Source organism: Ursus arctos, chromosome Y (genome assembly GCF_023065955.2).
Source record: "Ursus arctos isolate Adak ecotype North America chromosome Y, UrsArc2.0, whole genome shotgun sequence".
Lineage (NCBI taxonomy): Eukaryota > Metazoa > Chordata > Mammalia > Carnivora > Ursidae > Ursus > Ursus arctos.
Window position 1 is genome coordinate 30,180,214 of NC_079874.1, and position 72,089 is coordinate 30,252,302.

Sequence of the window (72,089 nt, forward strand, 5' to 3'; positions counted from 1 at the left end):
GTGTGTAGGCAAAAGTGAGCTTGCTTTTTTGTCATGGTTGGTTTTTTTTTTTTAAACGAGAGTCATCGTTTTAAGTAAAGATTGACTCTGTTTCCCGTTGTCATTTCCTTGTTTCTGTTCCACTCTTTAAAACCAGGGTAAGCTCTGCACATGAGCCATGACGGCACGGCCCTTCTGCTCACCCTGTCGTGTGTCTGTGCCACCATGTGGACGGCGTGTCTGCCCTGGGCGCCTGCAGCCCTCTTCCTGCTGGCCGACGTGATCGTTTCCGAGGACTCGGCACCGGGTAAGCGATGTCAGTAGATGTGCCCACTTGTGTGGATAAAATGTTCTTTATTTCAACCTTCCTTCCTTCCTTCCTTCGTTCCTTCCTTCCTTCCTTCCTTCCTTCTTACGTTTCTGTGTTTCTCTGTTTCTCTTTTGCAACTGTATTATTTTTCATTTGCTCTTTTGTAACAGTAACAAAGAGTTAGCTCAGATTTCCAAGTCTCTGCAAACCTGAGCTCGCCTGTTCGCACAGGGCTTGTGATGGTTCGAGTTTGAATGCATTCGGTTCAAATGCATGAAAAATAAATGAGTGAACACAGGAGCCCAGCGTCTGCTGCGTTGAGACCCTGGGTGGTTTCACTCTCGTTTGTCCCGTGCAAGAGCTCAAAGGCGTTTTGTTTGACTATGGATCTGTCCATGACGAGCTCGTGTCCCCTCCGGGAAAGCTGAGGGCGTCGGTCCCCTCCTTCCGCCCCAGCTGTGGGCTTCAGAGCCGTCCATCTGTGGGGTCATCCTTGAAGCCCATGGTGGTGCCTCCTGGAAGTGATCCCAAGTTCCCACCTTGCTGTGTGTTCTCGGAGCCTGTTCCCGGGTTTTTTTCTTTCCAGAACATGACTGCCAGGCTGCATGGTCCTGGGATATACTTTGCTAACACGAGCCCCGCGAGAGAAGGCAGATGGGAACATGGGAGAGACTCAGCTGCAGCCGGGATGGTGGGGCAGGTCTCGCACCCCACGAGGAGGTCTGATTGGATTTCCCAGCGTGAGGGTGGCTCGGAGGGGAGCCGGGGATGGAGGCTCAGGGACTTCCCGTCAGTGAAGTGTCCCCTCACGTCACTGCACGTTCACCCTTGTGTTTCTGAGCTGGCTTCTTGCCTACGGGGTTTGCAAGGCTCCGTAGACCCCCACCCCATTTGCTAGAGTCTCATGATGGCGCATCGGGGTTCCAGCAGACACCCCCAGGAGTCTGGGGGAGTGCATGTGGGGGTCTCCCCAGGCGGGGGCCACACTGGCTGTAACCTGATTGATTCCCAAACTCCGTGCCACACCCATCAGCCCCTTGTCACAGGCTGAGAGCACAGCGTCCACGTGCCAGCCATCCAGGTGGACCCATGATGGATTGCACCTGTGTTGTACCTCCCGGGGACCCTGGTGATTTCCTGACATCCCTGCCTCCCTCCCTGACACCCCAGACTTGGAGATATATGCAGAAAAGCACGGTGTAGACCAGTTCTGGGTTCTGACCTGTGAGCAGGTGCGTGGATGGACCATGCACACACAGAGGTGCCCAACACACTCGAAGCCTTTCTAGTACCTTGTTCGGTTTTATTTTATTTTTTCTATGTGTCTAAATTCAAGGAGCCAACGTAGAGCATTCTAGTAACTTCTTAGAAAACACCAGGCCTTGTTCAGTTTGTGAACCGTGTCTGTGGTTTGCTTGCTTTTTCTTTCAATGGTGGTGTCTGCTGTTAATTGGCCTATGCTCCCCCCACACTCAGCAGACACTGGGTTAGAGTGGGAGGCAAGGAGGGGAGTGCAAGGCGAAGGTTATCTGACCTTCCTGGTGCCCCTGAATGCATTCCTGTGGGGCACATCTCCAGGTCCGTGGTCTGGGGGGCTGGGCGGCTGCAGAAGGTTTCCCTGTGCACCTGCCTCCTTCCGCGACGGGAGGGACACAGACCCGGCATCAGGCTGCCTCTGCTCCAAGGAGGTGGGAGGACCCTGGCTTTCATCCCCGCCTGCCATGTTGCTGAGTCTGCACGAGCCTCAGAGGGAGTCCTGAGTCCAAGTCCTCCACAAACACAAAGAGGCCCAGACACATGCGGGACCGCTGTGAACACACGTCTACCTGCGTTTGCACACCAAGCATGGGGTATCTCAGGAGCATGGGTGCTTGCGACTGCCATCCCTATATCCTACATGTCATGCACCCTCCTGTTGTGGGTTCAGCCGGGACCCCTCCGATCTTCAAGTCCGACCCCCTGGAACCTCCCCACGGGAACTTATTTGGAAATAGGGTCTTCGTGGATGTGCGCACAGCCAGTTGTCAGCAGCGTCCCCGTCATGGGGGGGAGAGATCTCTAAGCAGGGAGGTGTGTCTGTGTAATGCAGATGTGGGAACCCGGGTCCCAGCCGGAGTGGAGAACCAGAGGAAGAAGGGGAGCCCGAACGGGGTCGGGTGGCCGGGAAGGACGTGACCGACAGGCATGAGCTGGATTCCAGACGGGTCCAGGTGGGGATGGGCCAGGAGGGTGACACCCCACCGTGTCGCTGTCTTTGCATTTGAGTGGATCAGCATGTCAGCTGCATAGTAAAGAGAGAAGGAAAGAGGGAGAGAGAGAGACAGTCTCAAGGACACAATTAGTCATGCTCCTCTTTCCAGAATTATTGCACGGCTTCACCGGACGTCACTCTGCTACCCGGGGACCCTGTCGGCATGGGGCAGGGCTCGGCGATGGTGTAGTTTCGGCCAACTTCCTTCGAGCAGACAAGTCCCCTGGGAGGCGCGGGCATGGGGCTTCCCATCCCGTCAAGCACCTGCCTGTCTTTGGGGATCTTACTTCGCCCCTTCTCGAGCTCAGTGCCCTGGCATTTAGGACAGACAGGAATGATTCAGACCCTCTCACCTGACTCACGCCGCGGGTCCCTGTCGCCTTTATTCTTGTCTCCATGTTCTTGACCTCGAGGTGTGCAACCCCCAGAGAAATGGGAAGTGACCGAGGATTTTACACAACGCTGTCTAGCTTGGGCATTCCGTGGTTTCCCCCCGCCCCACGCAACCCGCTGCTTTGATCGGACCTTGCGTACCAACCCCAGAAATACCCAACACTATTTGGGTGCACAGTCCCCTGGTGACAGCCAAAGTCCCAGTAGCAAATTTGTGTGGGTCATAAATCATCTTTTCTGTCTGTCTCCGTGTGTAGTTAACGGAGATGTGGGTCTTGCGGCTGGGAAGGAAATTGTTGGTGCTTCAATCATGCAGCTGCAGGGGGAAGACCCCCTATGTGCCGATGCGCTGGGCTCCAGATTTTGTGCAGGTCTGGGAGGGTTACGGAATCAAAGGCAACTTTAGGAAACATCTGCTGGGTCCTTGACATTGGGGAGCTGCTGGTGACAACAGGTTCCCATTGCAAGACCTTTGTGGCGGGAGGGGGGGACCCTGCTTATCAGTGTTGGCGGAAAAGATCTCCGTCAAGGGAGAGAATCCACACCAGCCAGGGCAGGGCAAGAAAGTGAAACACGACATTTCGTTGTCGTTGTTTTTTGTGTCTTTTATTCATTAGTTTTTTTGTAAGCAGCTATATTGGGAAATAATTCATCCATTTAAGGCATTCAATGCTTTTTACTAGATTCGGAGAGCTATGCAACGAGTTTTAGAACATTTCCATCATCCCCACAGCAAACGCGATCCCCGCGAGTCCTGCCCTCCCCCCTCCCGATCCGTCCCCAGCCCCCGACAACCGCTAACCTGCTTTCTGTGTCTGTGAATTTCCCTCTTCTGCACGTTTCCTATCCATGGTGTCATCCCAGTACGTGGCCGTTTGTCTGCGGCGTCCGCCACTCGGCCGCGTGTTCTCATACTTGAGCCACGTTCTAGGACAAGTGGGTTCTTTATTTCTTCTCGTGGCTGAATGACACGCCGTCCTGTGGATGGACCACGGCGTGTCTGTCCAAAGACACAGCTTTTTAGAATCTGGAGCAGGGGCGCCAGGGTGGCTCACCCCGTTGAGCATCCCACTCTCGCTGATGGCTCAGGTCGTGATCTGAGGGTTCCAAGTCTACACCATGAGCAATGACTTTAAGAAATATGGTAAAATTACGTGGCCAGATACAATTTGTTTTTTCTCAAAATTAAGTTGCTTATTCTTTTTAAAAAGTGATGGTAGATACAATTTTTTGTAAAATTAAGTTGCTTATTGTTTTTAAAAAAATCATGATAAACTATAGAATGTTCCATCTTAATCTTTCTTAAGTGTGTAGGTCAGTGTGACATTAAGTACATTCACAGGGTTGGGCAACCATCCCTACCACCCGTTTCTAGAACCTTCTCATCTTCCCCAACTGAAACTCTGTCCCCATGAAACGCTGACTCCCATACCCTCCCCATCCCCTGGTCCCACCATGTAGTGCCTGTGGGGCTTTTCGCAAAAGTGGGGATTTTGAATACAAGTGAACTATTGATGAAGTCTGGTAATCAGTGTCCCGAGGATCTTTCTCTGCCTCCTTCTCTCTCCATACAGACCACTTCTATTACTAGGGCTGCCTGCGTTATGGGTTCTCTGGTACAATTTGCAGTTTTATGTCTTTGCCTCTCGACACGACCAAATAAATTCATCTTATCTCGTAAAATCAGCACGTGCTTTCTGAGCAACAACTGTGGGGAAGAGCAGTTCTCGTGTCCCTGCGTTCCTTTTGGTTAAAGAGTTGACATGCAAAGATGGGGCCCCTGAGATCCCAAGAATGAGATGGCTTTGCTTAGGAGAAACAGTGCCACCAAGATTACTAATAACAGATAGACCCGCAGCCTGGGAGCTAGGCCTGTTCCTGGAGAGATGCGGGTGCACCTGACCCTGTTGGGGAAATTTAACAAGAAACAAAATCGTTTGCTAACCCAGAAGTCTCATCCGAAGGTGGAAGAGCGAGAAAAACCACTGTATTATTAAATCAGCATTTAACCAGAATGCAATACTCATCGCGCATAATGCACCAAAGAGATCTGCAAAGACAAGAGATCTGCAAACACAGAAACCTTATTTTTAGAGCTCGTGGACACCACCCACCACAGGCATATTCTGGGGATTCACAATAACCAGTCCTCCAGTGGGAGACCCCTCAGCGCCGTTTGTCGCACGGAGTTCTCCCCAATTTCACCGGGTAATTGGAGTGACGGTCAGTGTCAGCTGATTGGTTTTATCCAATGGAAAAATCAACTCCTATCTTTACGACAAGACATTGTTTTATAACTTGGAGCCAGACTTACCCTCACACAGAGGTTGGGACCTGGAACATCACATTCCTTGGTATTTGCATTTCAGAGAGTTGGCTTCGGGGTCTGAGAAAGATATTCCTGGGTCCTAAATCTGGGGAAATAGATTATTAACTTTTAAAAGGATTGGGATGCATGTCAAAGAGATGGAGGAAGATCTTAGAAGTTTCCTCAAGTAAATTCTCCAAGAAAGGGAGGGGAAACATCTCTTCCTTTTTTATTTTATTTTATTTTATTTTATTTTATTTTATTTTATTTTATTTATGATTTTATTTATTTTCTTAATGATTTATTTATTTTAGAGAGAGAAAGCATGACCTGGAGGGGCAGAGGGGGAGGCAGAGAGAATCTCAAGCAGACTCTGTGCTCAATGTGGAGTTGACATGGGGCTCGATCTCATGACCCTGAGATCACGCCCTAGCCAAAATCAAGAGTCAGACGCTTAACCGACTGCTCCACACAGGCAACCCTTATTTTATTTTTTTAAAAGGTATTTTATTAATTTTTTAAAGTAATCTCAAGACCCAGTGTGCGGTCAGACTCACCACCCCAAGGTCAAGAGTCCCATACCATAGACTGAGCCAGGCAGGCACCCTTTTTATTTTTAACAGGAAGAAGTAAGTCTTTTATTTTTTAAAATATTTTTTACTGATTTATTTGAGAGAGAGAGGGAGTGAGAGAGTGAGAGCACGAGTGGGGGAAGAGGGGCAGAGGGAGAAGCAGGCTCCCTGATGAGTTGGGAGCCCAACTATGGGCTCCATCCTAGGACCTTGAGATCATGACCTCAGCGGAAGACAGACGCACAACCAACTGAGCCACCCAGATCCCCAGATGTTTTATTTTTAAATTTCGATTTGCCCTTACAAGGTACAGGGCAGGGCAGGGGTGAGGACCAAATGCGTAAGCAAAAGTTCCCTTTCTATTTTGCAAACCGCACCCAAGTCTTTACGAATGGCTTGCTAATCTTGGCCCTCCTTTCACGCCCGACTGAAGAATTCACTTCAAGAGAAATACTGTGCTACATGAAAACATTTTGTAGGATCAGCGGGACACCTTCCATGCTTTCCTTCGTCTCAGAGAAGTCTTGCCCACACCTCAGTGGCGAGAACCCCAAAACCGAGAACCCCCAGGTCCCTCACCTAGACTCGAGAGGAATGTCCGAATCCATTCTGAGCAGTTAGCAAAGACGCAACAGAAACATGGTGACTTCCTTTTCTCTCCCCTTTTCAAGTCTGACCAAGGTGCCTCTTGTCCCTGCAGCTGACTCAGCATGTGGGGGAGGAAGTGAAGCACAAGAACATTTCTCCTTTCCTGCTGGTGCCCTGGGGTGTCTGGCTTTATCCATTAGACATTTTCCACAGACAGAGGTCCAAAGATCTAACATAATGTTTGCTGAGGACTGAGCTGTACCCTTCCCTCCCTTTCAGAGCCTGGAAGGTACTCACCAAAGAGTTCCTCTTCTGAAGGTCAGGGATTCCCAGAAGCGAGGACGTCCTTCCCGACATCTCTTTTCTCTATTTCTGGAACCAGTGGGTCGAGGTTGAGATCATCTATTTGTGATCAGTTCCGTCAGGAACAATGGTCAGCACAGAACAGAAGTATTCCGTACACCTTGGGCATTAGAAAGTCTTCCTTAAAAGCTCAAAGAACATTTATATCCTTCAATCTACCTTTTTTTTTTCTTAAAGATTTTATTTATTTATTTGACAGAGATAGCCAGCAAGAGAGGGAACACAAGCAGGGGGAGCGGGAGAGGAAGAAGCAGGCTCATAGCAGAGGAGCCTGATGTGGGGCTCGATCCCATAACGCCGGGATCACGCCCTGAGCCGAAGGCAGGTGCTTAACCGCTGTGCCACCCAGGCGCCCCTTCCATCTACCTTTTATTTTCAGAAGTTGGGATAGAGCCTCAGTCCCATTATGTTTTTTTTTTTTAAGATTATATTTATTTATTTGAGAAAGAGAGAGAGAGAGAGGAGAGGAGCAGACGGATAGGAAGAAGCAGACTCCACGTTGAGCACAGAGGCTGACGTGGGACTCGATCTCATAACCCCAAGGTCACAACCTGAGCTGAAACCAAGAGCTCGATGCTCAACCGACTGAGCCACCCAGGCGCCCCACCAGAGTCCCATAATGGGATTATTCACAAAGAGTTCCACTTCTCTATTTGCTGCCAATTGAGCACACCTTTCCTGAATGTTTTTCTATGTGTTGAGCACAGGGCTGGGCATGATGGGTGACATGGGGGCATCAACCAGATTGGAAAAAGAAGAGACTAAACATAGCTGAGAACAGCACAGAGAGGACTCGTTGGGGTCTCAACGAATGGCAGTCAGATTGCCAAAATGCAGGAAACTGAGAGACAAAATATGCACATGGACAATGGCCAAAAAATCTAGGAAAACAGAACTCTGATTCACAACGTGTGGCAACCTGACCAGGAAACCTGCCCCTCCAGTTAATACCTGACAACTTCCCTAATTTTCATCCCACCTTTCAACTCTGAACCAACCACGAAAAACCAATTATGGTTTTTTCATCTAACCAATCCCGCCGGACACCCTGCTGCCAGTGAACCACCCACAGCTCCCCCTGTGCCAACAGCCCCCATCAGGACAAATCTGAGCCTCCTCCCACCCCCTCATTCCCCCATCCCACTATGGTGCTCTCTCACTCCTCTGTCTGCCTTTGAGTCTCAGCCAAATGCAAGCGATGGTCCTCAACTCCCGGGTACAGCAAGCTTTGGATAAATGTCTTCTGCTTGTGTTCATTTGGGTGGCCTTTGTTCATTTTCACAGTGTTGATAGTCATTGGCCAATTGCATGAAAATATTGGTTGGAGGTCTTGAGAAATATGTAAGGGCAATACAAGATTGGATTTGGATTGCTGAGAGGCCATGATGAGAGAGCGTGGTTAATTCCAGACCATGAAGTGGGATGTAACCCCATGAATGTTCAGCAGGCCAAACCATCCAGCCCAGAGACCCCACAGGAGAGCTGAGCAAACAGAGCTAAGGCCAGGACCTGTATTTACCTCCTGTTTAATGGGTTGGGGGGCTGAACCCAGCACTGAATGTGGAGTGTGAGTTCCTGACCTGGGGACTTCCAGACTCTCCTTCTCAGCATTTGTGGACATGTATCTGTTCACCTTCCTTTCACCCACAGCCTGCTGAGTGCTAGAAATATGTCCAGTGATCCATCCATCCATCCATCCATCCATCCATCCATCATCTATCTATCCATCATCTATCTATCTACCTACCTAATCCATCTATGTCTATTATCTCTCTCTCTCTCTCTCTCTCTCTCTCATCTATCTATCTATCTATCTATCTATCTATCTATCTATCTATCTATCATCTATCTATCTATCATCTATCAATCATCTATCTACCTATCCTGATACCTCCACTTCTAACCCAACACCACTGGGTTCATTCTAGCCTTCCATATTCCCAAAATTGTTACTCCCTTCTTGACAGTTGGAAACTTGCCTCTTGTTACCCACAGCATCACAGCATAGTTGCTCAATCCTACAATACACTCATCAACTACTTTCACAATGACTAACCGAGACATCTGTGAAAATCAAAAGTACCCAAGCCCCGGTCACTTGAAAAGCAAAGACCAGAGGACTCATTTGTCTGTGAGCTTTTTTCAACTTGTCATATGTGGTGTTCTGAGTGAGACAGTGAGCTTGGTGGATGGGGGACAGTATCTAATGCTCCCCCCATGTGTCCACAAAAGTTGATGTCATCAGACACACAGCCGATACTCAATAGCTGCTCGTCATACCAATTAATGGTCATTATCTCTTGCAAACATAAGAAGAAAAGCAGCTGTAATCTTGCTGCTGACTTATGCTTCTGTCCTGAGCAAACGTTATATATCCTCCAGGTCTTACTGACATAATCAACGCCTGGCTTGTTTTCTGAACATCTTGATTTCCTCTGTCCCTTTAAAGCATTCAATTATTCTTATGACAGAAGTGCTGATGTCCTTTGACAAATTTCCAACCGTTTTCAGCATTGCCTCAAAAGGTCCTCTATTTCTCTCTTTTTACCCAGAGGCAGCATTGCACCCTCAGATCATCAACTTTAATTTTGAAGTTGTGCAGGTTACGTGGAATGCAAGCAAATACCCTGGGACAAACTTGACTTTCCTCTACAAGTAAGTGCCCCGAAGACGGGAACACCATGCGCTGGGCTCTGAGACACTGGCAGTTGGGAGGGCCAGACAGTGAAGCTGTGAAGAATCAGAACATGCAAGTGTGACTGTGTGTATTCTGTTAGTCCTGGGCCCTCACCACAACCGCAACCACAGATCCCCAAACCTCCTAACCAAGTGATGACTGAGTCACACTCAAAACCACCTAGATTCTTACCAGGACATCCAGAAGGTATTTTTTCATCCAGAACCATTTGCAACGTCTCAACCGATACCTCGAACCAGAGCCCTGTTCCCTCGAAACATGTTATGCAGCCATGGCAAAGGTTAACCTTCTGAGACTTTTCACGCCACCTTACCAGCAGCCACCTTCCAAAAATGGGTCTCCCTATGATGGCCTTTTTTTTTGGTCTTACAGACTCGAAGACATGAGTATAAATGTGGGAGGAAAGGATTCCCCATTAATTTAGTCTCAATTCTGTGAATGGGAGATGTGTGATGTGTGATTGAGTCTTTGCAGTTTGATAACATATGAGACAAATGGGAAAGTGTACCCAAGGGGGACATTTCCAGGTGAACTGGCTGGGAAAATAAGCCTAAAAAAAAGTGCTGCATTTTCTAGGCGGTCACACAGGTAAGTCACTTCAGCATCAAGTCACCGCTTGGATTTGAGGACTTAAGGACGGAGCCTAAATGGGTCTTAAATGGGCACCATGTTTTTTCTTAATATTGTAGGAAGCTTCAGGGAGATCTCCAATCTTGGTATATCCTTATCAAAGTGCCTCCTCAAATCCGGGGCCTGGTTATTCTGCAAGTCAAACTGTACTTGTATTCGTTTTCTGGGGTTCCTGCAACAAATACTGAGCAGCTTGGAACAACAGAAATACATCCTCCCCCAGCTCTGGACACCAGAAGTCTGAGATCCAGGCGGGGCAGGGCTGTTGAGATCCAGGCGGGGCAGGACCACTGAGATCCAGGCGGGGCAGAGCTGTGCTCCCTCCAGAGGCTCCAGGGGAGGGTCCTTCCTCCTTCTTCCAGCTTCTGGGCTCCCGGCGTCCCTGGACTGGTGGCCACATCCCTCCCATCTCTGCCTCTGTCCTCACGTGGCTTCTCCTCTGTGTCTGTGTCTTGCATTGTGTGTCTTATACGGACAGTGTCATTGGATTTAGGACCCACTGTAACGCAAGATGCTGTTATCTCGGTATCTTTCTTTTAATCGTATCTGTCCAGACTGTATTTCCAAATAAGGTCCCATTCACACACTCCAGGGATTAATACATGAACATGCCTTTTGGAAAGCCACCATTCAACCCATTACAGGGGACATTCAAGGAGCTTAACCTTTAGAGAGAGGGGATACTTTTCTGTTTGGACAGTTCTTGCTGTACTTGTAAGAAAGGGTGCTTGAAGCGAGTGAAAGGGGTCCCCAGTCTGAGTCCATGGCAGACATGTGGAGCAAAGGAGTGGCTAGTAGATGTGTGAAGATGTTCTTTTCAAAGACTATGGCTGAGTGGTTCTCTTTTTGAACCACAGATTAAGCAGTGATGAGACCAGTAGCCAATGCTCCAACTATATTCTTCAGCAAAGTCACACTGCTGGATGCTTCCTGGAGGCAAAAAAGGATGAAATTCTGTGCTTTTCCATCAGAAATGGAACACATCTCCTTCTCACCAAGTGCCAGTGGATCAGCGCGTACTGTAAGTACCAAAATGAACTCATCGCCAAGTGCTCCTTTCCTACTCCAACTTAGAAGAGACTGGTCTTCTAGAAAATCCATCTTGAACACACTGGGCAAAGATGTGGCATGGCACTCTGCCCTCCAACAGAGAGAGAGAGAAAAGCACCCTCTTACACTCCAAACCACCCCATTGGTTTTTCTTAGGAGTGTTCAAGCTTGGCTGTCTATCCAGGGTTAAAAAAATACTGTTCAAATAAAATGAGCACAAACCAGATGGTTTGAAACAACATAAATTAATCATCTCCTAGCTCTGGAGACCAGAGTCTGAGATCCAGGCGGGGCGGGACCCCTGAGATCCAGGCAGGGCAGGGCTGCTCCCTCCAGAGGCTCCAGGGAGAGTCCTTCCTGCCTCTTCCAGCTTCTGGGGTTCCAGGCATCCCTGGTCTCGTGGCCGTGTCCCTCCTGTCTCTGCATCCATTTTCACGTGGCTTCTCCCCTGTGTCTGTGTCTCTCCTCTTCTGTCTAAGGACACTTGTTCTTGGATTTAGGGCCACCCTAATCCACAATGATCTCATCCTATCTTGATTATATCTACAAAGACCTTATTCCCTAATAAAGCCACATTCACGGGACGAGAGATGAGGACTTGAACATACTTGTTGGTGGACACCATTTAACTCACAAAAGTGTTCACTTTCTAGAAGGGAGTCCCATGTGACATTTCCCATGTTCTGTCTTCCTTTTAGTTTGCTGGGGCTACTGCAATGAATTACTACAAAATGCGTGGCTTAAAACAAGAGAAATTTGCCCTCCCACAGTTAAGAAGACCCCAGGCATCTGAAATCAAGGTGTGGGCAGGGCTGGTTCCTTCTGGAGGTCTGGGGGATGATCTGTTCCGTGCCTCTCTCTTGGCTTCTGGTGGCTGCTAGCAACTCTTGGTGTTCCTTAGCTTGGAGAAGCGTCAGCGCCGTCTATACTTCTATCTTCACATGTCCTTCTCCGTTCATGTGCCTGTGTTTCCTTTTATGAGGACACCAATGATATAAGATCAGAATCCACCCTACTCCAGTAAAACCCATCTTTTCTTAATAATTATACCTGTAATGATCCCAGATGCAGTAATACTCTGAGATATGGGGGCTAGGACTTCAACATATATCTTTCTTTAGGGGGACAGTACTCATCCCATAACAGATACATAGAAATTTTTCACACAACCTTGAAGAGTTCCTTTCACGACACACATGCAGGTCCTTGGAGCTCTGGTTAAAACCCTTGCTGTAGGTGTAATAAGGACCAATATCCCCCCACCCCAATCTAATAAAGTATTGATGGAAGGATTCCTGCAGGCAGAAGAATATGAGTCTACGCAAGCTGACCACTATAATTTTAGACACGTGGAATCTTTACCTTTGTAGAGGTGGTGATCATTTTGTTGTCTCTCCGTCTTAGTGAAACCCAGCTCCCCGAAAGACTTGAACTTCCAGTGGCATCAGGAAGCCATCACGGTGACCTGCTCTGATCTGCCCTACAAGCGTCTCCTCTATGAAATCCAGTACAAGAGTATGTTTGACACTGAGTGGCAGGTGAGCGGGATGGCATCTTCTTCTCAGGGCAAGTGTAAGCGAGAATCCCCAGGTGGTAACTGAGAGAAACATGGAGAGACACAGAGACAGATGTTGACATTTATTTTAAGGAATTGCTTATGGGATTATAGGGACAGGCAAGTCTCAGGAGGGCAGCAGGCTGGAAACCCAGACAGGTTTCCATTATGGTCTTGAGACTTCTCTGGGAAACTCCATTCTGTCCTGTCAAGGCCTTTAATGGATGGAGTAAGGCTCACCCACATTATAGACTGAGCTAAAGTTGGCTGACTAAAACCATTAATCATAAAAATAACTTTACAGTAACACCTAGGCTGGCACATGATTAAAAAACTGGACACCAAATCTGGCCAAGTTGACAAATAAAATCCACCATCATCACACCCTGTACCATACACCCCTCTTTGTATGCCTTTTGAACACATGAGAACCCTTTCTGGTTCTGAGTATATGGGCAATCTATGGAATGAGTTAAAATTGTGTGAATATCAATGACCCAGGGGCTCACAGTTGTCTTCCAATAATCAAATGACCACCGTATGAACAAGGGATTAACTTCCTTGCAAAAGCAGAACCAATGGGCAAAATCTGCAGAGAGCAGATGGCATCACCCAAATCATGTACAGTGAGGTGCCCATTCCTGGAGGTGCCCAAGGAAAGTCTGAAGTTGGCTTGAAGGGGCTCTCCTAAAGAGTAGAGTCTAGCACGGCAAAAGTGCTTAAGCTACCTGGACTATGAGCTCCCTGCCAATCCCAGGATTCAGTGTTCCCACAATTCTGCAAGTACACCTGTGTCCATCGAGCTCTGCACACTTGGATAATGAGGTCAATCAGAAGCACCATATCGCACGGCACCATCCAAAGAGTAGGGGAAGCTAAAGCCGGGTGCGTATAACTCAACATCTCGGCCCAGGACAGTCGATATCTGCCATGTGTACAGGTGTTAGGAGGGACTTCCTTTAACATTCATTCAAGATGTACTAATTAAGTGTCTACTATGTCCCAAGCATAGAGGACATAATAATGGCACGTAACTAGGGCAACCTGGGGATGGAAGTGATAACACATGAAAGGCATTGAGTACGTTCCCTCTTACTATGGGTACTCTTACTACTCTTACCACTAGGCTCCCACCTACTACTCACTCTTATTACTCTTATTATTATTATGTTCACTAGCGTCTGGACCAGGTACATCTGTGGAGATAGCAAGGAGATCTGTCATCAGATGGGAATCCCAAGATGTACATTGTGTAGGAGGAGGCAAACCATAAGTGTATGCGTTACCTATGTGACATGCCCCCAAATCTGGGAATAGCGCAATAAAATGCAGCAATAGGGATAAAAATGAGAATAGCATTGTAAGCCTCTTGTATGTAACCGAAGCGGGGATGGGGGACCTTTCAGAAAAGAGAAAAAGCTGACCTATTGCTGGGTCTAGTACAATGCATCACTGAAATGAAATTTGATGAAACTCATCAAAGTAATACAAATTAAAGCAATAGGTGGGTACCGGAGTTCACCTAAGGGGAGCATGCTAATAATAAAAGGTGTTATTGGTCAAGGAGGTTGAGCATTAACAAACTTTAAGAATTTATCAATTGTCCTAGTTCTGATCTATTCGGTCCCTTTTTAGAAATTGATCCTAAGGAAAGAATTCAAAATGTGTATGAGGTTTTATACACAGAGACATCTATTGAATCATCATCTAAAATAAACACAGAGCATTGGAGGCCTATATGCCATACAATAGGAAGATAATAAAATAAATGATGGTACATTTGTACGATAAAATATTTAGGAGTCACATGTTAGTGCTTTAGTGATAAAAGATATTTTTAGATATAAAAGATATTTAGTGATAAAAGCAATGTGTACAGTAAACCATTGCATTCTAGGAATACTCCTGGAAGGAAAGAAAGAATACCAAGTTGTTAACAGTGATGATATCATGGAGCTCAAATAAAGAAAGTTTTTATGTTTTTTTGTTGTGTGTTTGTATGTGTGTATGTTTTCTAAACTTTCCAAAGTAAGCTTGAATTACTTTTGTATTCATACAAAAAAAAAATTACTTTTTTTTTTTTTTTTTAAGGAGTAAGTTTTCACTAAGTAATTCTTAAAAGCATCTGTGGTAGTATCTGTTACAAAGGATTGTTTCTTCTCGGAGGGGCGTGTAGAGATTGTTGCTGCGTGTTTTTGCTGTTTTTTTGTGCTAGGCAGACAGAGGAAGTGCAACAAGAGTGTGAATGCTGAAAAGTAGGAATCTTATGTGACTCCCTAGTACAAAGATAAAGAGTTTAGGTCACGTCACTGATCACTGTGTTTGCTTTTTTCTTCAGTCCAAGGAGGGAGAAACCTGCAATATTACGACAGATGGCTTGGATGCTGAGAAATGTTATTTCTTTCGGGCCAGAGTGAAGACAATGGAGTCCAGCTACGGCCCTGACACATACCCAAGTGACTGGTCAGAGGTGACACACCAGCAGAGGGGACAGCTGAGAGGTAATGCTTGCCACACAGCAGCACCACGCCTGCACATGGGCCAGCACCCTGCCTTTTGGGGGAGAGAGGATTAGGGGCACCTAAAAATGAATGACCTCACCTCCTCCTTCAGAGATCAATTTGAAAGCAATTGTTTCTCTCTCCAGGCTGCCTACCTTGTTGGGCTAATTTTCATTTTCATTTTTATTAACAGCAGCAATGATAATAAGGACTATTTATGAATGTTGTTACAGTGATACAGGCATAGATTATAGATATACAAATAGATGATAGATGACATAGATACACAGATAATGATAGATAGGTAAATAAATGATAGTTGATAGATAAACAGATAAATATAAATGGATGGATGAGTGGATGGATGGATAGATACATAGATAAATATGATGGATGGGTGGGTGAGTGGATAGATGGCTAGGTGATAGATAGATAGATAGATAGATAGATAGATAGATAGATAGATAGATATGATGGACGGATAGATAGACAGACTGATAGATATAGATGGACAGATAGAATAATGGATGGTTGAATGGATGGATGAATAGATAGATATGGATGGATGGACAGATAGTTGGATAGATAGATGATGGATGGATGGATGGATGGATGGTTGCATAGATGGATAGATAGATAGATAGATAGACACACAGACAGACAGATGATAGCCAAAAACAAGCCTCAGTGTCCTCAAACACCCTTGGCAACACAAGTACCTGAGAGCAGTGTGTTGAGTCTACCTACCCACCTCCTGCAGTGATGTGTGCCTGTCCAGAGACACCATCTCTCTTTCCAGGTTACTTCCCACCAAAATCAAAATTTGCTCCGACATTACCATTGATAAAGGAAGACAAATGGGGAGCTGGAGACTGATTGACTGTCATCTTGAAAACTGACAGGACTCATTCTTTTTTGCTTTAGATTCGTGCCAGGAGAAAAAGCTTTTCCCGAAGTTCATTTTAATTTCTGGCACGGTTGCCTTGCTGACCGTGTTCTTTCTTCTTCTGTCTTTATGGAAAGTATGGAGGTAAGGATGACTCTCGCCAGTCTTGTCATTCACACGGGAGAGAGAGCTTTGCTTTCCATATGTCCACAAAGTAAAGAGAAAGAGAATCACCTGATAGGTCTATAGAGGGGAGCATCACGTCCCCCACAATACACACTTTGCCAACAGTGTCTTACAAGAAAATTGAGGGAAATAATGCCAAAAATGCAAGGATACCTGGGGCTTTCATTGAGAAATACTCTCATAGAGACAGTAGCATTTATGAGGGTGAACTCCTACCAGGGGGTTAGCTTGCTTCAAACACAGACCCCGCTGAGCTGTGTCCGTGTACCGTGTTAGAGTGACAGGTGCTTAAAACACCTTTCAAATATTATTGAGGCTTATCAAACTGATTCGTTGGGTGAAGTGAGTTGTACGTAGAAGCTTGTCTGTTTTTTAAATCCCGTGACAGATATATCAACACAGTATTGTCTGAGACCACAGACAGCATCTCCAAAATATTCTATTAAATAGTTTTCTTTGCTAACCTTCCTTACAACAACGTAACCACCGCGATTTCCATATTTACGTGAACCGACTTGCGTTGTGCCCAGGCGTCTGGCTGTCAATGACATGTGAGAGTACCGATGCCCAGGGTAGTGGGTACCATCTTTGCTTCTTAGCATGAGGTTTCCGTAGCGACAGCAGGAACGATGGAGCTCCATCCTGGAGCACTGAGGCTGGGTTTGCGCTAGGGTGAGCTGGACAACTCCAAAGGGTCCCCTTGGAGTGCGATACAGCATAGAGGTGCCTCACTTAATTCTCGCACGTTGCCCATGACCTTTCCAGTTTCACCTCCTCTCTTTCACCAGCTCGAATAGATGCCAGCCAAACGCTGCTCTGCTAGGGAGGAGATGAGGCAATCAGATAAGAGAGTCTACCGGTCACAGGCGTGGTGTTTTACAGAGCTGAAACCACCCCCAAGGGAAACTGAGGGGCACGATTCTTGGAAAACACTAACACTTGCCCTTGTCTTCAAGGGAAGCCCTATGAGCAATGAGGGTTGGAAAGTCAGCTATATTGGAATTGGTGTCCTAGGGCGGCCGTAACAAAGGAGCAAAGATGGGGAGGCTCAAACCACAGGCATTTATCCTCTCCCAGTAATGGAGCCTGGGAGGCTGAGATCCAGGCGTGGGCAGGGTTGATTTCCCCGGAGGCCTCTGTCCTTGGTGTGTAGACGCTGTCTTCTGCCTGTGTCCCCTCTGTCTGTGAGCACATGCATCCCTGTAATCGCTCTCTCTTTTTATAAAGACAACAGTCCTATCGGATTAGGAGTTTAGTAGATTAGAACCTCTTAAGTTCAGGGGCGCCTGGGTGGCTCAGTCGTTAGACGTCTGCCTTCGGCTCAGGGCCTGATCCTGGAGTTCTGGGATCGGGCCCCATGTCGGGCTCCTACGCTGGTAGCCTGCTTCTCCCACTCCCCCTGCTTGTGTTCTCACTCTCGCTGGCTGTCTCTCTCTCTCTGTCAAATAAATAAATAAAAATCTTAAAAAAAAAAAAAAAAGAACCTCTTAAGTTCAGTACCCGGGGGTCTATGAATTAAAGTGACTGAAGACAGACTAACAGGAGAAAAGGCACATGTTTCTTTATTGATGTTATAATTTTATGTGCAGGGAGGAGTCACAGACAGGAAGGGAAAACCCAAAGAGGTAGTTAGTCTCGGAGCTTATATACCACTTTAACAAAGGGTAATGACCATGGAGAAGTGGGTAGGCAGAGGAAAAGGGGTTCTGAAGCTCCAGGGGGGTAAATTCTGAGAAGGTGACTAGGAAATGTATAGACAAAACTAACAGTAGAGAAAGGTTGTCTGTGTGGAAAGATCTCAGTGATAAAATTTGTTCTCCTCTTCCTGGTAATCGAGCGGGGAGGGGGGCGCCTTTACAAATGGAAATTTCCATTGCAAAATGGGAAACAGATGCCTTGTTTTTAGGCAGGTGGGGAAGAACAGAGAGCTCCTTCTTCGTGTCCTCTATCTTAATAGCCATCAGCCTCAAATAATCAATGGTCCAAGGGGCATATTTTGGGGCAGCGTATTCTAATCATCATCAGACCGCTCCCTGAAGACTCACGTAACCTTCCTTATTACCACTGGAAAAACCCATTCTCCAAACACAAGTCTCAGGGAGGGTTAGGACTTCAACCTAGGAATTTTGTGGGGCCACTGCATTAAAGAAACAGAAGTAACAGTCCGTATGTGACACGCATCCGTATTGTGCATAAAGGTTTTCTGTCCCTGTAACCCCATACTTTCTCAGTGGGAGGTGTCAGGTGGCTGCTGGGAACACGGTGCCTGGGCAGTTGGGGGGGGGGCTCATGCCTTGACATTGAAGGCACAGTTCTGTCCAGGTGCTACATCCCCGAGGGGGGACTGTGTCCCCATACTCAGCCCCTTGAAAGTCCACAGCCCTGCTCGGCGTTGCCAGCCCACCTGACCAGACTCTCCATGTCCATTTCAGAGTTAAGAAGCTCCTCATGCCCACCGTGCCCGATCCCAAATTCACCTTCCCTGGGCTCTTTGAATCCCACCAGGGTAACTTCCAGGTAAATGCCGTCCTCCCGTGTACGTTCAACAGTATTTCTTTGTCACTCTAATATCTCCCCGCGCACCGTGTTTCAAACCGACATTTATTCCGGCTTCCTCCTTACGTGCCCGTGAGCCTCTTCTGAACCGAGAACCACAGCTTTCTTTGTTTTCTCCTGGGGGGAGAGACAAGGTGCAGAGATGGTTGCAAAGCGCGGCTTCTCTTTAAGTCGGCCCCAGAGAGCTGTGCCCTCATGGGATTTTCCAGCCCAATCGCCTTTTCATCTCACCAGGAAGTTGTGTTCTTAATGTGTTCCCCCTGCACAGCTGAAAACAGACCCGAAACTTCCGCTTTTAAACGGCTGATACTCCTTATTTCATTCACTTGATAAATGCTTTCGGAGGGCTGACTGTGAGTTGCTGGGAATTAGGGAGAGGGGACTAGCCCCCACTCCCAGGAGCTCAGCAGATGGTGGCGTGGATTTTACGGGACAAGGCATCAGAAGTTTCCTGGTGCTGCCACTAATCAGAGCCTTGAAACAACAGAAATTAATCACCTCCCACCTCTAGAGACCAGTCTGAGATCCAGGCGGGGCAGGGTTGCTGAGATCCAGACAGGCAGGGTCTCTGAGATCCAGGCGGGGCGGGACCCCTGAGATCCAGGCGGGGCAGAGCCGTGCTCCCTCCAGAGGCTCCAGGGGAGGGTCCTTCCTCCTCTTCCAGCTTCTGGGGCTCCAGGCATCCCTGGGCTGGTGGCCACGTCCCTCCCATCTCTGCCTCCGTCCTCACGTGGCTTCTCCTCTGTGTCTGTGTGTCTCCTCTTCTGTCTCTTACAAGGATCCCTGTCATTGGATTTAGGGCCTCCCTGATCCAGGGTGAGCTCATCTCGGATCCTTCATTAGTCACATCTGCAAAGTTCCTATTTCCAAATAAGTATACATTTGTAGGTTCTGGGGGTTAGGATGGACATATCTTTATTTTGGGAAGGGTGTGTACCAGTCCACCTTCCACAGGAGCAAGTTTAATTTCAAAACTACTTAGACGTAGGGGAGAAAAGAAAAAAAAAAAAAAAAACCAGGGGAAAAATTTTTCCCCTACTCTCTTAGTTTCCATGTTCAGGGCCTGCAAATCGAAACGATGAAAAAGACAGATTAACAGAAGAAAAAGCGTATTTCATACTCACACGAGGGTGGAGGAGGGTTTGCAAAAAAAAGTGAAAATCCCAAAGAGGTGGTTAGACCCAGGGGCACTTGTGCCATTTTAACAAAGCGTGACAAAGCCTGGAGAAGTGACAGGGCAGAGGAAAAGGGAGGGTTGGGCCTCCGGGTGGCAGGTGCGATGTGGGAAGGTGGCTACAATGATCCGTAAAGCTTGTGGAGTGAGGTTTGTTACGCAGACCGAAGCCCTCTGGGGCGGCCAGGGCTGTCTCTGCAGTTGTAAGGACACCTTCACAAACGGAAATCTTTAGTGAAGGGAAACTTATGCCCAGGGTTTTGTGCAGAAAGGGGGGAGGCAGAGAGCTCCTCCCACGGTTCTTCTTTTTTAATCGCCTTCCGCTCAAAATAATCTTTGGCCAAAGTGCCTTATGGTGCTGTGTGTGGCGGGGAGGGTCCTGACCCTTTTCTAGGAGAGGGGAGAGAATAAGAACAGAGTTTTCAGGACAGAAAAAATGAAGAAGGAGACGGGGAGGCTGGGCAGGAGAGAGCAGACCCCGAGCAGGAGCAAGGACACTCCCCCTGTTGGCACAGAGTCCCGTGGAGTCCCCTGTCCCAGGTGCATCTCCCGCTGGCATCGCGAATATCCCGGGGTGGGGGGGGGGCTTGTTAGAATTGCAGCTTCCGGAGCCCACTTGGACCCACTGAGTAATAACCCCGCCCACAAGACTCCAGGCGACTTGCAAACACAACCGAGCTTGAGAAGCTCCACCGCAGAAGGCGTATTCCTTGCGCTAACACGTGTAGATGGCCATGGAGGTTTTGCAAAAAGGCTTCGAGGCCGATAATAAAAGGCAGGTCTAAAAAGCACCATGGGGTTCGTGCAAAGATGCCAGACACGACCACAAGCGTTTTCTCTTCCCCTGGGATTGGCGTGCCCGCCAGAGGGAGGCCGCCTGGGTCCCAGGGATGCTTGGCCAGGGGGCACCCGCCACGAGGCATTTCCTTGGGTTTACGATGCAATGTCTCATCCCCACAGGAGTGGATCAAAGACACGCAGAACGTGGCCCACGTGAATAAGCTGGAGGCTGCGGAGCAGGAGTGCATCCCGGAAGACGCCCTAGTTGTCCACCTGGTCAAGAACGAAGCCGAGACGGCCATCGTGACGACCAGCCCTTTGTGCCCACAGACAGAGGAGGAAGAGGTCTCCGGGGACCCCAGTCAGCTCCCTTTCCGGCCCATGCACGGCGGCGAGATGGTCTCTCTTGGGGGTTTTACGTTTGTGATGAGTGACAACTCATACATAACGTTATGAGGGGGCGCAAACTCAAAGCCAACATTGGGGTCTATGTGGACGTTATGGGATGGAGGGGGAGCATCTCGGGGATTCAACACCATGGTAAAGAGAACACCAAGGATGCCGGTGTCTGGGGGGGGGGTCACTGAAGACCCCACATGCCGAACCAATGCACACCCTCGGTTAGCTGTCGTGCCACGGACGTTGGTATTCAAGGGCTTGAAGGCAGATTCACTGTAGATGGGATACAGTGTGTTGGAGTGTTTCTTGCTTTCAGCTCCCATCTCCTCGTTGCTGCTGTTTTCCCATAAATCATAAGGAACGATGACCGGGGTGCCCTGAAACCATCTTCCTCCGTGCATGTCACCCGCATCCTGCCCTGACATCATTTGCATTCGCAAGCGGTTTCTCTGCTCTTTCGTTAGGAGGCACACTACCCAGCAAACAGAGCTCGCTGCTCCCGGGTGGGAAAGGAATCCTTTCCTTTACAGATGCCAACCAGCCACCCAGCTCTTGCTCTGCGACAGAAAAACACCCACTTTTCAACCACCGGGGGCGCTGTCTTCACGAGACTCCGTTCTTCTTGGCATCCACACTGGTGGCATTTACCCCAGAGACAGCGAATGTTAGAATGTCGTGCGCGGTCACCCAAAGCATTTTTCCCTTGAGTGCATGTCACGTTTTATTTTGTGGATGGGAATAAAGAGACAAAAAGAAGAATGGGTGTAAGACTTTTACTAAGACATAAGTGGGTTGTTGGTGTTCGTGTAGACAGAGGAGAACACTACCAGCTTTATCCCCTTGGGCTTCAAGTACGGGATGTTCCTAGATTCTCGAGATCATGGTTCTCCGGGCTGGCACTGGTGTACCTTCCCCGTCTCTGCGGCCGGCTGCAATGAATAAATTTGGAGCCCGTGTGTGTGTGTGTGTGTGTGTGTGTGTGTGTGTTGGGGAAATAGAACTTCAAAACACTTCTCCCCTTCCCAGAAAGCCCTCCACGGAGGTGGGTTTGCAGTTTGGAGCCAGGTGCCAGCCAGTCAGGCCTTCCCCTCCTGCATTAGGGCGGCCATAAGAAATACCCCACACGGGAGAGACTTAAACAATAGGTATTCATCTCTCGGTCTGGGGACTCAAAGCCCGAGATCCAGGTGGGGCAGAGAAGGTGATTGTCAGAGATCCAGGTGGGGCCGAGGCCAGTTCCTCTTAACTCATCTCTCCTTGGGTGTACACCCTGTCTTCTCCCTGTGTCCTCATGTGCTTGTCTCTCTCTGTGTGTCTGTGTCCTTGTGCTCTGTTCTTAAAAGGACCCAAGTCCTATGGGATCACAGCCCACCCTACTGACCTCATTTCACCTTACTTACCTCTTTGAAGACCCAGTCTCCAAATAAAGCCTCATTCTAAGGTCCTGGGTTAAAGCCTCAACATACGGATTTTAGGAGGATGCAATTGAACCCATAACAGCTCCCATTTAATCACAATAAGAGGTGAAGTTGAGGAACGCAAACCGTGCACCACGAGGGGGACCCACGGGTGAGGTGCCAGGGAGCCTGTGCACCCACATGCACCCTCTGTTTCCCATTCCAATAATTACCACCATTTTGCACCGGAGAGATGCCCCCAAGATCTGGCGCAGCCAAAGCAAGAAACCCAAGAGGTGTGTCTCTGTCACCAGCAGGACGGTCTTGGACAAGGAGGTGCGTTACTTGCTTATTCATTAAAAGCATTCTGCTCATCCTCCGGGGGAGAGCTTCCCCGGGACGCCACGTGTAGCACCTGTTCACATGGATTTAGTACCTGCTCAGGTGCGAAGGGGGTACGCGGAAACACAGACCAGAGGAGGGGACCCGGGCATTTTCCAGTGATGCTGAGAACTGGTTTTATCACACAGGAAAGCAGGTTGTACGCCTGCCTGGAAACCCCCCCTGTGTTTCACAGGCTGGCAATGCCCTAGCACACATGGGCCTGGAATTCGGGGGCTCTCAGCCATCTACATTCAAGTGTCAGTCTGGCGTGCAGTGGTCCCGGGACCGCGGGTGGGTAGAGCTGGGTGCAAACACCACTTCCAAGCAGGTGTGACTCCAGCCCTCACAGTACTTACTCTATTAGGGAAAATGAGCTTTATGCAAGTAATTCTGCACCGTGCAATGCTGGGCAGAGGGTGTGGGGGGTGGCGTCTGCCATGGAGGACAAGCCTGGCTTCTGGGTTGGGAGGGCCCCCCCCCCTTCAAAGGAACACGAGTGTAGAAGAGAATACGGGCTTTCTGCACATGAGTGCTGGGTCTGCACGCACACGTACACGCACAGGCTCACAAAGATGTGTGGTCAAGCACTCATGGCTTGGTCGATATCGAGAGCCTCCAGGCTCCAGACAAAGACTCCAGCTCATCCCTGCTCCCCACCAGCCCCTCCATGTTATAGCAAAGCCCTGCTCCAGTTCCCGGACTCAGTTCTGCCCTGTTCACAGGTGTACATGGTGCTAAGCGCCCCCATACAGTAAGCTGTGTGGTTTCAGTGACACGTGTTAAAAAAAAAAAGAGAGAGAGAGAGAGAGAGAGAATGGGATAGTAATTAAAGGGATAAAAGCAGATTTTGTTCACGGACGTTGCAACAGAGGATAGGAAACCTTGGTAGAGACCCAGCTCAGCTCTGAATACAGCATGGGCAAGTGGGGTTCAAAGCCAAGGAGCAGGTGCATGCATGGATGGACAGTTATCAGGAGGAGCATGAGGGATTGGGGGGTGGGGGGATTCTGGCTAAACTGATCTCAGGATTCCATCCAAAAGCAGACCAGGATAATCAGGTGTTACCTGGGGGTGGAGGGCAGTGAGGAACCCATCCAGATATCCAGGTGGCCAGATATTGACAGGACTAGATATCCAGGTGAGCAGATATCCAGGAGACCAGGTATGCAGGTAACCAGGTATTGAGGGTGGTGGAAGGTGAGGAACCCCATCAGACATCCAGTGGACCAAGTATGCAGGTGATCTGGTATCCAGGTGACCAGATATTAAGGATGCTGGAAGATGAGGAACCCAACCAGACATACAGGTGACCAGATATTGAGGTGAGCAGATCTGCAGGTGAGCAGATATTGAAGTGACCAGATGGAGAGGGTGGTAGGGGATGAGGAAACCTATTGGATCTCCAGGTGAGCAGATATCCATCCAGGTGAGCAGATCTCCATCCAGGTGACCAGATCTCCAGGTGGCCAGGTATCCAGGTGAACAGATATCCAGGTGAGCAGATATCTATCCAGGTGAACAGATCTCCAGGTGAGCAGATCTCCAGGTGGCCAGGTATCCCAGGTAAGTAGATCTCCAGGTGAGCAGATATCCATCCAGGTGAGTAGATCTCCAGGTGGCCAGATATCAAGGTGAGCAGATCTCCATTCAGGTTGTCAGGTATCCAGGTGGCCAGGTATCCAGGTGACCGGATATTGAGAGTCTCATTAAATTGATGGAGGAGGGTTCTTGGTAAAACCAGGTAATGCAGGGATGAACCTAGAAGCCCAAACGTCAGGCCTCACTGAGAAAGAGCTTCAGGGAGGCTGCTGGAGTCTGGTGGGGGAGACAATCTGTAGAGTGCTATCTCCGTCTTTGGGAATGCCTTGCATGGGTTCCCTGTGGCCACAGTAACAAACCACCCCAGACAGGTGGCTCAGACAGTGGCTGCCACAGAGGCCTGGGGAGCTGAGGAAGGGTCCTCCCGGGCAGCCCCCAGAGCTGGGAGGGCATCCGTTTCTGCTGCCCAAGCCCTGGTTTGTGGGCATCCGTGTTTGGGGGGCGCTCACCAGGCCCCACTCAGGACTGGCACTGAGGCTTGAATATTAATTCTCGTAGTGCTGACCTCCCTCTGGGCCTGGACTTTTCCCAGCGACATCTGTCTAGCGTCAGGTGTGCCTTGCAGGTGCACATCGCCCCAGGAGACCCTGTGTACTGCCCTTTAGTGGGCTCTGGTTTGGGGGGAACTTGCCTCTTTTCCACCACAAGTTGTCCATGGGGGCTGCGGAGCCCAGCGTCGTGGAGAGAACCAGGCTTCGGGTGTTGGGACCTTCACTGTAGTGTCCAGCTTCACCCACACGCCACCCAACTAACTCCCCAGGTGAGCTCTGCCACTGGGTGTCCCGGGGACAAACCGTGGACTCTCCCTTCAGCGGGAACCCCTGCAACCCCCGAAACGCCTCCCCAAACCCAGAATTTATACACCGTCGCTGGGTCCCAAAGACAAGCGTTGGGAAGAGGGACCCCCCACCTGCACCCCAAGCCCTCAGGTTTGCACGCATCATACATGCTTATGCACCCCCGCAGCTCTCTCCGCGTGTGGTTCGAGGTGTGTGGGGCGGGCCTGACCTGGGGTCTCGTGTGCGGCCTGAGAACTGGTAGCACAAACGGGCGGATGTTCTAAAGAACTGTCATGAGTCACAGATGCTATCTGTCCCCTTTGTCTGCATCCCGTTCTGTCTCCCAAGGGAGGCTGCTTCTGACTCCTTCTGCCCCCATTTCTGTCCACTGCACTGCACGGAAAGATGGGAGAAACGTGGGATTGCGGACTCTACCCACTCACAGCCAGGAAACCAGCAACGGTCCCCGATGTCGGCTGCCCCGGACGATGACGCCGGCTCACCAGTGGCCACTGCCAACCTCAAAGACGTAAACCCCTACACTCACACCAGGAAACTGTGAAGGAGCTTCTGCATCTCTTTTTCTATGCGGAGACCACATACCCTTCACTAGTATGCCAACCAGCCAGTGACCCCAAAAATACTTGTTAAAAACCCTCGTGATGAGACATTCGAGGCACACACGTCAGAGTATCAGAAAGACACAAGAATCAACGGTTGCAGTCACATTTTGGAGGAAGTTCACCACTTAACTGCTGAGCGGGTCTTTATGGGGTTCTTAATGTGAGCGTGTACTGGGTAGAATGCTGGCCCCCCAAATTCACGTCCATGCATCCCCGAGAATGGGACCTTATTTGAAAATGGGGTCTTTGCAGATGTGATTAATGAAGGATCTGAGATGAGCTCAACCTGGATCAGGGTGGCCCTGAATCCAATGACTCGTGTCCTTGTAAGAGACAGAAGAGGAGACACACAGACACAGAGGAGAAGCCACGTGAGCAAAGAAGCAGAGATGGGAGGGACATGGCCACCAGCCCAGGGATGCCTGGAGCCCCAGAAGCTGGAAGAGGAGGAAGGACCCTCCCCAGAGCCTCTGGATGGAGCATGTCTCTGCCCCGCCTGGATCTCAGGGGTCCTGCCCCGCCTGGATCTCAGCAGCCCTGCCCCGCCTGGATCTCAGACTCTGGTCTGCAGAGCTGGAGGTGGCCGGATATATTTCTGTGGTTTCAGGCCACCTGGTTTATGTTGCTTTGCTACGGTCGCCCCCGGGGTGACTCACACGCTGATAATACCCCAACCCCAGGGCAACACCTCTGAGTTCATTCCCCTCTCCATCTTCCCATCTGCGCAAATCTTTCTCCGACCGTGAGAAATACGACTCCCATCATCCCCATTAAACCCGTTCATTAGCTGAAGCCCAGAACCCACAGAAAGCCGTTTCAGAATACACATGCCTCGCTTGCATTGCCCTCGCTCAGCATTTCTGTGCGTTCAAAACTCAGCCATAAAAACGTATGCTCAGAAATCCCTCTGGACAAACTGGCCCTTGTTTTAATGAAAGTCTCCGGCCACGTTTGGAAGCCGGGATCGGTGTCTCCTATCACCCTCGAGACCAGGACTGGCAGATGCTTTCGATGGGCGGGTACGTTACACAGGAGAAGCAATTAGGATTGTAATAGGGGAAAGCAAAAAAAAAAAAAAAAAAAAAAAAAAAAGTCGAGACATTTGCCAGGCATCGCGAGGTGCCTCTGGTTATTTGGAAAAATACATCGTAAAGATGTCTACATTTTGTTCGCATCGCTGCTTTCTTTCTACATTCTCACATTTTCTTCCATTAAAAAAAATCCCCTAAGATGAATATTTAAAGGCTACACATTTTATCTCCGTACGCCTGCCAAGAAAACATGAATTTAAGAGGTGCTGAGCTCCATGGCTTGAGACCCTCCAAGTCTTAAGTCAAAAATCACTTTTTACGAAGTTCTTAGAACCAAAATCCAGTTCGACACGCGCACTTCCGTATCCAGGTTCTAAAAACCCCAGACCGTCACGCGCGCACTCTTGCAAAACGGTTAAATTTTATAACAAGCGAGCCGGCGGGTTCCTATTTTGGGATTTGCCGAGCCGCCTGGTTTTTGTCTGCTCAGTCTTTGGCACATCGCGGCTGGTGAGATCAAGGCGTCCGTAAAGAGGGAATTTTCAATTTTCCTTTGGCTCCCCGCCTGGAGTTCACATCTGGGTGGTCACCGGCGGTCACGCTAGAAACAGGGGATTTGGGAAACTCTGTCTTAGCAAACCTTGAGGGCTTTTTAAGGTCGGCATCATTTGCGTGCATGCCTTTGCGTCGGAAACCCTTTGGAGGGAAAGGGTCGTAAACATAGCCTAGGATGTTTGCATGTGTCCTATGGAGACACCACCACGTGACGACAGCCCGCGGCTGAGGAATTCTGGCCGGGCAGACTTCTCTGGATTCCTTCAAACATAAAACCTGAATGGCGTTGACCGATGACCTGCACAGAAGTCCCTCCACTTGCTCACGTCTAAGAGGATATTTTTATGAACTTGCTAACCCTCTCTAGAGGGTTGCTGGGGATCCGAATTCCCCAAATCTGGGGAGACGCTGATGCCGACCAAGATTCCTTTCCTTTGCAGAGTGCATGTGCTGTGTCTCGTTGAAGCAAACATTCCCTATCCCATATGCCATAAAGAGGCCTTCCTATTCTCTCTCCCGGCCCCGCTGCTGGAAGGTATAATAATTCTCCATTTGTCATCATGGGTGTATTTCATGTATGTAAATGGAGAGTTAGACATTACATTAGTTAGCTACGCTGTGTAAGATAGAGCACAGCATTCATTTTGTTGCTCACACTTCCAGGCACAGGCTGCACGCTGCCGAGCGGCGTGTTCAACTCAGGGCCTGTTCGCACGCCCGGAATCAAGGTGTCTGCAGGGCTGCGTTTCTTCCCAGAATACACTCCCCAGCTCATTTGGGATGCTGGCAGAATTACCCCCCTTCTCATGCTTTGACGGGCTCTCCTCTTCATCGTGAGAGTGGTGTGATTTCCCACCTATTCCAAAATGCTGTCATTTTTGTTTTCTTTCTCGTATTGCAGGCACTTCCATAAGCACTATGTGGTTCTTGAGAACACATCTCCTATAATGGTTTTGGGTCCTATAGTTGGGGATTGTAACCAAGTGTCCCATGCCTCACGGACCTGCATGTTTCGACTAAACAAAGTTACCTCCCGAGCTTAGCTTTGCTTCAGGACAATGAGCATAGGTGGGTAATTCAGTGGTGGTAGTGGGTTCACGGGGTCCCCCCGCATTAATGTCCACCCACAACCTCAGAACGGGACATTATCTGGAAATAGGGTCTTTGCAGATTAAGTGAAGGATCTGAGATGAGCTCATCCTGGATCAGGGTAGCCCTAAATGCAATGACAGGTGTCCTTATAAGAGACAGAAGAGGAGACACACACAGAGGAGAAGCCACATGAATACAGAGGCAGAGATGGGAGGGACGTGGCCACCAGCCCAGGGACGCCTGGAGCCCCCGAAGCTGGAAGAGGAGGAAGGACCCTCCCCTGGAGCCTCTGGAGGGAGCACAGCCCTGCCCCACCTGGATCTCAGTGGTCCTGCCCCGCTTGGATCTCAGACATCTGGTCTCAAGAGATGGGGGGAATAAACCATCAATGGGTTTTCTGTGAACAAACAGCAGATATGAGGGGTCTCGGCATCTCCTACAGGGCCGTAAACTGCCCTGGACAAGGGGTTTGGGTGGGTTTTACTGCTTTCTGCCTTCCGGGGCAAGGAGCCTGCCACAAGAGGAATTTATGGAGATTTGCTTCCCGGGAGTTACAGCTTTGTGTTGCATGAGGGAACCGCCAGAGAAGGCTTCTTTCTGCCTCTGTCGATTCTCAAACACCTTTGGCTCAAAATAATCTTGACACCAGCTCCGGGTCCCCATGGGGCACAAAGACACAGGAAGGGGGACAAAAGTGAAGCCAGCCGTAGGGTGCGGAATGTGTGACTTCTGCATGGGACCCGGGAAACATGTTTGGGGTTTCTTTTGAAAAGCCCCAAGCACACACCTCTCCGTGGAATGCAGGAAGGCAGGGTCGGGTGACCCCCGGAGCCAGAGGAGGGGGAGGGGCGGCCTGACTTCCTGCCTGGGGGGGACAGAGGGGACCTAGGATCCAATACCAAATAAGCTGATTTCACTCAAAGGCACAGGGAACAGGTGTACCAAGACTATGCCGAATCATGCCCCAAATAAAGAAAGGTAAGTCTGCCCGTAACAAAATGATTCGATAGCATTAAAAAGATATATATGGGACAGTTATGTTAAAACTATGCCAAACTGTCCCCCAAATAAAAAAAAGAGAATACTGCCAATAACAAAATGATTGGATAACCTTAAAAAAATATATACATATGATATATATGACAATTATGCTAAAACTTTGCCAAATCATCCCCTAATTTAAAAAAAAAAGACAATTCTGCCAAAACCAAAATGATCGGATAACATTAATATATATATATATATGATATATATGACAATTATGCTAAAACTTTGCCAAATCATCCCCTAATTAAAAAAAAAAAAAAGACAATTCTGCCAAAACCAAAATGATCGGGTAACATTAAAAAAAAAAAAAATATATATATATGTATATATGGGACAGGTGCAAAAACTATGCCAAATTGTCCCCCAAATAAAAAAAAGGTAATTATATCAATAGCAAAATGATCAGATAGCATTTTAAAAAAAGTATATATATAGGACAATTGTGCTCAAACTTTGCCAATTTGCTCCCCAAATTTAAAAAAAAAACAAATTCTGCCAATAACAAAATGATCGGATAATATTAAAACATATACATGGCACAAGATAACGTTAAAAATATAGATATGGGACAGGTGTGCTGAAACTATGCAAAATTATCCCCCACCCCAAAAAAGATAATTCTGCGAATCACAAAATGATCTGATAGCATTAAAAAAATACATATGGTCCAGTTACGCTAAAACCCCACTGAATCATTCCCCCTGATAAAAAAAGAATTCTGCCAATAACAGCACAGAGAACATTCAAAATGTATAAATGTATATAAAACTATATTTATATGGGACAGACGTGCTACAACTAAGCCCCATCATCCCCCAGATAAAAAGAGAGTTCTGCCAATAACCAAATGCTCGGATAACGATAAAATATATATATTTATGACAGATGTGCTAAAATTATGTGGAATCATCCCGCACAGAAGGAAACATATTTCTTTCTGCCAGGGACAAAATGATGGGGTAACGTTAAAAACAGAAACCCCACAGAGGATTCTCTGGTAAGATTCTCACCTTAAGAGCGAGAACTACTTTAGAAAGACAACAGACATCAAGAGTGGTTTGGGGCAAATTCATGCAAGAACTGGAGTTTTCCCCCCACTTCCCTGTGATGCCTGGAAAAACTCCTACCAGGCAGGACTCGGGATCTGATTTCCCTTAGATTTCGGATCTGTTACATTCTCGGGTAAGAAAATGTCCCTTCCCTTCTGCAAGGCGGTGTCCCCACTCTGCCCTACGGGTTTCTGCAAATGGGGTGGCCCAGCCTCCGAGCCCGCCCGAGACTTACAATCCCCCGGGGAGTCCCGCCCCCCAAATCGGGGTGGGGTGGGACGCAGGGGTGCAGGGCAGCGGCGTTTTCTCCAAAGGCCACGTGTTTCCTTGTCACCCCTGCGCCCCCTCCTGTCAAAATGTGCACAACGCAGGCAACTGGCCCTGACTCTCAGGGCTCTGGGGCCCCAGTCCAGACTGTGTCCCCCTGCATTTCCCTAATCCCGGAGTTTGTCCTTTACCCTTTGCATTCCTGGCTTGTCAAATGCCCCAGAAAAGTCAGTAGGATTTCTCAGTAGGATTTCTCACTGGCGTCGGATGGGTCTTTAAAACACTTAACATCTTCTGCCCGGCCCACATGGCGTCTATGACATGATGCTAGGTCAGGGTTTTGAACTTTTCCCCCTTAGAAGGTCCTTCCCATCTTTTCTTGGAAGTTGTTTCTTAGGTTCTTAATTTTACCCTATCCTAAATGGGATCTCTTCTATAACATTTTATTTTTCCTTGTTTCTTGTTTCTTTTTTCTTTTTTTTGCAAGTGCCTAGAATAATCGATATTTTGTATATTGATTCTATACTCGGATCTTGCCTGATACACTCCCTCGGTCGTCAATGGATCTTCAGATTATTTCGGGATTTTCTAGATAAGTGATTACTGATCGGCTCGTCACTATTATTTTCCTGCTTCTAGTCTACTGCTCCCAACTTTCTAGTTCTTGCCCCGTGTACGTTTCTGATATGGCCAACTTCTTCCTTCTATTTTTTGTTTGTTTTTTGTCTCCAGGGACCTCAGCAGAGTTTGTCAATTTTGCCAGTTTCCTGGAAGAATCAAACTTTAGTGGCCTTTTTTGTCTTTGTTCTTTCCCGAAACCCACAGCTTTTGAAAGGTAACCGTTCTTGTCCCTTAATTAAGACGCAGTTTAAAAAATTGTGTTTTCTATCGTGATTTCTTTATCTTCCGAATTTAAATGTGTGTTTTCAGATGTCCACACATATTGGAATTTCTGGTTTCCTGTTTCTTAGTGATTTCTGGTATCATTTGACTGCTTTCGGAGGAGATCCTGGGTTGTAGACCTTTTAGGTTTCTTGAGATTCACTGGATGGGTCCGTCTATGGTTATACGGCAGGAAAGACTTTTTTTCAGTCCTACTTGATTCCACAAGTGGGTCTGTGCAATCAACAGATAGGGGCAGATTTATAGGATGGAAAGTGAACAGATGTATGTGTGGTCACGATGACAACACAGGGGAAAATGGGATTGCTAAAAAAGCAGAGAGATTTGAGAATTTCGACAGCCTCTTCGCAGGGGAAGGGGAAGGCGTGTGGGCATTCTGGGGGAGAACAGGAGGTTTTAGGGATGATGACTTGTCTCCTTGGAAGAACGGATGGGAAGTGTGATGGTGTGTGACAGAGTCTGTCTGGCTGTGGGGTCCATGTCCGTGTCCACTGCTATGACCAGAGTCTATCTTTGTGGGTGATGATGTCCCTTGAGGGCATTGGTGACAATCGGCTCCCTTTTGGGGGAACAGGAGGCAGGCAACTTCAAAGAGAAAGTCTGTCCTGCACCTGCTGGTTTTCAAGTGCCCATAGCTTGAAATAATCAATACGCCAAAGACGCACATTCTGGGGCCAGGGACACGTCCCCACATTCCTTCATGGTCCAGCGTGGCAGTCTTTTGTGTCCCCCAAGGAGAATGTGAACCCTTGAATCCTTGGCGGTACTGAAGCAATCAGTAGGTAAAAGGTCCCCGTTTTCAGCCCCGAGGGTCTTCCCCTGGATGGAGCTGTGTCAGCCCCCCCGGGGTGGGCAGATGCAGGCGGGTTCAGCGGGTTAGGGAGCTGAGTGCAAACAACCACAGGGAAAACCCCCATGAGGGTAAACGCACCCTTCCCACCTTCTTCTCTGAAGACCGACAGCCCGGATGCAACCCTGGGAAGACCTGGTTTCAGGTCAGGGCAAGTTCCTGGGGTCTCTCATGGATGTCGAGGTAGGAAGGGTGTTTCTGATTTCTGATGCCCCTGGGGAACCAGCAAGAGTGGAGGGTCCCCATGCACAGACCCTTGGGCTTAGATCAGGGATGACGCTATTCTGCAGGACACCCTTCTCATTTTAAAATGTCATAGTGGGGATGCCTCGTTGGCTCAGTCTGGAGAGCATCCGACTCCTGATCTTGGGGTCACGAGGCCGAGCCCCATGTTGCACATACACATTACTTAAATAAATAAAACCTAAAAAAAATTTAAAGGATCATTGTGGACCATCTCCCAGCCCAGCCCCATATCATTGGAAGTGATTTGGGATTATTGAAAAAGTCAACTTTGGGAGAATCCCCAGTCGACAGTCAGAGACAAGTTCTGAAAAATGAAGCAGGTGGTGAGCTTAAAAAAATACCTTTTATTTTGAGATAATGTCTAACTTTCAGAAACGTTGCAAGAATAATATAAGAGGTCACACACATTACTCAGATTAACCAACAAGTGTGTATTTTGTCATATTAATGTGTGTAAGTGTGTGTATAATGCCTTTCAGCCCCCAAAGGGGGGAATCACTGAGAAGCAAAAATATTTCACCCTTTTTAAGTATATGCCACAATTCTGTATATATTATATAAACATATACTATACACAGTGGGGGGGGATTAGGAAAAATGTCAAAAAAGCACGCTTAAGGAGGGATAATAAAAAAAACACAGGTTTGTTTACAGAAAGCAGAAAATAGTTGCAAACCGTATATCTGATCTGGGGTTAGTAGCCAAAGTATATAAAGAACTTCTACAACTGAATACTAAAAATATGAATAAGTCAACTGAGAAATGGGCAGAAGATGTGAATAGACATTTTTTCCAAAGACGACGTACAAATGGCCAACAGACATGTGGAAAAATGCTCCACATCACTGGGCATCAGGGAAACACAAATCAAGACCATCATGAGATACCACCTTGCTGTTAGAATGCTTAAAATTAACAAGTCAGGAAACAACAGGTGTTGGGGAGGATGTGGAGAAAGGGGAACCCTCTTACACTGTTGGTGGGAATGCAAACTGGTGCAGCCACTCTGGAGAACAGTATGGAGGTTCCTCAAAAAGTTGAAAATAAAGATAAGCTATGACCCAGCAATTGCATTACTGGGTATTTAACCCAAAGATACAGATGTAATGAAAAGAAGGGGCACATGCACCCCAATGTTCATAGCAGCATTGTCCACAATAGCCAAACTATGGAAGAAGCCCAGATGTCCATTGACAGATGAATGGATAAGATGTGGTCCATATAGACGATGGAATATTACTCAGCCATCAAAAAGGAGGAAACCTTGCCATTTGCAACACCGTGGATAGAACTAGAGGGTATAATGTTCCGTGAGATAAGTCCAATTCTGCACGAGCTCACTTTTGCTTGGGATCTAAAACGGTCAAACTCACACAAGCAGACAGTGGCCATGTGGTCTCTTGACGCTGGAGATGCAGAAATGCAGAGACGTGGGTCAGGGCCACACGCTTCCAGCGACAGAAGGAACGAGTCCGGGCATGGGGACTGTCGTCGGCAAAGCTGCCTTTGAGGTTGTGAGCCTCAAAGTTGCCAAGATGATGCTAGATCTGAAACCTTCTCAGCACAAAATTTAAAAACGAGACACAGGGGCGCCTGGGTGGCACAGCGGTTAAGCGCCTGCCTTCGGCTCAGGGCGTGATCCCGGCGTTATGGAATCGAGCCCCACATCAGGCTCCTCCGCTGGGAGCCTGCTTCTTCCTCTCCCATTCCCCCTGCTTGTGTTCCCTCTCTCGTGGGCTGTCTCTATCTCTGTCAAATAAATAAATAAAATCTTAAAAAAAAAATAAAATAAAAACGAGACACAGGTAATTATGGGAGGCGATGAATGTGTTGGGCAACCTCCCTGTGGTCCCCATTTTGCACCCTACAAACGTACCAGCTTATCATGTTGTGCATTGCAAACTCACAGTCGCCTGCCGATCGTATCTCAATAAAACGGGAAGGAAAAGGGGGGGGAAAGTTGAGAAAAAGCTGTCAAAGCATTTTTTTTCCTTTCAAGTCTTCGAAGGTAAATGGCACCCATCACCTCTTTTTCCGGCTAACACGTCAGCAGGTGTTCTACTAAGACCAAGGTTTCCCAATGACATCATCAATCAGAATTTCCAAACTGTGAAATTCAACGTGGACAGAATGCCACAGGCCTCCTTGAAATGTTACTCGTGGTCCCGGTGGTCCCGATAATGTTGTTTCTGACATTTCCGCCCCCATGGCTAGCACCCCCTCCGGGATGGCGCGTCCCATCGGCCGGTCCCTTTGTTCTCCTTCATTCTGACAGAACCTTGCATTTCTCTTTGCTTTTCATGACATTGGGATTTTCATGGATTCATTTCAAAAGTCATTCAGTGGCATGGTGCAGGGTGGGGAGGACACGAAACAGGAGATCTACCCTCTTTAGAAATCACGAGGGCACACCGTTGCTCCTCAGACGTCTGCAAGTTACTCTTCTCGTGGAATGGAAACTCCGTTCTCACGAATGAGCATCTCCGCATTTCCTCCTCCACCCAGCTCCTCGCAAACACCACTCCACTGGGATTCTACAAATTTGACTCTTTTATTGTGTTTTCTTTTAGTCATTCTTTAGAGGGAGAGAGAGCATCTCAAGCAGAGGCCAGACTGAGTGCATGAGCCCCACGCAGGACTTGATCTCATGACCATGAGATCACGACCTGAGCCAAAATCAAGAGTCAGATGCTTCACCGACAGAGCCACCCCGGCAACCCCAAGTTTGGCTATCTTAGAAACTGCCTATGAGCACAATCACGTGGGGTTTGCAGAGAAGAAAGACATACAGAGCTCATGACCCTTCATCATCAGGGAAATACACACCAAAACCACAATGAGATCCCACCTCACCCCTATTAATGGGTACAATGTATTTATCTAAAAAAATAGCATGTGATGGCAAGAGGGTGGAGAAGATAAATAAAATAAAATAAAAAAAAATAAAAAAGTAAAATAAAATAAAATAAAATAAAATAAATAAAAAATGCAATCACTGTATGACCCAGGGAGCCCACGTCTGGGTATTTATCCAAAAGAAAAATGAAAACCAGAGTCTGCCAGTCATTTTCACCGCCACGTTCACGGCAGCAGGTTTTCACAGCCGTGAAGAGGAGTTGTCACCCAGGTATGCACCGACTGCCGGGTGCAAGGTTCAAAGAGTCCTGGTGCCTGCACACAGCAGAAGACTCTCCAGCTTTCTCCAAGAAGGAGACCCTGCTATCGTCAACCGCGTGCGTGCACCTGGGACCACATGATGGGAAGAGACACAGGCCGGGCTCGGAAGGGCACATCCTCGTACTGACATGTTCCTTAAAAACAATTCAGACCAGTTATTCAGTTAATTTTGGATACTACGCCTTTCAGCTATTGTGATGCTTATTAACGGTTGTAATACTGGACAGCCGTCTGGGGCCTAAAGGGGGGGTTTCCGAATCCGATTCACCCCCATAGTGGAACTGTCCCCTGAAACCTTGCAGACTCAGAAATCTGATTTCACCCCAATTCCCAAAGCTAAGGGATTCCTGATGGCTCAACTCACGTTAGCTCGACTTACACAGACTTGAAGTACACAGCCTCATGGGAATCCATCGGTTCATGCAGACGGATAGCTCATTGTGGTACAGAGGGGCTTTCTCTGTCCTGATGCCGAGGGACAGAGAAACTTGACCGATGGCCAAAGTCATGTGGCGGGTCTGGCATTAAGATTTAGGGATGGATTTGGCCGCCCACCTCAGTGATGGAAGTGGAGTGCTGAGTGCGTGGGCCAAGGCCGAGCGATGGTTTGTGCTCACGTCTCCTGCTCTGGGGCCTTCCCATCAATGCCACGGCCTGTGGTGGTCAGTGTGGGCTGCACGCTCCCATCACGGGGACAGCCTCCCTTGGGCACGAGGTCTGCACTTGCCCAGGAGCGGCCCCAGGTGCCAGTGTTCAGGACCACGGCCAAGATCCACGTTCATTCCCTGTGTCCCCCGGTGCCCACACCACCTTCCTCCAGGCAGGCCATCAGATTTCACTGACTCACTGACACCCGTACTCCCTCATGTCGCCAGGGCAAACTCTCAGGCATCCACACACTCACGCGTCCCTTCAGAGAGAAATGCCAAGGATCTGGGAGCAGGTGGATGTGGCTTCCCAATGTTCCCAGTGGGACCACCCGGATTCTCACTTCTGGGACGCCCCTTTCGCATGGCTGCCCCGCACCAGCATCCCAGGGAGCCCTTCCTCCATGCATGAAAGGAGTGGGGGACCCAGTCACCATGGCCCCAACCCCAGGGTCACCAGGGGAGCAACTTCAAGAAAGCTCAAAGCTTGGCTTTCATTTGTGTCTGGGGCAGATGTTTGGGGAGGAAGAGGGGAAAAAACAATAGCAAAGATGAATAGGGGGCAGGGAGGAAAAAGTACTGCAAGGTTGGATGCAGCCCCTCTGTATTATCTTTCCCTCCATTAATATGGTCAGGTAGGAAAAACTTTTCCTCTACCCTCTTAGATTCTGTCCTTGGTGCATGCAAATCAGATTAATTTTCCCTCTATTACTATTGTCAGGTAGGAAAAAAATTTCCTCTACCCTCTTAGATTCTGTCCTTGGTGCATGCAAATTAAACTGGTAAAAATCAGATTATTTTTCCCTCTATTAATATTGCCAGGTAGGAAAAAAATTTCCTCTACCCTCTTAGGTTCTGTCCCTGGTGCATGCAAATTAAACTGGCAAAAGCCAGATTATTTTTCCCTCTATTAATATTTCTAGGTAGGAAAAACTTTTCCTCTACCCTCTTAGGTTCTGTCCTTGAGGCATGCAAATTAAACTGGCAAAGCCAGATTAGTAAGAGAATAAAACAGATTCAGCTGTACATATATGCACAGGAGTTCACAGAGGAATCTGACTTGAGGAGGCAGTTAGAGTTTTGGGTTTATATACCAGTTTAATATGGGATGAAGAGGGGCAGAGGGCATCTAGGAGAACAAATGACTCCTTAGAAGGGGGAGAGGAAGGGCAAATGGCTACTTGGAAAGATGACTGGGTCCTTTGGACAATAAATAAGAGATATGATACTTGTAGAACAGTGTCGTCTGTGTGTGGTGCTGACCTCTCTCCCAGAAGAGATTACAGCTTCTCCGGGGAGTGGGTTTATGGCACCTGCATTGCTGGGGGAGGCCCTGCTTTCAGAGGGAATTTCAGGTGAGGGAGGTGAGGAATTTCAGACACTCAGATGCTTTTAGCTCAGGATAATTTGTTCACCACAGTAGCTCACTCCGGACCCCTTCACTATCAATACAGGCTTCCCTGTATTGATTAATAACCTATTAGACATTGATTAATAACCGTAGTATCATTATATACATACTAATATCAACTGTTCAATTCTATGTGCAACCCCCAGCTTTTGAAGGAGGCGGTGACAGCTCCTTCTGGAGATTGTCATCCCCATGGACGTGCTTGCCCTCCCCAGGGACAGACGTGTCCCCGTGAAACTGGGCCAGCACGTCGCAGCTCCGGCAGTCTCCACATCTGGGGGATGTCTTCTCTCTCGGTGCGTGGCACAGGGAGAAGGGAGCAGAGAGCATCTGATATCACAACACATGCTCGTTGGTGTTCGGTGAAATTTGAACACGGCCCACATGACACAGCACGTAGGTCAGACCCGTCGTGCCCGCCCCCACCGCTCAGGACCACAGCTGGGCACGTGAGCCTCTATCAGGGGTGGCTGTGCTGGGCGATCCTGGGCCGGGCCCTGCGTCCTCACCTCCTCTAATTTATTCTCCCATTTCCTGACCCCGCTCCCCACCCCCAGCCTTCACCCCTTGGAAGGGACAAGTCGTCTCTCCATCCAGGTCCCAGATATGGGGCTCTGCACCTGCCCTCGTCCTGGACCCCTGACCCCAGGGGGCCTCCGAGAACAGTCATTGTTTTCTTAGCTCTCTGGCCTCCAGGGCGGCCAGCCACATGGGCAGGGCGAGTCTCTTCTGCCCCCAACAGTCGGCCAAGCTTGCTTTCTGCACTGCCAGATTCTTAGCATATCAAGGCGGCTTGCGGTCCCCTGCGTGTACACTCCAGACTCGGAAAAGCTGGCTGGGATGTTCCTGGGAGTCAAGCGGGCTGTGCACCGTCTCTCCCTCCTTGCAAATCCTGGAGCTGTCTTTGCTTTCAGATGTAATAAGTTCCTTCTAGGGCAAGGGGGGGGGGGCATCTTCCTGGGTCCTGCGCTCCTGCTTTGTGCATAGGGGCACAGTGACCCCTGTGAAGTAGGTTTGCCCGTGAAAGGACAGACACTTGTGCAATGCACCTGGATCTCCCTGTCCAAGCACGTCCATGCACTCACAAACCCCTCACCTTCCCAGAGGATCAGGAGATCCCTGTGTTCCCACCCCAGAGTATCTCCTCCTCTGACCTCCTGTGAGCAGAATCCCACATCTTTAAACCTGGAAACACATGCTGTGGATAGAAGCAGGCAGGACACCCCAAAGCTCGGGGAAGAAATGTGTCATCCGAGCACACCTCTTCTCCAAGCAGACCTTGGTCCCCTTCATGGCGTCTCATGCAGGTTTCCCGACCACCTGGAGGTGGGATATATGTGCAGGACGTCCCAAAAGAAGCAGTCGAGGTTGAAAATGATTATTTTTGTTTTTTAAGATTTTATTTATTTATGTGACACAGAGAGAGAGACAGCCAGCGAGAGAGGGAACACAAGCAGGGGGAGTGGGAGAGGAAGAAGCAGGCTCCCAGCGGAGGAACCTGATGCAGGACTCGATCCCAGGACCCGGGGATCACGCCCCGAGCCAAAGATAGATACTTAACGACTGAGCCACCCAGGCGCCCCCGAAATGATTCTTGATGGAGTCAAGAAGCCTCTTTCGTTACTACGTCTGATGCTGGGGATAACGAAGCTGTCAGAGTCGATGTGAAAGCTCCGTCTGTCTGGTTGCTTATCATGCATTTGTAGAAGAGACCCCTTCATGCAAGAGAGGGAAGTCTGAGCCGGCCCCCTTGCACTATTTATCAGGCAAATAAATATATAAAATTAGATAGCTATGTGTGTTTCTCCCTAAGTGCATAGGATGAAATACTTTTAATCATGCTATTTATTTCTACCTCGACGCATGAAATTTAGATGCCTCCTGTTCTGGTCTTCATTTTCTCCCTCACTGCATAGAAGGAGATGTGTTTAATTTTAGCATTTATTCCTACCTCCATGCATAGGATTCGATACATTTTTATTCTCCCATTTGTTTCCGCCGCTGGTAAGGTTGGATACTTTTTATCCTGCTGTTCATGTGTCCGTAATGCATGCGGTTAGATACATTCTATCCTACTATTTCCACAGTCACGTAGTTGGACCCGGAAAATGTCCTTTGCAAGGTCAGAGGCAGGTAATTTCTGCAGAGAGTCACAGCACGGGGCAGTAAGTATGGCAGATGGAAATTTGGCTTGCTGGGCCTGGATGTGGACAGAAGGCACGGAGGAAGGTGCTCAGACTTTCCGGGGCTGAGCTCCAACTGCATGGTAAGAACCAGATCTGCGTCTCCATTCCCCTCTGCACACAGAGTCAATGATTCCCTCCCTCCCCCTCATCGTCTCCGCAGAGCAGTTACTTTCCTCTGCACATCAGCCTGCATCCCAAAGAAATGCATTTGCCTCCAGGAAAGGGGCCTCCAGCAGACAAAACAGGTCCCCCGAATAGAAAAAAATAATCTTCTAATAGCACAGACTGATTTTTATTAATGATGTATTTTGCTAGCAATCATAAGTATCGCTCCAGCTTGCCTCTCTCCCTTTCAAATCCGGCTTTCTTTGAAAAAAAGCACCCTTTTCTGGAAAATGGCCAGCAAAGAAAGTTTCACTCATCCAGGCGTCCCCCATCATTCTGCAACCAGCCTCCCTAAGCCAAACTCTCGCTACCATCCATAATATGGCCCCATGGGCCCTGAGGAACGTCCCTCTGCAAGATGTGGATCCCGTGTAAGCAGGAAGGAGAGAAGGAAGGCGCCCTCTCATCGCGAACCCCGAGGGAGCAAGCTTTTCTTTTTTCAGGTACCCAAATCTGGAAACATTTGCATGGCCACCTGCTTGCCTTTGGAGGGGCAACCCGGGGCGGGCGGGGGGGGGGGGAGGTAGGAGGACAGGCGGTTGCATCCAGCCCGAGATCATCCCACGTCTGGCTGCGGAAAGCCTCTACTCGACCTCTGTTTGCAACGTTTCCAAAAGTTAGCATTTGCAACAGGGCAGTGCACACAGGATACAATGTACCTCCACGTTTGCAACATTTCCAAAAGTTAGCAATTGCAACAGGACGGTGCTCACAGAATACAACATACCTAGGGTTCCCAACTTCCTGCAGGATCTCAGAAACTTCTTCAGAAGAGCCTCTATGCACACTTCCCAGCTGGGCAAGTGCAGGTCTTGGAAAACACCCACCTGCAGACGAGAAAACCCGAAACGTTGGAATGAGCATTTTAACACCGGTCTGGGCCATAGCTCGAGGCATAAGACGTCCCCGAGCCAGATGCTGGCGTGCACTTTATAGGTAGAAGCCTCTGTTCACCTCCTTCCTGGAAAGGGGAGGGATGCCCACAAGGGGTTCGGTTTGTGCCGAGATCCCGTCAGTCCTGTTACATGACACACACATATAAATGCATCTCACCCGGGGTGTGCTTTACCCCACGTCCATCTGAGCAGCTGGGGTGCCTGCCTGTTCCATGCAAGGTGTTAAGGCTGCAGGTAAATCTCGCCAGATCTATGACGCCTGAGACGGGGGCCAGCCTTATAACCACCCTGCGATGGGGTGGAAAGTCCACATCGCCTTCTTGCAAACGGGGACGCTGGCAGGCACGTACACACCTTCTCTCCTGGCAGACAAGGACGAGACTTAGGAAAGTTTCATTCACCATCGCCAGACCTGGGTATCCTGGAAGGCTGGCCGGATGGAGAAATAGGAGCCCTTTCCCGTTGACCTGGGGCAGAAACGCTGCACCGTGAACACCTACGAGACACGCAAACCCTCCACGGCACTTTGCAGGAAGTGCAGACAAAGAGGGAGTGTGCGGGAACATGTAGCCTGTGGGGGGTTCTTGGCACGGGTATGCCGTGCCCCCTGGAATCTGGTGGCAATGCCTTCAGTTTTCCTGTGACCTTCACTGTTGACCCCAGCCTCCGGACACGGATCAGAGCACGTTCCTTGCAGACCGGCCACCTGGGCCACGCTCCCTGCGCACCACTGGGTGGCAGCAGGTGTCCGCGGCTTTTCAGAAAATTGCCGGATTCCGGTGACACGTGCAGGAAGCACTGCGTGGGGCGGAGGGCCCCTCCCTCGGCACACAGCTTAGACGCCCTGACAAGAACCGCAGACAGGGGGCCACGTAATAACCAATGTGTCCCACACGAACTGACATCTCTTCCTCCTGGCAGAGTCCCCATCGGGGCGTCCTTTTCCTGGTGGCAAACAGCGTGGGGACCCCGGGCTGGACCAACCATGTCCCAATATAGGACTAGGCGGGTGGGGGCTGTAATTTGGGATAAACGTGACCCCTCGCAGCTGGGAGACGGCCGGTGTGTTTCGGGGTCACTTGCCAGCGTTTGCTCCAGCTGGTGGGTCAAGTAGGCCTTGCACCCAGCTTGTTGGAAGCAGGATGCAATTGGGGGGTGAAAGCATCCCATTTACCACCCAGTCCTGCCCACAGCCCTGGAGCACGGCAGCCGCCTGCGTCTGTGCAGATGGACAGATGTCCCCTTCCACTGCCTATGCCCTCCCTGACCTCTCCCCACTGCCCTCCTCAAGCCCTTCTGCCCCCCCCCCCCCCCCCCCCGGCTCCAGGGCAGAGACACTGCTCGCTCCCAGCAGCAGGTGGGTGGGCGGCTTTGCTCCACCGGGGCAGACCCCCCCGCGTGTGCACGGGACGTGAGTCCACCACCCACGGCTGCTGATATCAGGAAGCATGATTTCAGACGGACGGGGATCCCGCTGGCCCGAGGCACGCATGTTGCCTGCAACGTTTTGCAAGCGTGATTGAAACGGGGCCCCTTTTACGGCACGGCCGTCGGGTCGGAGGCGAGAGGGACAGCCAAGAGGTTCAGCGGAGCGTGCGTTCGCGTCCCTGCCGCTGCGGGGCCGTCTGTGGCAAACCTTTGCCCACGGAAACCAACGGGCAATTGGAAACGGCATGGAAACGCCCTCGATCGACATCCGCGACGACCGAACCCAAAGGGACGCGTGCAGAACTTCCCAAGGAACGGGAAATTCGCCACGGGGTGAAGCCTCACCAAACCCAGTCTCCAAAATCACTTACAAATCCAGCGCCCCCGTGTCTGCGAGCTGCCATCATCCCAAACCTCCTCGCCGTTCCTTTACTCAGAGCTCGATGACGCGCCGTTTACCCACACGGTCAGGGCGCACTGGGACCCGCCGTTGCCCGGTTCTGACATTCGGGGCCCGGCGCGATTTGCCCGACGCAGGGGACACTCCTCAAGGGTCGGACTCCAGAGGCGGGATTTTGTGCGCGCCCAAACCGTGTCCAGCGAGGACGCAACGCACTTGCTGGTGATGCCTCTGATGTCTCTGTGGAGGCCTTTTGGGGAAAGCGATGCGCAGGCGTGTTTGTCCACGTTCCTCTGCGTCTCCGGTCATTTGGGCCACTTGCCCGTGTCCTTCGCACGTGCAGACCCAGCGTCTGGTGGGCGCCAGGCAATGTGGGAAGCAGGTGCGGGGCCGCGGCACGACCCGGGAGGAGGCAGGTGCTCGGGTCACGGGGATCCCGCTGCCTACACGGGGACCGTTTTCCTCCAGATAATAGGGCTTTGTGGAAACCGGAACCAGAGCAGGCCGGACGCCTCCAGCCCGGCGACGTGGGTCCAGCTTTTCCGCCCAGACAATGCCCGACTTGAACGCGCCCGCCGAAATTCTTCAAAAGCCCCAAGTTCTCACCGGAAGAGGGATGGTTTGTATTATTGGTAAGTAGGATTTTATTGTATCCCAAGGGCAGCATTAAGGTGGGGGCGGTTCATTCTATGGGGAGCGCTATGACCGGGAACGTCAACGAGAAAGAAAAGAGCCAAGCGAGTGCATTCAACTTTCTTCCTTTTTTTTTTTTAAAGGTGGTAAAATATATGTGGCGTAAAATTTTAGCATCTGTAAAGCGTTCGGTGCTGTGACATCAGCTATATTCACAGACTTCTACAACCACCACCACCATCCACCCCCTCCGAGTGTAGACATTTCCATCCTCCCACACCGACGCTTCGGACCTGTTACACAATTTTTGTAATTTTTAACTTTTATTTTTTTTTAAACTTTCTTTAAAAGTCTTTGCATTCAATAATTTTTTAAAACATCCCCCCCCCTTTTTAAAAGGATGAAGAAACATATCCAGGAAGGAAAATTTCCTGAGGAATATTAGTGGTTGGTTTCTGTTTGGATATGTGAAGTTTAAAATTCTGGTTTAAACGATGTCCGGGGGCATCTGGGTGGCTCAGTCGGTGAAGCGTTGGACTCTTGATCTCGGCTCAGATCTTGATCTTGAAGTCCTGAGTTCAAGCCCCGTGCGGAGCCTACTTAAAAAAAAAAACACCTCATTTAAAATATGTCTAAAATGGGACGCCTGGGTGGCTCAGTCGGTGAAGCATCTGCCTTCAGCTCAGATCACGGTCCCAGGGTCCTGGGGTCGAGTCCTGTGTCGGGCTCCCTGCTCCGCACGAAGCCTGCTTCTCCCTCTCCCTCTCTCTCCCTTCACCTGCTTCTGCTCTCTTTCTCTGTGTCATATAAATAAAATCTCCAACAAAACTAAAACGTGTCTAAAAAATGCCGAGAAAGATTTGGGCCGGGGTGCAACCTCCGTGAGCAGGAGGCATTTGGGGTCGGTGCCGAGACTGGCGTTTTGAATCGATGCCTCTCGTCCCTATGAAGAAGCTCGTCATGCCTCCCGATGGCCTCACAGACAGGCTCCCGTTCGTTGCCTCTGAAATCGCCCATCAGGGTTCCAGGGGCAGTGGCCTGGCGGTTCTGTGGGCCCGGCAGCCTTCACGCGGGATGGCAACGGGCAAGTATCAAGTGCAGGGGCGGGTGTGGGAGAGTCTGAGGGTGACGTGTCACCTGTCGCTGTGTGCACGGCCACATAACTTTGGGAAGGGCATGCAAGCCGGAGGGACATCCTCTGAGCGTCAGCTCTGCCCCTGGAGAAGCACCTCCCGCCGTGTCTGTCCTTGAGCCCAACGCACCTGCTGCCTGACGCTCACCATGACGATGGGGAGGCTGTTTCGCCCCTGTTCTTTCAGCCGGCATCCCTTGGGACAGAAGACATCCTGTGTCACTGGGTGCATGCCCCCTCTCCCCCACCCCATGCAGTTCATCTCTGTGTCTCCAGGGAGCTGCCTGGTGCTCCGAGCTGTGTACCCGTGTGCCCTCTCTGGTCCTGTTCCACAGCTGCCGTGCGTGCAGGGCTCACCCTCAGTTTGCAAGATGGACAGTCCTGCTGCCCTGGGAACAGTGGGAAGGAACACAGACGTGGGACAGAGAGCACGTGCAGGACGCTGTGAGGCTAGCCTGCAAGAGAGGCTCACCCGGACGGATTGAAAACATGCCAGCCGGTGGGTGGGAGTGGCAGAGGCCCTCGGGGCTGGAACAGTGCTTCCCATAAATTGGTTCTTGGTGTGCATGGACTTGGGCGCTGTGATGGGGGAAGATCTGCCTACAGGGAGCCTGCCAAGGGGGCAGGACCCTCGTGTTCCAGCCCCCGGAGCTCCAAGCCCTGCACCCAGGAAAGGACAAGGCACGGGGTCCCTGGCTCAATTCAGTGTCCGTGCTGAACAGACTCCTACACTCACCATCAGCCCCACCGGCGTCCCCCTCCAGGGGTGTAGAAAGAGAACTCACCATCAGCCCCACCGGCGTCCCCCTCCAGGGGTGTAGTCATGCACGGCCGGCCCGGGAGGCTGCCTGGCCTCCCTCCCTCTTCCTCGAAGCCACAGAAACCCTTTTAGGGGCCCGCGCCCTGCCCTGGCCTCCTGCACAAGCCCCCACTGTTGGTACTCTCTTCACCCAGAGCAGGACCAGCCAGGACCCGCCTGCCGCGGCCGGCCAAGCTTCATAATTCATGACTTGACCACCAAGGTGAGAAGCCAGGGACGGCACTCGGTAAATAGATGATTGTTGGGGGAGAAAATAAATAAAGGACGTGTTCTATGGTGAGCTTAAAAAAAAAAAAAAAAAAGGCAAAGGTTGGAGAATACGGGTAAAAGGGAAGCTTTCTTTCCCTAGGCTTTGGTCAGACTTGACGTGCACACAACTCGCGGTAGATGGGCCGTCCTTGAAGTGGGGAATTCACCCACCAGCCCCGCCCCTGGATATGGGGATCATGTTGGGGGGACAAGAGTTATTTCCCAGATGGTGAGTGGGAGGCAGAGGTGGAGTCCGTCCCACTGCGGTGGTGTTCTCTCCATGCAGAAACCCCATCGTGGACCCAGGAGCTGGGAGAGAGCTGCCGTTCCCTGCCCTGGGGCTGTGCAGGCTGTAGGACGTTCGGGGTGCAAAGTATGGCCCGTTGGCTGAACAGTTTTGCAGGACCAGGGAGATAGTGGGGTGAGTCTAGCCTTTTGCTCCCACACCAGAGAAGGCTCTGGAAGAGGGGCTTTCAGCTGCGGGCAATCAGGCCTCCAGGGGACACTTGGAAAAACCTGGACATGTTCTTAGTTGTCAGGGCTGCTGACGGGAAGATTTTACATGTGTGTGGTGGGCGGAGACCAGAGACAGTGTTCAGCACCCTATAGTGCCCAGGACGTCCCACATCAGAGGGGGATCCAGCCCCAGATGTCAGCAGTACTGAGGCTGAGACACCCTGATCAAGCATGAGACACTTTCTATCTATCCACCATCCATCCACCATCGACCATATCCATCCATTTATCATCTTTCCATCCACCCATCATATCTATTTATCCATCCATCATCTATCTATCATCTATCAATCCACCCACCATCCATCCATCCATCCATATCCATCCAGTTATAGTATATCTATCCATCATATCTATCATCTATCTATCATCTATCTATCTATCTATCTATCTATCTATCATCTATCCATCCACCATCCATCATATCATCCATTTATCATCTATCTATCCATCCTATCTATCTATCTATCTATCTATCATCTATCTGTTATCTATCCATCCATCCATCCATCCATCATATCTGTTTATCTATCTATCTATCTATCTATCTATCTATCTATCTATCTATCCATCCATCCTCCAACCATCCATCCACCCATCTACCCAAACATCCATCCATCCATCCATCCATCCATCCATCCATCTCTACATCTATGTACCTATCTATCCATCCATCCATCCATCGTATCTATCTATCTATCTATCTATCTATCTATCATCTATCTGTTATCTATCCATCCATCCATCCACCATCCATCATATCATCCATTTATCATCTATCCATCCATCCATCCATCCATCCATCCATCCATCCATCCATCCATCATATCTGTTTATTGATCTATCTCTCTATTATCTATCTATCTATCTATCTATCTATCTATCTATCTATCATCTATTATCTATCTATCTATCTATCTATCTATCATCTATCTATCTATTATCTATCCATCCATCATATCCATCCATTTGTCATCTATCCATCCATCATCCATCCATCCATCCATCCATCCATCATATCTGTTTATCTATCATCTATCTATCTATCTATCTCTATCTATCTATCTATCTATCTATCTATTATCTATCCATCCATCCACCATCCATCCATCATATGTGTTTATCGATCTCTCTCTCTATCATCTATCTATCCATCCACCCACCATATCCATCCATCTATTTATGGTATATCCACCCATATCTATCTATCTATCTATCTATCTATCTATCTATCTATCATCTATCATCTACCTATCTTTCTATTTATCCATCTATCATATCTATCTGTCTACCTGTTCATCCATCTATCCAACCATCCACCATCCTGTAGACGCACATACTTTGTACCGGTAGCACACAGACACAGCAAGACCACGAAGGGTCTGGGAGCCACGGGCAAGAGGGTGAGCTGGAAATGGGCGTATGCCCATATCCCAATCCCTGCATGGTGGATGAAATCAAATCCCCAAACACGTCCACATTCTGATCCCCACGTGCTGGACAGACAACGGTCCCAAAGACGTCCACGTTCCTACCCCTTCGTGGTGGACAGAATATCGTCCCCACAGGCATCCATGTTCCTATCCCTGCGTGGTGGAGGGAACGATGGCCCCAAAGATGCCCACAATCTGTGTCAGACTTTAAAGCACTTAATTTAGAGTGATGTTCACATGCTTTTGGAGAAAAGTGGCTAAATTTTCTTACAAATGCAAACACAGGTATAACAGAACCCATCCCATGAAATACCGGAAGGACGGAATGGTCTCCCGATTTCGTGCTCTTTTTTCCAGGCCACTGAATGTAGTGCCTAATATATCCATTCACCTGGCTGTGGGGTGTCCAGGTATTTGGGTTGGCATTATTCCTGGGTGTGTCTGTGCGGGCATATCTGGATGTGATTGGTATTTGGATCAGTGCAGTGGGTGAAGCAGACCGGCCTCCCAATCTGCGGTGTGGGCCTGGTCTAATCAGTTGAAGGCGGGGGTCACTCCCAGAGTGCAGGTGGGCCTGGTCTAATCAGTTGAAGGGAAGGCACTCCCAGAGTGTAGATGGGCCTGCTCTAATGAGTTGAAAGGAAGTCACTTCCAGAGTGTGGGCAGACCTGGTCTAATCAGTTGAAGGAAAAGTGAGTCCCAGGGTGTGGATAGGCCTGGTAATCAGTTGAAGGAAAGTCGCTCCCAGAGTTTGGGCGGGCCTGGTCTAATCAGTTGAATAAAAAGTCAAGGTCAGAGTGCAGGTGAACCTGGTCTAATCAGTTGAAGGGGAAGTCACTCCTGGAGTGTGGGTGGGCCTGGTCTAATCAGTTGAAGGAAAAGTCACTCCCAGAACGTGGACATGCATGGTCTAATCAGTTTAAGGAAAAGTTACTCCCAGAGTGTGGATATGCCTGGTCTAATCAGTCGAAGGGGAGTGGTCATTCCCAGAGGGTGGGTGGACCTGGTCTAATCAGTTGAAGGGGAAGTCACTCCTGGAGTGTGGGCGGGCCTGGTCTAATGAGTTCAATAAAAAGTCACGGTCAGAGTGCAGGTGGACCTGGTCTAATCAATTGAAGGGGAAGTCACTCCTGGAGTGTGGGCAGGCCTGGTCTAATGAGTTGAAGGGGGAGTCACTCTCAGAGTGTGTTTGGGTCTGGTCTAATCAGTTGAAGGAAAAATCACTCCCAGAGTGTGGACATGCCTGGTCTAATCAGTTGAAGGGGAGCGGTCACTCCCAGAGTGTGGGTGGGCCTGGTGTAATCAGTTGAAGGGAAAGTCATTCCCAGAGTGTGGTTGGGCCTGGTCTAATCAGTTGAAGGAAAATTCGCTCCCAGAGTGTGGTCCGGTCAGAGGCAATAGGTTTCACAGGTGACCTTGGACCCTGCAGAGGGCTTTGCGGACAGACTCACTGTCATTCAATCAGCGTCCTGTTTTACAGGCAGTTGAGACTAAGCGCATAGCAAGAGGGCTTGTATGCATGGACAGTTTATGGCCGCACCGAAACTTTGCTTACGAGGGAGAAGGTCCCCCCGACCCTGGTTGTGGATGTCGATGTCCCCCCCCCCCATGTGGACAGAAAGAAAGGCCATCTTCCTGGGACCCCATCTCCCCGGCCCACGCGGCCTCTCAGGCTAGAGAACACACGGCTTTGCCAAATCCATGAACGCTGGACCCTCCACACCTGTCGGAATAAACACGACGTTTCCCTTTTTCTGCTCAAAAAATTTTTTAAAAAACAACTTCATTGCGTTCCCTCCCTCGTCATCCTGTTAGGGACCGTCACTTGTTCACCTCTCCCGCTAACTGTCTTTATCGGGTTTCTCCGTGATGCATCTTCTATTACAGAGATAGCACTAGGCTATAAATACTCATTCCAGCAGGTGCAACCCCCACCCACCCCCAGGAGGACTGCAGCCCAGCGCCTGGGAGTGCATTTCAATGATTACTAACTCAATTATCTGGGTTGCCCCGGACCTGAATTAGTCCCCGAGGACTAATTTTCTGTGTCTTGACTATGTTTACGGTACTTAAAATTGGGGGAAGTTCCTGTGCTTTTAATAAAAATCTCCTCCACCCCTGTTCATCTCAGTAACTCATGTGTCTCGAACGCCCAACCGCCCCCAAATCATGGGCTTTTGGGACAATGTGGGTTTCCAGGAGACCTCCAACTTGGGATGCCTGGGGTCTGTATTGCAATGGGTGCCTCCCACTGTCACAAGGATACATGGGCGGGTGGTGTGCAGGGGTCTCTGGATGGGGCCTCATGGTCCTCTCTTGGTCACATAAAATAGTGTTCCCATTGGGGTCTGAGTACTGGCTCCCTCTGGTCCTCAAGGGCTGGGGGCCCTTTATAGAATCAGGTGGGGGCCACATTCATGTCATAAGAGCAAGGCCAGGGTTGGGGGTTGAATGGTGGCCCCCAAAACCCATGTCCACGCAGAAGCCATGAATGGTACCCTGCCTGGCTGATGGATCGTTACCAACCGTGTTTGGTGTTTTGGCGGAAACCATCGGTGGGGTCAGGGGAGATGGGCGGCGGGCCCCCCCAGCTTTCTGCCTGGAGTTTGCATTGCACAAAGATTTTTTTGATGTGGCTAGAGTCTGTCTTCAAGTTTTCTCTTTCTGGAACAATCCCATACCCTCCCGAGGGCCTCCCAAAGTCAAAATCATTGCCATCGTAATGACGCGGCTGCTCACCTGGGGCCCCTGCCTGCTGCATCCTACCAGCTCCTAGTTTGCACAAGGCCCACCTACGCAAGGGTCCCCGGGCACACTGGGGCTCAGGATCCAGGCGGTTCTGCAAAGACAGGGCGTCCTACAAGCTGGCCCCCTGGTCCTGTGCAATTCGGCGGCTCCCCTGGCCATCGAGACCAGGCGCGAAATGACCTGATGCTTGCCGGGGCACCTTCTCAGCGACACGCGTCTGCAGCCCCCGGTTCCAACAGCCGCAGAGCAGAGCGGCTAATTAGCAGCGATACTGGCTTGACTGACACGTCTCTCTCACTGCGTTTTATGTGCGCTGTGAAGACGCTGACTTAGGAAGGTTTTGTTCGAACCGGTGGGTTTATAGACGCGTGGGTACATCTCAGCTAAATACAGAACCGTGGATTAGCTCAATTGACCATCCCCGAGCTCAGCTAATTTGCCATCTTGCTCGACGTGACGCCCCGCAAAGCTCTGGCCATGGGAATCTTCAAAAGTATAGGACTGGCCCCGATTTGGGGGCACACGCAAAACTTCTGCAAAATTTGATCTAGGACTGGATGTGTATCTTTTCTTAGGATCTTTACAAATGCGCAAAGCCCGTGCATGAATGAGGGCATTGGAAACCAGTTGGAAATCCCAAAGCTAAACTAAAACAAACAAAACAAAAAAACCAAAACAACAACAAAAAAAAAACACCTCCCCCCATGCAAAAAAAAAAAAAAAAAAAAAAAAAAAACAGCCAAGGAATCATGACTAAGAAGGTCAGACATACAAATTCTCGGATCCCACTGGCTGAGATTACCAGTGTGAATATTAAAATTTGAATTTTGCGGTCACTCCACCCGCATGCCGGTGACGTTCTGGGAGAATAAGTCTCGACGTGGACCTCAATCCTAGAGCATGGGATTAACCTGGTTTGCAGAATCTCCCAGAGTTGTTCGCTTCACTGAAAACACCTTATGTGCTCCCGGAATAGAGGGATGCATTTTGTCCTTTTTGGAAAGACAGGTGCTGCAAACTACCCTCCTGGGGGGAGTCGGATTCTCTTCTCTCCTGCGCACTCAGTCGTGCCTCTCGCGGAAAGGTCCCAAACAGGAGCTCAGAGGGCGCTGCGCCCTTGGGTTCAGGTCCGCGGAAGGACACCGTGCCCTAAACCGGCAGCACCGCGCACACAGATGGCGGCTGGGAACTTTCGTAGGGGCCTATCGACACCTGCGGTTTACAAACACATTTACCTCGCTCCGTGCCAGCCGAGGCGTTGCTGAACTTCACGGGGACAAACCGGGGCCGCAGCCCTACTCCCGGAAGCCGCCTGCAGCCCAACCCTACAGAGCTTGGGTTTAGGAATGCAAACCACAGTCATGACGCATCCCCGGCGAGCTTCGCGGGAGCCTCTGCCCGGGTCTGCTGGGATCACGGAAAAGGCACCGCGGCTCTTTTCAGCTCGGACGCCGCTGGTTCATGCCAGACACAAGTGATGACTAATTCAATTACAGGCATTTCCCGGAACCCCGGGGGTCACTTGTCGATGACGGATCAATAGTCTCCTGCGTCCTCAATGCTGATCTTTCACCAAGTGAGTCAGGAAATCCTGGCATTTGGGGAACGTTTGAGCCAGTGGAAGACACATCTTGGTGGTGGAGGGACGTCATAGAGCTTTTGTGAGTTTAATGGTATCTCTCCAAAACGCATGCCCACTGGGAACCTGGGAATAGGGCCTTACTTGGAAATAGGGTCTTTGCAGATGTGATCAAAGGAAGGATCTGAGATGAGCTCATCCTGGATCAGGGTGGCCCTGAATCCAATGGCAAGTGTCCTTGTAAGAGATTGAAGAGGAGACACAGACGGAGGAGAAGCCACGCGAGGACAGAGGCAGAGATGGGAGGGACATGGCCACCAGCTCAGGGATGCCTGGAGCCCAGAAGCTGGAAGAGGCAGGAAGGACCCTCTCTTGGAGCCTCAGGAGGGAGCACAGCTCTGCCCCACCTGGATCTCAGAGGTCCTGCCCGGCCTGGATCTCAGGGGTCCTGCCCCACCTGGCTCTCAGTCATATGTAGGAACAACACCGCTAGTTGTCAGAAAGTTTCTGTTTCTCCTCTTCAAATCCAGAGCCCGGGGGAGAGGGAAGGACCGCCAGGAAGAAGGGAGACTGTGGCAAGGAGAGGCGCAAAGAGCAGGGCGGCTGTCCTCTCCCGGGCAGGGAGTGTGGGCCTTCCTGCCACGCACGATGTTCAGGAAATCAGCCACAGACGTTCAAAGACTCCAGCCCAGGGTGGGGGCCAAAGCCGGGGGGGGGGGTGCAGGGCCAACAGGCATTCCTGCAGAGCCCCATATGAAACTGCCGTCGATTAGGGCCGTATATCATACGGACGTGACACAGAAATGTCCAGGGTTCGTCCGCTCCCACTGCATCCGATTAGCACCTCATCAGCCCCAGCTCTGCAAACAGATGCCAACAGGACCCCAGAAGGGGCCGCCATGCCCGGCGCGCTCTGTCTCCGATTAGGAGCAAATGCAATTTAATAGGTTGAAAGAGGCAAGGCGTAGAACGGGCTAATATATCAAGCTACGCCAAACAACAAAACCAGTTGGGGAAAGAATGTTTATAGCATGACGCTGAAAGGCGCCCGGCTGTATTGCACAAAGAAGGGAGAGAGACACGGGTCGCCACCTCCCAAGAGCTGGGAAGAGGGCGCCCGGGAGCGTCAAAAGTGACGCGCATCCGTTCGACACTGCACGTGGTGTCCCCGTTACGGGTCAGGCGGCTTTGTGGGAAGAGCACCGAGATGCTCCTTCTCGTGAGAGTTGTAGCAATGTTGCGGACGTGAAAGAAAATTGTAAGAAAGAAGCAGATCTGGGGGCGCATTGAAAAGGACCTACGTGTTACGGGAAGAAGGCACAGGAGGATACGGGTTGTGGGCGCATGAGCTGTTTGTGTGTTAAGTGGGGAGGAAGCGTGAGCTGCCATGCAGCTGGATACCTGGGGAAGAATGTTCCAGAAGGTCAGGCAGGTGAAGGCAGAGAGATAGGAGGGGAAGGAGCGGGAATCCTGGAATCAGGTGAGTCAGGAGGAGGGAGTGGCTGCCGTGTGTGCATTGCCTGCAGGTCCTGCAAGGAATTGTTACCTGGCGTCATGAGCGGCCTTGATAGGAGACACCTGTGTGCAGACAGGGGTGAGGCAGGACAGGGCAGTCACTGACGCTAGCCTCAGGACAGCTACTGACAGGAGTGCCTCCTGTGCTCAGGAGGAGAAATCAAGAAATGGGGTGGTCACTGTGGGGAAGGTGCTCGGAAGGAAGGAGGTTTAAAAACAGGAGCATGTTTCCGGGCTGGCGGGAATGAGTGCGAGCACGGTAAAGTCCGACGAGAGGGGGGTCCACGGGGTCCCTGGAGGAGTCACCGTCGCTGGGCCTCGCGGTGCCAGACATTTGGTCGGATACAGTTCCAGGCCTGTCTGCGTGGTTTCACATCAGCGTCTCTGTGGCGGAAGAGGCAGACGGGCCTCAGCGGTGTGGGTGGGCCTCGCCCGATCCGTCGAGGGCCAGAACAGAGCCACATTCAGGAGAAGGGGGAATATTCACTCTCTCGCTCGATGGTTTTAGAGCTGGGACATCAGTGTCCTCCTGCTCCTGGGCGGGGACCTGTGCCATCGGCGGTCCTGGATGTCCAGCTTCCCAACGGCCCAGCTGCGGCTTCCCAGCTGCTGATGTCACAGGCACCTCAGCTGAAAGGAAATAGAGATTACGACCACTCCTTACACATCTCATCTGTACACCTGCGTCTACACTTACACTTGCACATACACCTACACCAAGACCTATACTGACACCTGCAACCACACCTACATCCACCTGCGTCCACACCCACACCTGCAACTATGCCTACACCTGCATCCACACCTGTAACCACACCTGCGTCCACACCTGCACCTGCAACTATGCCTACACCTGCATCCACACCTGCATCCACACCTACACCTGCATCCATGCCTACACCTGCAACTACACCTGTATCTGCACCGACACCTGCACCTGCATCCACACCTGCATCCACACCTACACCTGCATCCACACCTGTATCCACACCTGCACCTGCACCGACACCTGCACCTGCATCCACACTGACATGTGCATCTACACCTACAGCTGCATCTACACCTGCATCCACACCCACACCTACACCGACACCTACACCTGCACAGACACCTACGTCCCCACCTACACCTGCACCGACACCCACACCTGTATCCAAACATACATCTACACGTACATCCACACCTATACCTACATCTACACCCTTCCACACCTGCAAGTAAAGCCCAGGCAGCATGCATCCCGCTCCTGAAGCCACGTGGCCCACAGAAACTGCGTCTCGTGGAGTCCCACGGTCTTCACGTCCCGTGCACCTGAAGGAAGAAGATCCTACCCACCTCCCTGTTGCATGTGGACCTTGTCCCGGGCCTCCGACCCCACCTCATCGAGGAGGCCCTTCCTCCCCCCCGACCCCGGGCTCTGTCCGTAGAGCCAGCTCCTGAGGGAGGGCAGGGTCCACGGCACTGTCAGGCGGCTCCCAGCCCTTGGCAACAGCAAACAGAAGGGGAGCCTCGCCACATGTGGTTCTGCCCGGCGCAGACATCAAAGCGCTGTTCCCAGCTCCTACAGACAAATTCCGCCAGCACGGGATTGCAATGACTAACACATTTAGAAGCCGTATCCCAGTTAATAACCAGGCGCATTAGTGGGTAATTCCATATTTATGAAACCCAGGTAATTGTTCCTCTTACCTTCAAAAGGACTCCCGGATTCCGGGAGGCGACAGAGTCGCTGAGTGCTTCCAGGTAAAACATTGTTGTCATGCCAAACGTTGTTGATTTTTATTTTCATGCCAAACATCGTTGATTTTGAAGGGCCAGGACTAGTTGGGTGTATGCGTGTGCGTGCATATGCGTGTGCATGCTGGTGGCCACGTTTCCCCATGCACAGAGGGATGAGACGCCGGGCCGCCCAAGGATGCACGGGATCCCAGTGATGAACCCGGTTTCCACGTCTGACTCCCCTTCTGGTCCTGCCGTCCCCTCCTGTCTCCGCAGACGTCTCTCCTGCATGCAGTCTGCTCCAGACACCCACCCCCAAAACCAGCCTGAACTCACCCATTCTCCGACAGCAGCGCAATCGTAACGCACCCACGCTGGCTCGTTGGCTGTCACCACCGCGCCCGACGAAGACACGGCGTTTATGGTTCTGGAAACCAGGTCCATGGGGACTCCAAACGATGTGTGCGGTTTTTCTACCCATCTGAAACTTACCAAAAGGGGAGTTTTTTTTTTTTTAAGTTTGCATTTAATGACATCTATACGCATCTATTATGTACTTATACCTTCTGTGGGACTATATTATACATTAAAGAGGTATACGCACATATTATAGGGTTTAATGCATATACACGTGCGTGTCTGCCTTGCTTAGTCTTGTGTATCAAGTCAACAGGGCCATGACGTGCTCAAATATTTGGATAAGCAGGACTCTGGGGTTACCTGGGAGGGTATTTCTGGATGACATGAGCGCTTGAATTGGTAGACTGAGTAAGCAGATGGCCTCGCCCGATGTGGGTGGGCCTCGTCTAATCAGTTGAAGGTCTGAATAGCTCAGAAAGGTGGTGGAAGGGAGAATTTGTTCTCTGTGTGGGACTGATTCAGTTGGTACATCAGTCTGCTCCTGGCCTAGAATGGGATTTACACCTTCCGCCCCGGAGCCTCAGACCTTTGGACTTAGGCGGCAACACATGGGATTCTCAGCCTCCTTGACCCTGTGAGCCCATTCCTTGTAAAAAAAAAAAAAAATCACACTTTGTATATGACGTACCCTGTTGGCTCTGTTTGTCTGGAGAGCTGTGACTAATACCATGCACGTGGTCACTGTAGAATAAACTTTATTGCACGTATAGGCATATGTCTCTGCACATATATGGTAAGCTTAAACATCATAAAGCTTAGTATATACACATATATGTATGTATATATGTACATGCGTGTGTCTATACATGCATTCAGCTTTATAATGTGCATGAAGTATGCAGTATATAACGTGCATGATACATCATATGTATGTATGAATGCATGTACCTATAGCTATGCCTGTCATCTCTCATCCCTCATCCATCCATCCATCCATCATCTATCCATCCATCCATCCATTCATCCATCCATCCATTAATCCATCTGTCATATCTATCTATCTATCTATCCAACCCCCATCCATCCATCCATCCATCCATCATCTATCCATGCATCCATCCATCTATCCATCTATCCATCATCCATCCATCATCCATCCGTCCATCCATCCATCCATCCATCTATTAATCAATCTGTCATATCTATCTATCTATCTATCTATCTATCCATCCATCATTCATCCAGCCATCCAACCATCCATCCATCCATCCATCATCCATCCATCCATCCACCTATTGATTCAGCCATCATATCTATCTATCTATCTATCTATCTATCTATCTATCTATCTATCTATCATTTATCTATCATCTATCTATCTATCATCTATCTATCATTTATCTATCATCTATCTATCTATCTATCTATCTATCTATCATTTATCTATCTATCATCTATCTATGTCTCTACCATTTATCTATCATTTATCAATCTATCTATCTATCATCTATCATCTATCCATCCATCTGTCTATACATCCATCCATCCATACACTCACTTCCCATAGGTTTGAATAAATCCCCAAATGACAGGACCACAGAGCACACAAACCACCCCTACAAGTGTGAGGCATGTGTCCACCATGATCCGTGAGTAAATCTCCAGAATCCCTTTGACGCCCCCATCAACAAAGGACCCTGTGTCTGCCGCCATCTGGAGCCCGGGCATTTCCCACATCAGTGTGGTTTTGTGCAGACAATCGTTTGGAGCACACACACGTGCATTGTAGATTTTAGCGGGCGGGGGCTCCTGTGAGCAGCTGGCCTGTACGATACTCCTGATATTTTCATTACCTTTTAAAACATGGAGACCCGCATGTGATCTATCATGTGAGATGGGAACCGTGTTTTTCCTCCCTTTCTTCCAGGGGTCACACATTCCTCGTGGATGGATGTCACGGCACAGAGGACACACAGGGCCCCATGGGTCGCTGCTCCATTCCAAACCTCGTGTGGCGTGTGCTCGCCATGTGTGCGGGGTGTTGGGCAGCCCCTACATCTGCAGGGGAGATAGGGGTCCCCCAGGGCCATCGGTCAAGTGTGCATATCTCTTAAACTCAGTACATCTCGGAGGAGGAAACACAGCCCGATTCCAAGCCGGGGCTATATTAGGTTTCTTTCCCCTGACCGTTGGCTAACTCCGGAGTCTTAATTACAAATGCACAAAAGAAAACAAAAGTAAACCATAGCCCTTCCCCTGCACCTCCCCAAACCCAGACCATTAACTCAACTGGAGCTCTTAAACATGACAGGAGGGCTTTTCTGTCCATGGTCCCTTGTCTTGGAGGGCTGACCCCACGTGCCACGGATCGTGTCCTCTGCTCAGAGTGGGATTACCTCTCCCAGTTACTCGGGATGGCGTTCTGGCATGGTTTCCCACAGTTTAGCCATTCCTCTGTTCCGACAGAACTGGGGGCACCTGCAGGGCAGAAAGGACACCTCTACCCCGCAGCTTGGCATCCCCGGATGCCTTGCCTTGCTCGTCCACGAACTTCAAGATCCGGGAATGTTTTCTGGGTCTTGTCTGCCCCGGAGAGCAGTGTGTTTGCTTCAGGACTGGGGCGTGGCTCGTGTCTGGGTGGCACCTTTTTCCCATGTCAGCCACAAACTGACCGCTTGTTTCTCAGGGTCACCGAGGGGGTGTCTACCTTACCAAATGCTGTCTCCACGCCCCTGAGAGTGACTCCTGGGGGGCAGAAACATGCCCCACAGTCAACCTGACAACGCGTCTACTGAGTTCCTGCTGGTCGTGGTTCTCAGCTCACAGGTGCATGTGGTGGGAGCTAGAATGTTCCTCAAAGATGTCAACATCTGTGTATCCATGTCCTGGGCAAAATCGTGTCTCCAAAGACGTCCATGCCCTGAGCCCCACGTGGTTGAGGGAATAACGTCCCCAGAGATAAGCATGTCCCAATCCCCAGGACTTGTGAGGTTTCCCTTATATGGCAGAAGGGACTTTGTCGAGAGGGAAACACTGAGCTTCCTGGTTTGGGGATGGTCCTGGGCCCACTGTCATCCCGGGGAGGTGGGGGGCTCCAAATCAGTGAGGCTGTGGGGACAGAGGCATGTGCCCTGACCATGCATCCAGGGTTGGTGCAACTCCAGAGACTGCAAAGGAAAGGAGGCCTATCCTCGCCTGCATTTTCCAGAAGGAGCCAGCTAACACCGTGAGCTCAGTGCGCGGACACCGTCGCTGCCAGAACGGCAAGGTGGTCCGTGTGTGTTGAGTTACTCTGTCCATAGATGCAACACTACAAAATCACCGGGGTCCCTGTCGCCTATTATTAATGGTTGGGACAACTGGAGTCTCCATCCTGGGCCCTGGGTGCCCAGGACGTACGGGTTTCGCTGGACGCTACACTGAGCACCCCGTCCGTCCCTGCATGGACCCCTCTGTTCTGCTGCCTCTCCTGGTCATTTCACGGGGCTGCCACCAACAACCCCATACTTGATGTTTGCATTTCCAGGTGGTCCTGTCTGGAGGTAGGATTCAGGGTCCGTGTGCACCTGGGTTTTCCCACCACTCTGGACGATCCCGGGGAACGAGCCTGGGCCACGCTGTCCAAGGGCTCCAGGACACAGGGATGGGAAGGCTGGAGAGAGAAGCCCCATTCCCCCAGCAGAGGGCATGAGACGAGCATACATGGCATGTCTGACGAGCCCGCAGAGCTGCATGGGCTCGGCTGGGAACACGCAGCCTCATCCCGCATCCCCCAGCCGGGCTCTGGCAGCCAGGACCGGACCGGGTTCTCATTACTGACATTACAAGAGCAGAAGCATGCCCGTCTCCAGGTTTCCAGACCGGTTGGGTTTCCAGGAGTTTCTGAGATTCTCTACCCCAAACCCATCAAACCCTGTTAAGTGTCCGTCATCGTGTTGGACACGAGACCCCCAGGCTCGGGCGGCAGCGAGGCCATTCTGAACGACGACCTGTGGGAGAGGTTTGCACGGAGAGGGCGTCCGAGCTGCCGGGGCTGGGGTATCCAGCTTAAGGGACAAGACTCCCCGGGAAGGGGGTCTTGGGGGAATCAGCTTTGAAACCCAGCAAACCATGCATGCATGGAAAAACTAGCTCAAAGTTTATGCAGATATGCATTATATTGCTTTTACGACGACAGTGACCACCATGCCGGAAACGTTCTTTCTTCAAAAGCAGTCTCGTTGATTTAGAATATTGTGTGGACTCTTCCTGCTCCCCCTGCACTAAGGATGCAAGTCCTATTGGGCCCCCTAGCCTCCCTCCCAACAGCCCCCATCTTAGGGTTTGCTCAGTGTTCCTATTTAGGAGAAAAGTATCCACAGAGGACTTCCCACAAATAATATACCTGCAGAGAGAAAAAACAAGCAAACAAACGGAAACAGGCCTTCTATCCTCAGCTCTGGGACATGTCTTTTTTCCCCCCTAACCGTGTCCTGGAAATAAGGAGCAAAGGGAGATATAAGATCAACACAGAAAAAAAAGGAAGGAAGGAAGGAAGGAAGGAAGGAAGGAAGAAAGAAAGAAAGAAAGAAAGAAAGAAAGAAAGAGGAAGGGAGAAGGAAGGAAGGAAGAAAGAAAGAAAAAGAAAGAAGGAAAAAAGGAAGAAAGGAAAGAAAAAGAAAGAAAGAAGAAAAGAAAGAGAAAGAAAAAGAAAGAAGGAAAGAAGGAAGAAAGGAAAGAAAAAGAAAGAAAGAGAGAAAGAAAAAAGAAAGAAAAAGAAAGAAAAGAAAGAAGAAGAAGAGAAGAGAAGAGAAGAGAAGAGAAGAGAAGAGAAGAGAAAAGAGGAAAAACCCCGAGCCGTCCGGGAACAATGGTGAAGGGGAGTCATAAAAGCTAAGTTATAAAGCACGAGGGCTTTTATGAAGGCATCCAACGAAATCTGAGAAAACGTTATTAAGGAAACATGAAAATGAAAAATCATTCCAGATGCTCTCGTTCTCACAAGCCGAAGAAATGAATGCAAGATCGGATCCAGAGAGGGGATTAAAAAAAAAAAAAAAAAAAGAAAAGAAAAAAGCCAAGATGCTTACAAAGGAGATAGAGGAGGGAAAGATGTTGATTTCTCTCTCTTTTTTTTTATTACCGAATACGCCATCTAAGAATTCACAGCTCCAGTTCCCGCCCAACGGCAGCCACGCGAGCCTCTTTCGAGACCCCTGCGTCTTTGCAGAGGACGGAGCAAAGGAGCACGGCCATTCCTGCCTGGGTTCTCTGAGGCACGTCCCCCCATCTGTTGACCAGTCACGGAACATGTTCAAAGAATATTTTATGAGCATGCTTTCGAAAGCCATAGAAAACCTCACTTTTCTTCACCTATCATGTGAATTGGATAATCCGTTTTTTGGTTTTTGGTGTTTTTTTTTTTTTTTTTTTTTTTTTTTGTGGCAGGGAAGAACACCCTTTCTGCGTCCTGCAGCCTTCTATAACACGGACAGACTTTATTTTAAGTTAACCTGATAGCTATTTAGGGAAGTCAAAGACAGACCGGCCCATGTCCTTTTAATTACAGCCCTGTCACCGTCATCCCTTAGGAGAGAACGTGGTGTCAGCACTTTGGCTGCAGAACCCTATTTTTAGGGGCTTCTAACTCAGCTGTTAAAATTCGCTGTAGGCTGAAAGTAGACAGAAAATTTTAGCCTTGGAGCAAAAGACGAAATTAAGAAAAGGAAAATCAAGGCAGGATGGAAAAGAAAATAAAGAAAACCCAGATAAACCTGGTCATTGCAAGAGAGCATGAGAGTGAATTTCCAGGATGTTTCAAATGCCAGAAACTGGGCACCGTTTCCCATGGGGGCCGCCATGTTGCACAACCGAAGAGGGCACGGCTGTGTGGAATTCTGTGTCCTGGATGATTTGGTAAGAGCACTCTATGACTGGAGGCCCATGGGATGACCATGGAGGCACTAATGGGACCACTGTGTCAGTGCATCAGCTGACAGACGGGTCTGCAAGCAACATCCCCGCTGTTCTCCATAGTGGGGATCCTTTTTGCAAATTCTCCTAACCGCCAATGGGAGCAAATCTTAACCATCATTAGATATTGGGACCATCCTACGGAGACATTCATTGGGGGTCCATTTGGTTGGACATAGCTGTGGGATCCCCATGAAGAGATGTTCCCATTGCATCTACTTCATTGGGGTTGGCTGTGGGACCACACTGGGAATCTGTGTCCATTGGGTCCACTTGATTGAGGTCAGCTGTGGGGCCACTGTGAGGAGATGTTCCCACTGGATCTACTCAGTTGGGGTTTTCTGTGGGACCACACTGGGAAGCTGTGTCCTTTCGGTCCATCTGGTTGGAGTCAGTTCTGGGACCCACCTGGGAGCCTGTGTCCAGTTCATTAAATCAATGTGTGTCCACCCTAGAAAGTTGTGTGCACCCTGTGCTCCTGGTTGGGTTCAGTCATGGGGTCACCCTGGTAGATGGTGAGTCCTCTGTGCACTCAATATAGTAGAAGTCAGGAAGCATTACCCTGATCGATCCCTCCTGTACCTGAAATTCTTACCCTAGAATAATTCACATCTAATTCCAATATCCCAGGACTGTTTTGTTCCCAAGGGGTAGAGATTGACCAAACGCACCCTTTGCCCCTATCACGATCTGCTTGTTTCTGTCCTGTACCATCTTTCTCTGGGGCCATACTATCAGTACCCACAAGACACCTTGAAGCATCTCAGTTGAATGTTCCTGCAGAAGATGGATGTGTGCCCATCTCTGAAAACTCCCCCCATTCACAACGATGATGCCTCTGCCGATTTATTCACCAGCCAAGCACCATATGCAAGGATACATCTGTAAGCAAACTCATTCGTGGCCCCAGCTCTGGTGAAGGCTGCCACTGAGTGGGGAAGGCAGAAGTCATGACAAATAAACACCATGTGGCTTCGAATATTCACACCATTCAGTGGACAGGGTCTAGATATTTGGGGGAGAAAGAAAAAAAAAAACCCCACACCGTATGCACCGATGTACCGAGACTTGAAAAAGACAATAAAGGCATCCTCATTGGCGCTGTGAACCAACAAACAGAAATACACAGAATCAGGAACGTATGCAAAGATACATAAGGAATTAGATATCACATGATGTTCTCTACTTTTGGGGCAATCTATTGGATTGTGGAGTAAAATAAGCTGGTTAGAACCCATGGGTCTTACAACACAAACCTGATAATTTGGGTCTTTTCAAAACCTTTAGGTCAATTATTAATCCACTTTTCCTTACTGAAACTCCCTGCCCCTCTCTTCCTGTTTTCCTTGTCTCCAAATGGATGGATTAGAATGTGAACATCTCTGTGCAAAAGCAAACTTATGTCCCAGGTTTGAAAGACTCACGATTCTCCAAACACAAGTTCAGGTTGGGGTTCTGAGAGAACGTTGCTGGGACCTCCAAGGTCACATGCGCTCTTTGCTGTTCTGATTCTGCATGGATGACAGGTCATGGTCTCGTATCGTAGCTTCGGTCCCTCACATGGTCCTCCTGCTGTAGTTGGATATTTTTCAGGTGGGATGCCTGCCCATGTGCCTTTTGCAGGAGCCGGGATCCAACGCAGGAAGTTCAAGTCAACATGCATGCTTGGGTGGATGAAACATTCACTGTGCTGCAAATTTTCAGGGTTCAAACCTTTTAGAGTTGACTCACCCCCCTCTCCACTCCACCCAGAGTCTGTTTGGAAACCATATGAAGTTTCTGAACCATAATAAATGATCACAACTGGGTGTCATAGAACAACAGGAATCCATTGTGCCCCAGCTCTGGAGACCAGAAGTCTGAGATCCAGGCGGGGCAGGACCACTGAGATCCAGGCAGGGCAGGACCATGCTCCCTCCAGAGGCTCCAGGGGAGGGTCCTTCTTGCCTCTTCCAACTTCTGGGGCTCCAGACATCCCTCGACTTGTGACCACATCCCTCCTATCTCTGTGTCTGCCTTCACACATCCATGACCATGGGGTCATGTCCCCACCAGATTCCCCATGAGGATATCCCAATGGGATTTCACCCAAAGCGTGCAAAAATGCCACTTGATAGCCAGCACAGAGTAGAGGCGGGTAGGTGGAGGTCACCTCACATTTCTGAACTTGGCAATTCTGCTCATGAGAGTACGTAATTTTGCAAAATCTGTAGGATTTATGTGCACCAGTCACACGATATTATTTCCATTGAATTCGTCTGACACCATGTGATCCTCTTCACATGATGTAATCAACAGCTCCCCTGTTGATGGAGGTCCCATCGCATTTCTAGTTGTCCAGAAAAATAGGTACAGAGATTTACAAAATGACACTGAATGCTTACTACATTTCGGGATTCTGTTTATCAGCATGTAAGGACAGGAGGCACGTTGAGCTCGATGCCATTTCAAACGCTTTTCAGTGACACAGCTGCTGTATACTTCTGATGGCTTTTGATGACGTTTGGATTTCTCGAAGATCATTCAAAGGAACGTTTCTGGTGTGGGCGTTTCATGACAGCCTCTGTACCACTTTACGCAGGGAATTCAAAGTCAGCTGGCATTTGAAGCACCCAGGGAGGGTTTCATGCCAGACCATGCATGCCAACAGGAAGGAGGTTTTCCACCCAAAGCTCACAAGTTCTGTCTTCACGGTGCCTGGTCCAGTGGCATCACTGCTAACCTTCACCACAGGGGAGAGAAGTCCGTGAAATACTCCCTCGACTTCTACAGGCTCCTCCCTCTGACCCCCTGAACCATCACACTAAATGCATGGAATGCTTCCTTCTCTGCCCAACCCCCATGGCTACATTCTCATTCAAACTAGATTTCAAAGCACATGCAAATCTGGTGGCTCACCTCACTCCCCACCAACCCTGGAAACCACTGGTGGTTACACACGCGCACACACACACACACACACACACGTTCGGGAACTAAAGAGGAGTCTGGAGCTAACAGGTGGACTGTTGTTCTTCACGCCCCTACGTGTTGCACGCATGGGGTTCCCGTGCTGGAATCACAGTCAGAGACACGTAAAGAGAGCGACTGTGCATTTCCCAAGAAGGTGCTCGTTTTCTTGGCTAGTCCTGGAGCTAGGGCGGGGCCTGGCCGTTCTTGTTGGACTTCCTTCTCCCTCCCTGTCTCCCTCTCTCTCCGTCTCTCTCCCTCTCCTTCTCTCCCTTTCTTTCTCTCCCCATCCTCTTCTTTAATCCCAGCCTCTGCTTGTTGAGTTTCAAATTGAAATATCCTGAACAGATGTAAAAACACATGTGAGTCTCCGCGCACAAGCTGTGCGCGTCTTTGTTTCATCTGCTGATGGTGTGAAGCCTAAAGGAGCTCTTTTTAAAATTTCATCACTATTCAAAAGGATAATTAATACGTACCCCCAGGCTTTGATTATGCTGTGCACAGTAAGTAATGCTTCTGCAGAGATAATGAGAGCTCATCAGGAGGGGTGAATATGCGGGGAGAAAGACTCAGCCTTCGCCAGAGTGGAAGACGCAGCCAAGGTACCATGTAGGTGGCTTAATCTAATTTTAATTTGTAACACAATACAATAGATACGATCATTTGTTTGTAACCAGCGCAGGCATTTTGTTTACACGGAACCCCAGTCACGTTCGGCAGATGGTCTTTTTACAGGCTTAATTGAAGTTTCTGATCTAACCTCTACCTTACTCTCCATTATGGAGAAGAAAATGGCATGCACATGCCAGCACGCACACATATGCTAACTCCGGCACGCACACACACAGACATGCACACGCTAGCATGCACGGACACACACCAGCACACTGTTGCACACAGCGGCACACACATGCACACACATGCACATGTCTGCATGCACACACACCAGCACATACATGCCCACACCAGCACACACACACATGCACACTCCAGCAGGCACACACACATGCACATGCCAGCACGCACACACGCACACCAGCACATACATGCACACACCAGCACACACACATGCACACTCCAGAAGGCACACACACATGCACATGCCAGCACTCACACACGCACACCAGCACATACATGCACACACCAGCACACACACACATGCACACTCCAGCAGGCACACACACATGCACATGCCAGCACGCACACACGCACACCAGCACATACATGCACACACCAGCACACACACACATGCACACTCCAGCAGGCACACACATGCACATGCAAGCACGCACACGTGCACACCAGCATGCTGTTGCACACAGCAGCACACACATGCACACATCAGCATATTCATGCACACATATGCACATGCCAGCATGAGCACACACACCAGCATGCCCGTGCACACACCAGCACACACATGCACACACACGCACACATATGGACATGCCAGCATGCACACAGACACACCAGCGTGCCCTTGCACACACCAGCACACATGCACACACATGCACACAGCAGCACTCACAATTATGCACACATCAGACTGCACACACACACCAGCATGTCCTTGCACACCAGACTGCACACGTGTGCACACACACATGTACACACACCCCTGTACCCATACATACACCCAAACACGCCCGTTTCCCAGAACCCCTCTGATGGTCCTAACTCTTTGTAGGGCCCTCCTTGGTCAGCGTCCATCTGCGGGTCCCCCTCCTGCCGCAGGTCAGCCTGCCAGCGCCCACTCAACGCTGGCCCCGTGCCCTGGCCTGCCCTCTGCTCCCCAGGACACCCCGTCAGCCTTCCAGCCAGGGCCTGCGAAGTCAGCCTTTTGGAAATGTTTAAATAGGCATTTCCTCTGCACGTACCTAGAGTCGGGTTTATTTCCCACGACAGGAAATTGAGGCTTCTGTTCTGTTAGAAGGCATCCGTCACCAGCAGAGCCCTGCATCCAGGCGCCGGGTTCCTCTAAGTCTCATGCCTCTGTCTGAAAGGGGCCCTTGGTCTCCATGTTCAAAGCCGTCTCCATCCAGAGGGTCTCCATGGAGCCGGGGGTGGTGCCGCCAGGCACGTTGATGACCCTTGATCTTCCGTCACCGTGTGGGTGACTCAGGCATGGAGGCTGCCCCGGGGACCTCGCCAGCTGCCCTCCGGAAGCCAGCAGCTACCACCTGTCCCTGGAAGCAGCCACACCTGGCTCCCGTCCCGGCAGCCACGACAAGCTTGCACCCAACACCCACAGCAGTGGGCGTCCTCATTTCCAAAAAGGACCTGGCACCCCCACCCCCTGGGGTCAGCATGGAGATCAAGACGACGACCGTTTGCCACCCTCTTACCCCGCGTGGAACACAGCGGGGTGCTCAGCCAACGGCCCCAATACAAGGAGGACGCAGGTCATGGTTGAAAGGGATTTGGGGGCTTATAAACCAAAGACGAACTCACCATTCCCTCCCTTACGCTGTGCTGCGTCACCCCAGCTCAAAACGAACCCAAGTGGCTCGACCAGGGAGCGGCCGCGGCTTTAAAATCTGAAACTCCCCTCCCCTCCCCAACACAGGAAGAACACAAAAGGCAGAAAGAGAAGAACCAGGTGCCACTGTTCACGACACTCGTTTGGGCACATGGCATCCCCTCTGGACCCCACCTCGCACGACGTCTTTAACTCCCGTCCTCGCCGCAGATGGTCCTGGTCGAAAACTACCACAAGCTCCTTTTCGCAACCCCGGTCCGTGACACCCAACCCAAGCCGGGCCTGGGTCCTTCGGGAGGTAACGTCTTCGTGGATTGAATTAAGCATCCTGTTTTCTGGAACTTTCTTGCTGGGAGGGAGGGGAGGGAGGGGGAGCACGGTTTGAAGACAGCTGAGCCAGGGTGGGTGCTCACAGCTCTTTCGTCAGCCCCAAACAGTCTCAGACTCTGGATGCGTCTTCCGTCTTCCGTGGCGTAACCACTTATGCAAATCGGCACCAACAGCCCCGCGTCAGACATTGATTTGAAAGCACGTGCTGATTCATTTATGCCACAGACCCTGTAAGCAACAGTCACGGACGCCTGCATTTGGGCAGACCCGGTGCTGCGTGTTTCCCTGTGTTTACGCAGCAGACGAGAGGCGTTGATGTTATGCTGCACTTACCCCAGCGAGGGATTTCTCCGCCTCCGAGGCACTTGGAGCCCCGCGGATGTCAAGGCCGCTGCTCCCCGGCGCCCCGAGCAAGCAGGCGGCTGGCGGTGGCCTGAAGGTACTTTTTCTGCAAACACCCTCTGAGCATAAACGGAGCAGAACGGGCTTCTCAGAGGCCACCCAAATGTTAACGGTTGTCCTTCTCATGAAATCGTGGCATTACTGGCCACGGGGGAGGCGTGGGGAAGGGGGTTCTCAGCACAGACGGGATCCGGGCACCTCGTTTTGGGGAACCCGTGGGTGGGGCATAGGGAAGCTCCAGGCTCCCTGCTTTGAGAGCACCTGCTTAAAAAAGCATGCCCACGTTTATCTATAATCCCACCCCCGGGGGCTCCAGGCACGGGATGCGTGAAGGGCTGAACCGTGTGTCCCCCCCCAATTCATATGTTGAAGTGCTAACCCCCTCGGGACCCCTGAATGGGACTGTATTTGTAAAAAGGGTCTTTGCAGATGTAATTCGTTAAGAAGAGGTCGTCCCCGGGTAGGGTGGGCCCCAACCCAATAGGACTGGCGTCCTTATTTCCCAAGACCACATTGGGAGGCAGACACACACACAGGGAGGATGCTTTGGGAAGCCCACGGACAGACAGAGGCACAGGGAGAGGACCAGACCCTCCCCTGGAGCCTCCAAAGGGAGCACGGCCCTGCCCCGCGTGGATCTCAGAGCCCTACCTGGATCTCAGGGCCCCGCCTGGATCTCAGACTTCTGGTCTCCAGCCCCAGAGAGGATGAATGTCTGCAAAAGCCACCCAGGGTGGGATCATTTGTTACAGCCACCCCAGCCCGCTAACGCAGGTCCCAAGGCTAAAGGGGACGACACCCTCGGATTTCGCTGGCGAGCCTGGAGGGCACCTAGGCCTGTCCCGCACAGCATGCTGGCCCGCATGGTGTGGACTGCATCTTTCTGGGGACTGGAGGTTTCCAGCGCCACAGCCCTCTCCGAGGGAGAGCCTGGCGGCTTTGTCGCTGTCTAAGTAGAGGAACAGATAAACTACAGAAACCTCAGCATCGTGCTTCCTCAGACGTCCCCCACACGGTCTCAGTGTTAGCGTTCCGGTGGGCAGGCATGCTCTGGCCTCCACGGAGGTTTGCATTCCCATTTCCCTGGACACCAGCGGCGCTGGGTGTCTCTCCCTGAGCTCACTGGCCAGCGGTTCTGACGCTCTCCTTTTGTGAATGGTCCGTGCTTGCTTTGTATATCTTCTTTTTGGCGGTCTGCCTTTTCTGATCACTCTGTAGGAATTCCTCACTCTGTCTGCAAACGAGTCCGGTGTTGGCACAGAGGCTGCGAATGCCATCCACCATCTTGGTGTATCTTTGTATCTGTACATTCATATGTGTATATTTCTACCCTTATACACTGTATCCACATCGTCTCTAACTACATACCATCTGTACCCATATACCATCTGTGTCTGTGTATCATCTCTCTACATACTGTTTGTACCCATATATCACTGTATCCATCTATCGTCTGTATCCGTATATCACCTGTATCTGTTTATCGTCTGTATCCGTCTATCTCCGTCTCTCTATGTATCTCATACCTCCCTCTCTCCACATCTATATTTATATCATCCACCTCTATCCATTTTTCATGTATACCTATGTATCCAGATCCATATTTATATACCTTTATCCCGTCTGTGTATCATGTAAATCTCTGTATCCTTACCTGTGTCTGCGTAATCTACAGGTAGCTGTACTTACACTCACACCTGCATCATCTGTCTATGATGATACATCCTATCGACACCTATCTCCACATACGATGCCTCCTCCTATCTATTTGCAAGTGCGCCCTGAGTACCTGGTCCAGGTAGCCCAGTGAGATGGGGTGAGAAGCAGGTGACATGCCGTGGTACACAAGGGACTGGACATATAGGCACGGTCACTCACAGGTGCGAGTTAACGACCTCGACACAGGTATGAGGTCCCCTGCGCTGACTTGGCCTCAGCACTGTCATAGAAGCCCAGTGAATCCTGACCACACCTGCACACCTGCTGGTTACTGTCCTTGTATAGCTTGTGATGGGGGCAAGGGGCAAAAGTGTACATGTTCCGGGCATGCCAGGGAGTGAGAGGCAGAACCGGGGTGCCGCTCTCAGCCTCCTGGTCCTAATGGCTTGCTGTTCCCAAAGACTCACAGAGGTGCTCTGGCGTTCCTTCCTGCGTGGAAAACCTGGATGCCCTCGTGACAGTTTGGGGGTGGGGACATAGATAGAAGCCTAATCCCTCTGCCACAGGACTTACTGTCAATCATCTTTACCTATAAACGACACACCATATTTTGCTCAAACCCTTGAGGTGACACTCCCAAAGTTGAGTTGAACAACATCAGATTCAAGGGACGCTGTCTGTGTCTCTCCGACTGGCCAGCACCTACTTCACGCAAATGCCATCAGGGCCACCAGACACAACCTCAGAGAATCAGGGTTCACACCTGCACCAGGTCCTGACCATTCTGTCCTGCATCCCTCCCCCCAGCCTCCAAGGATAAAGAGCAGAGAGGTTCCTGGCCGTACATTCATGCTCAAATGCACGGTAAATAGGGAGCAAACATAAATGCACAAAACACGCATTCGCAGCCAGACACCCAGAGCCGAGGGCTGATCACCGTTCTCCCAGGACGTACCCACCTGCACGCTCAGCTGGGGTCCCAGCTCCCCGGAGCACGTGAGCCTCCTGGCAGGAGGTAAAATTGTCATACGTCCTCTATCCTTCCCAGTCAACATCAACCTCTCTGCATATGTGAGTGACACTTTTGGTTCAACAGGATGCATCCAGGAGAAATGCTCAGATACAGATGCTCAAAGACCCTTTCCATCTCGACGTACGGCTCTCGCCATCGACTCTGAAACGCCACGGACTGAAGGCACACCATGATTTCTTGCCCCAAGACAAGACAGAAAGTACCGCTGATTCATTTGTGATGTACCTTCTGCTTTGCACGGGAGCGAATTTCCGAGATGTTCACGTGCGGGCAAACGTCCATCCTTAGGCACAGAGGGAAAGGAAATTGAGGGGGAAAAAAAAAAGGTTGCATACCTCTAGAAATCACCGTGCAGACATTTTCTCCATAACCCCTCCAACATGAGCTCCCGTGCGGAGAAATGGTTTCCATTTCTGTGAGGGAAGGTGCCTAGCAACATACGGCCACACCGGGTCACAATGAGCTCTGACTCAACAATGGGGAACCTGGCACCTGCCAGGACCACGCTCTGAATATTTTGGGGTGGGGGATGGGTGGGTGGAATCCCCATCATCGTTGCACATAGGTCCTGCCTGCCCCCAAATTCCTGAGCAAGGAGACACGCACAAAGGCATGTCCCCAATTGTGAGGGTCACACGTGGGCAAAACCGGGGCGCACCGCCTTTCTGCCGAGCAGGCGTCACCCCAGCACTTATGCGTTAAACCGCAATGAACGTTTCAGTTTGTGCTAAACACTAATGTGCAATTGCAAGCATGTAATTTAAGGAAAAATTAGCTGTAATGAAAAGACCTCACTTAATTTTAAGCCAGGCCTAAGGCCGGGAGGTTTTCTTTTGTTCCCCCCCCCCTCATTTCTAGCACCTTCTTTTATATAAAACAGAGAAAAGAATTAATGGATACAATCCATGTATATTGTTGGTGGAGACAAACATGTAATTTAATTCCTATAAGCAGAAAGGGACGACTGATGTTTTTTACAGCCTGCTAATTGGGGCCCATGCAATTAGCCATACTGCAGTTAATTGGAGGGACATGTTTAATTTTGCTTGCTTCCTAGTACTGATCTGAGGCTTTTCTCCTGGAGTGTATGGATGAACTCATTATTGTCTGTGCTCCCTATAAACGCTGTGCTCTCCACAAGCTGCACCCACGCCTGACCCGGGGAGCCTCACGGACCAGGATCCCTGCTGCGCCCACGCCTGACCCGGGGAGCGTCACGGAGCAGGACCCACGCCCCGCCCGGGGGAGTGTCCTGGACCAGGACGCCTGC

General features: G+C 50.1%; 1 protein-coding gene across 1 annotated transcript; it reads left to right on the forward strand.

The window, feature by feature from the left end:
• The first annotated feature begins 204 nt into the window (after positions 1 to 204).
• Positions 205 to 21,236, forward strand: LOC130544290 (cytokine receptor-like factor 2). The gene is made up of 8 exons (XM_057315365.1): positions 205 to 286; positions 9,317 to 9,419; positions 10,950 to 11,113; positions 12,547 to 12,680; positions 15,036 to 15,198; positions 16,123 to 16,228; positions 18,703 to 18,787; positions 20,961 to 21,236. Exons 1-8 carry the CDS (start codon positions 205 to 207, stop codon positions 21,234 to 21,236), a joined length of 1,113 nt encoding a protein of 370 aa, XP_057171348.1.
• The last annotated feature ends 50,853 nt before the right edge of the window (positions 21,237 to 72,089 follow it).

Coding starts and splice junctions, on each gene's coding strand:
- LOC130544290 (XM_057315365.1), top strand. CDS start 205: ATGTGGACGGCGTGTCTGCCCTGGGCGCCTGCAGCCCTCTTCCTGCTG. Junction 15,199..16,122: donor GCAGAGGGGACAGCTGAGAG/GTAATGCTTGCC, acceptor TTTTTGCTTTAG/ATTCGTGCCAGGAGAAAAAG. Junction 18,788..20,960: donor CCCACCAGGGTAACTTCCAG/GTAAATGCCGTC, acceptor TCATCCCCACAG/GAGTGGATCAAAGACACGCA.